This window comes from Hibiscus syriacus, unplaced genomic scaffold, assembly GCF_006381635.1.
Source record: "Hibiscus syriacus cultivar Baekdansim isolate YM2019G1 unplaced genomic scaffold, ASM638163v2 tig00110403_pilon, whole genome shotgun sequence".
Lineage (NCBI taxonomy): Eukaryota > Viridiplantae > Streptophyta > Magnoliopsida > Malvales > Malvaceae > Hibiscus > Hibiscus syriacus.
This window is the reverse complement of record NW_024062723.1, coordinates 1,206,707-1,261,672: the sequence shown is the minus strand read 5'-3', so window position 1 is coordinate 1,261,672 and position 54,966 is coordinate 1,206,707. Positions and strand designations below refer to the sequence as shown.

Below are 54,966 nucleotides of genomic sequence, written 5' to 3'. Positions count from 1 at the left end.
AAGTTATAAAATGATAACCTGATTAGTTATTATAATTCAAACTCACTTTTTTTTTGTTGAAAAATTAAGAGTATTCTAGGGATGTCAACGGGTAGGGTTTTTTATCAATTCGATCCGATCTGAAAATATGCATTTTCAACCCAAACCTGATCCGAATAAAAAACTTTATATCCTATATCCGATTCGACCCGACTCAAAAAATATATATATCCTCTATCTGATTCCTACCCGATCTGATTTTTTAGAGTATAAATCCGACCCGACCCAACTCGAAAAATATATATCCTTCATCCAACCTTATCGATATTTTAGATATAAATCTGACTCGATGCGGTACAAATTAAAGATTTAATTAAAAATAAGAAAATTACACTATTATCTTCCGACCAAGTCAGAGTTATTTCACCTTCCACCAAAATCAGACCCGACACGATTTTACACCTTAAAAAATCCAACCCGACCCGATCAAGTTGGATCGAAACCCATCGATACGAGTGAAATTGTCATTCTAGACTATTCTGAACTGACTTTAACCTACTAACTATGATATAATAAAATATAATTTTAAAATATCAAACAACTACTATATTTCAATCATTATGTTAATATCAACTCAAACGACCATCAAATTTTAATAAAATATGAATAATTTATAATATAATAAATAGTTAAATAATTTTTATAAATTTTAGTAGCTACTCAGTAAAATAATATTTTATAATTAAAATATATTTTATAATTTTTTTAATAATGAGTAAACTTGATAAAACAATATCCAATAATTATAACTAAAAATAAATTATGTTCTTTTCGAATGTTAATTTTATGTTTTAATAATTATAACTAAAAAGTAATTCTGACAATAAAATATTATATGCGATTATATGTAATTCTGACAATAATAATTTTAGGTGTGTATCATTAAAATAAATTATTAAGAATTTCAGGTTTATATTTTTTAATTTTTTAAAATAAATTATAATTTTCGTGTAGGGCACCGAATAGTACAAATATCAAAATGGCAGGCTAAATTTCTGGTTACTTAACAAACAAAACATTTAAAATTGTGAGAAATTCGACATAATAATAATAATAATAATTAAAGAAAACAACAAAACTGAGTTTAACCCTAAACCAAAACATTTCTCCATTTGAAACTCCACGCTTCATCAGTTAATCCCCGTCATTAAAAGTAGTCTTCTTTCCTGCATTTCATTTTAATAAATTGGTTAAATAAATTAGCAATAAATAATGACAGGAGAAAAAAGGGCACCGGAGGGAAAATACCAGTGCCAGCAGCAGCAAGGTTTGGCTTACTAGTTGTTCCACGTCCACCTCTACCGCCACCGAATCGGCCACCACCGTGCCTACCACCTCGGCCACCGTCCCTTCCACCACGACCTCCACGACCACCACCATCCCTTCCTCCGCTCCATCCACCACTCCTTCCACCTCTTCCACTGCCCCGACCACCACTAAAATCACCTTTCGGTTTTGCCTCATCGACGGTCAAGTAATAATTATTGAGTTTCGATCCATTAAGTTCCAGAGCTTTGTTCAAACTATCATCATCCGCGAAATCCATGTATGCAAAACTGCAAATTGATTTCATATGATCAGATATACCACTAAAAATCACAAGAATACATCCAATAATTAAAACTACAGCAACAATAGATACTAACCCTTTCACGGCACCAGTTTCCCGATCTGTCGGTATCGCCACCCTAGAAATCTCACCACAAGAACCAAAGTGCTCTTGCAAGGAATTCTTGATCTGGAAATGTTTCGGACACAACAAATATAAATGCAAATAAATTTCAAAACCCAGGTGGAGGAAAGGAGAGAGCCACAACAAACTGGTACTTAAAAGCAAATCACTAACATCGTCCTGGTCGAGAGATTGATCTAATCCTTTGACAAATATTGTTCGAGATTGACCTCTTCCTCCTTTCTGGAACGAACTGTTCCCATTGCTGCAAAGGTGGAAGAATCAGTTGAAAGCATCAAATAGATTATATTGCTACATCTAGATCAAGGGTCCAATATATACACACACACACAAACCAACTCACGTAGTGAGATAGGGAAATTACCCGCTGTGCAGTGTATATGCACCCCTTTCACGAGCCAAATCAAGTCTAACAGCGCGATTCAGCAAATATTCACCATTCAACTCTAGCGCCTGCACGATATTAGCTAATAACTTCACAACCGTCTCCAAATTCATTATATATACAAAAAAAAGTCAAAATGAAAACATTTAACTGGTCACTTGCAGATTACATAAACAGAACATAGCTTATACACCAGATATCCAGGTACGATCCAAAATTGAAAACCAAGGAAATCTACCTTCTGTGCAGCCTCTGCTGTAGCAAATTCAACATGTCCATAGCCTTTAAAGTTGCCTTCAGGGTCAGAGGAAAAACGGACTTCCACAATTTCACCAGCATCTTTGAAGAAATTCTTTCTACGATATAAAAATAGAAAAGATGAAACATTTCTTTTAAACAATCAATTTAGAGGTATCAGAGAACCTAAACATACACATCGGCTTCTTCAACTTGAAACGATAAGTTCCCAACAAACAGAGTCTTAGATCCTGTAGCTTGAGGAGTTACAGGAGTTTGGGGCTGCAAAAAAAATACAATCAGATTCAGACCAGCTCCAAAAAATTATGAATAACAAGCAATTGAGGTTACACTTGAAGGAAACTCAAAGGGATATTTGTACTTACAGCTTTCTTCTCGGACTTAAAATCCTGCTTGGCAGGCGTTGAAGCATCAACCATCTCCACATCCGTATCCTGTTTCCAAATATAAAAGCACAACACCACATTAGGCAATCATCACATCAACTTTCCAAAAGTAAAAAAAGACCAGTTCCTAAGATACCATACTTTTTTCTTTGGAGCTTCTTCTTCATCACTTTCTTCATCATCTGATGATTCATCAGAATCTTCCTCTTCACTACTGCTTGCTTTTTTAACAGCTTTAGCATTTGAAGCAACCATAGGCTACAAAATAGACATACAACTCATTAAATTGATACGAGAAAAACAAAAGCATCTTAAGAAGCAATAACAAAAAATAGTCATAAGCAACTGAAACTGCCACTTTATCAAATTCAAAAGTTTAATCACACCTTTTCATCCTCGGGCTCACTATCAGAGTCATCACTGCTGGATTCCTCAACCTTCTTGGCAGGAGGAGCAGAAGCTTTCTTCACAGTAGAAGCTTTCTTGGCATCCTAGTGCAGTGCAATAGAATAGTAACAAATATGAACATGGAGAAAATTACAAGCAAGAACCATATGAATGAGATATCATACTTCATCGGAATCATCCTCAGAACTGCTATCACTGGATGCTGCTTTAGTCTTCGCAGCAGCCGCGGGCAAAGCAGCCTTTGGAGGAGGTTTCCATACAAGTACACATTCAGTTAATGGAATAAACAAACATTAATATCAATTTTATACCAATAGAAAAGGCAGGTCTTATTGGGACCCCTAGTCTATTATTAAAACCAAATTTCAGCATGCATATTCACAAGGCATGAATGCTTTGCTACAAAATCAAAAGATCTGTTTATTTTAAACATTGCTGGAATCCCAACACTCACGTCATCTTCATCCGAAGAGCTCTCACTCTCTGAACTATCACTTGATTCCTTCTTAGTGACAGCAGTAGGTCCTTTCTTAGCAGCAGGCTTCGGTTTTTCCTGTATTTGCAAAACATTACATTCATAAATAACTATCACAAAAGCTCCCAACCAAACTGAAAAGAAACAACCTTCAACAATCAAGCACTTACTTCCTCTTCATCTGAGCTGCTATCTTCATCTGAACTGCTGGATTCCTCCTTAACAGGTGCGGCACTATTTTTAGCAGCTACTGCTACATTTTTTTTCGAGGCAGGCACCTAAATCAAAATTCAACAATAAATTCAAGAGATTTATAATAATTCAAGCGTTATATATTTAGTATTTGCCTCAATACTAACATCATCCTCATCAGAAGAAGAATCTGAACTTCCATCAGCTTTCACTTTCTTAGCAGCTGGAACAGATGGTTTGGAAGTAGCAACTGCGGGTTTTTTATTTTGGGCAGGAGCTTCCTGCAAAACCAATACATTGAACATCAAAAATCAAGTGTATATATAAATATCTGCAACCATATAAAAGTTACAAGCATAATCATAATTCTCACTTCATCAGATAATTCTTCCTCGCTGCTAGAGTCTGAAGAATCTGAACTGCTAGTTTGTTTTGCTTTCTTTGCAGGTACAGAACCATTCTTGGCAATAGTCGGCTGTTTCTTCTCAGGGGCAGGTTCCTGAACGAAAAACAAATAAGAATAAATATGACAAAAACAGATACAAACATGCATTCATATGTTTCATTTTACTATCATGTCAATAAATTGCCTACATGCTTAAAGAGAACAAAGAGTTAAATGTTCAAAACTTTACAAGGAGCCCACGGAAAACAGAACATGCAATGAAAAGTGAACTATCAGAGTATATCAACACCAAAGACAACAAATGTAACAGCAGTGGATTTTCGCATACATCTTCGGATTCAGAAGAGTCATCAGACGAGCTACTGGTTTCATCTTTTTCTTCTTCTTCTTCTGATTCTTGGCTTCAACCTTCTTCTGTACAATAGCCTGAGCTACGCCGTCGTTTTTCTTCTGCTTTTTGGAAGTCACTTGTTTCTCAGTAGTCTCTTCAGCTTCTCTCTTACCTATATATATATATATATAATCATTAAAAATGATTAAAAAAACCATAACCTCGTAAACACATAAAACCATAAAAAAACAGCTTTCACACGATGCATATCAACCTGAAAAAATATTGAAGCTTTATGACACATGATTGATGCTACACCATAAAGAAAAAAGATTTCAAATTTAAAAAACCAAAACAAAAAGTGTAAAAATACCTTTCCTTCCCGGCAGAGGAACTGCAACAGGAGCTGCTTCAACCTACATAAAAAACCCAAAATTAAACCAAAACAAAGGGCTTAAAATAAAAAGAAAAACCCATAAAAATAAAATGTTTTGATTTTCTTTTAAAATAATGAAAGGAAAAGGAGTACTTTGGTGGCTGATTTCTTGCTTGATTTCCCCATTGTTAAGAGTGAAGAGATTCGTAAGGGGGTTTGAGAGAGATTAAAAGAAACAACGGCTCGATGAAGAAGAGTCGCAAAACCCTACTTCGAAGATATTTTTTCGAGTGAGGGAGGCAGCCGAGCTAATGAGGAATATATATATCGTTTGATTTTAGTTTGCACGCTGAACGCTTTCAACTATTCGGCAAAAGGGCGCGCGTTAGGGTTTTTGCATGTCCTCTAAACTGTAACGGATGAATTTGCACGTGTGACATCCTCAACCGTCGATTCCATCTTCGAGGGACCCTGATGGTGGATTGGATATTCTGGTATCTTTTAATTTCCGTTTTAGCTTGTCTAAATGTCGAACTATTTACAAGTATAAAATTACTTTTATATTTACGTGGGTTTAAATAAGAATTCAATTTTCATAGTTAAAAGGAATGATATTTTACCTAAAGTATTTGAATTTGACTGATTTGTATTTGTAGTAGGTTATCAATTTATTAAGAATTCAATCGTAACGTTATAATTATTAAAGTTGTATGTGAAACGAGATATATCGAGAGCTATCGAATTCATCTTAGTTAAAGTTCGATCAACACATGAATCAAATATATTCAATTCGAGTTTTTAATGATCCGAAATAAGTTACTTGATAACCGAGATAAAAGTTTCACGAACAACTCGAAAAAATAATATATTAAAATTTTTAACTTTTTAAATTAAATTATTAATAATATTAACATTTATATATATATATATGTGTGTGTGATTGTTTTATATTGCAATATAACATTTTTCATATATTCAACGGTCAGGTTCGAGCTCAAGTTTGAGCTTCGATCGAACTAAGTCTAAGAATATTTTGAGTTCAATATTTTTGAACTTTAGTCGAGATTCGATTTTTAATTTTGAGTTTGAATTGAACTTGACAATTTTAAACGCATAAACTTTCATATCGAATCGAATTCAATTTTTAATTTTGAGTTTGAATCGAACTTGACTTATTTATAACACTAATATACTGTATACCCTATCAGTATAGTATAACTCGGATATCAAGTATTATACTAACCAATTTAATATATATTCACATTTAGAAATTGTTATTGAACATGCTTACAAATTAAAATTCAATCGAATTTTAAATCAGAGTTCAACCACACAAACGATATCTTTTAGGGATTACATTATAATTTAATTTATTTATAGTCACATAATTTCTAAATTTATTGTGTAGACATATAATTAAATTCGTAACTAATATATTATAAAATAATTTGACTTGTTTATCAGAACATTTAAATTATTTTTCGATATTTAATATAAAGCCAAAAAAAACGCTAATTTTAAAAATCGTTTAAAACAAAATAAATTATAGTATGAATGGATATCGATTATCATAATTTAAATTTTAACATTTTCATTTATCAAGATCTAAAAATATCAAAATACGATTATTCATTCCTCATTTCCATTTATCAAATTTTCTTTGATATATAATAAATTTTCAAATCATTTAAAAATAAGATAAAATATATGTTTAATACTTAAACTATCAATTTTAGCACTTACACTTTTAATTTTCTAAAAATCATACCTAAGGTTTAGTTTTCATTTCATTTTAGTATTTGTCGTTAAAAACTTAACGTGTTTAGTATTCAAACTATCATTTTTTTGTCTGTTTTAATACCTAAACTTTTAATTTTTCCAAAATTTAACGTTAAATTTTGAACGGGTACTAAAATGAAACAAAAACTATAGTTTATAACAGTGTGATATTAAAATGAAACAAAAGTTAAACTTTATATATAATTCTGAAAAAATTAAAAGTTTTTAGTATTAAAACTGACCAAAATTAATACTTTAAATACTAAACGCGTAATTTATCCTTTAAAATAATATGGATGGATATCATAATTTCAAATTTTTTAATGATAATATTGAAAATCTCAAAAAAAAAAAATCACTTGTGTTGTACAAATCTCACTATCAGTATCTATTTATATATAACCTTAACCACCCTAAAAGCAATGCATTTCCTTAGTGAAAATCTGTTAAATTTTCCCTTTTAAAACCACCAATCAAAACCCTTTTCTCAATTCTTTTGCCCAAACAACAATGTCTCTCCTCAATGATCTCATCAATCTCAATCTAAGCGAATCCACTGAAAGAATCATCGCTGAATACATATGGTCGATCTCTCTCTCTATCTTTCAATTCCCAAATACACGATTTTAGACTAATTTACTGATTTTTTTGATATTTTTTCCCTCGATTACGATTTCCAGGATCGGTGGATCTGGTATGGACATGAGGAGCAAAGCAAGGGTGTGTGTTTTACTGTTTGGACTTTTTCATTTTGTTATCTGGTGTTTTTTTAATCGAAACGGTGATATATTGGTTTCGATGTAGACTTTGCCGGGACCGGAGCTTGATCCTTCGAAACTCCCGAAGTGGAACTACGATGGTTCCAGCACTGAACAGGCCACCGGAGACAACAGTGAAGTCATTATACAGTATGTGCTGTTCAAACTTTCTATTTTCTTCTAAAATCTATTGATGATCGGTAGCTAAATTGAATTTGATCATCTAGAGTCGATTCAAGTCGAATCCAATCAGAGAAAAAACTATTTAAACAACTATGTGATTTGGTGTTTATTTTATTTAAACATTTAAAGTCGATTCAAATCGGCCTCTCATTTTACGCATCCACGAGAATGAAATTGTCTTCTAGCACATTTGAGTTTTGATTGTTGCATGGGAAAAATTATCTATGTTCGATTAAAAATATTGTATTGTAATCGTTATTTAAACTTATGATTTGATATTTATTTATTTTTCATGTCTTCATTAAGATTATTATATGATGATTGTTATGTATTTTGACTAGATCAGCCCTCAAGCCATATACATGGATCCATTCAGGAGGGGGAAGAACATCTTGGTAATAAAATTCATACACATTTTATACGTTCATTCATATATTTTGAATGCGATTTTAAGGTTTTCTGCAAAGAAAGTATATATACAAAATTGCATAAACAGGTGATGTGTGATACATATATACACCGACCGGCGACCCGATTCCGACCAACAAGAGATTCAATGCCGCCAAGATCTTCAGCAACCCTGAGGTTGTTGCGGAGGAGCCATGGTAATATCATTATTTCAATTAATTGTTGCTTAGTTTTTAAAACATATCATAAGAGCCATTGTTACTCTACTGATTTAGGTTTGGCATTGAGCAAGAGTACACTCTTTTTCAGAAGGATACTAAATGGCCTCTTGGGTGGCCGGTCGGAGGGTATCCCGGGCCACAGGTAAGTACCACATTCTGAAACTCAAGAAATCGATTCAAACTGAATAGTTATCAATCCCATTACTAAATTTTGTTATCCATATGCACGAAGGGCCCGTACTACTGCGGAGTTGGCGCGGACAAAGCATTCGGCCGAGACATTGTGGACGCACATTACAAGGCCTGCCTTTATGCTGGCATTAACATCAGTGGCATCAATGGCGAAGTCATGCCTGGTCAGGTATGTTTTGTTTCTTCTTTCTTATTTAGAAGGCTGTTCTTGTTTGATCCATTTAGTTACCTGGATTCTTCGTTTTCATTAAAAATATATGTGATATCTAATCTCGAATCATCTCAATAATAGAAATATGTCGTTAATTCTTACTCAAATTGAACATTTTCTCTAATATTTACCATGAAATATCTTAGGACTCGTCTCTTGTCATCTTATTGTGTTAAATAGTGGGAATTCCAAGTTGGTCCAGTTTGTGGGATTTCTTCGGGGGATCAAGTATGGATGGCTCGATACATACTCGAGGTATGATCAATGTTTTAAAATTCGACTCGACTCGATCTTTTTATATTTATAACATCTTTAATATTGATTGTCTTCTTAATTTTAAAACAGCGAATCACTGAAATGGCGGGAGCTGTTCTTTCGTTTGATCCGAAACCAATTTCGGTTTGTTTCGATGCCTACATTCTTAATTCATTTCTCCCCTTCGTTTTTGTTTTAATTTGCTTCATATTTCCCTCAACTAGGGTGACTGGAACGGTGCTGGCGCTCATACTAATTACAGGTACGCACCAAATTAATCCAACTCGAACTCAAATTACTTTATTCAAATTTAACGGTAAATTACACGTTAGGTACATAAACTATTAGTTTTAATTCATTTTAATACCTAAACTTTTAATTTTTTCAAAACCATACCTAAAGTTTAGTTTTTATTTCATTTTAGTACCCGTTCAAAATTTAACATTAAGTTTTGAAAAAAATATATGAAAGTTTAGTATGAAAACGGATAAAACTGATAGTTTAAGTACTAAATACGTTAAATTTAGGTATTAAAACATACCAAAACTAATAGTTTAGGTACTAAATATGTAGTTTACCCTAAATTTAAGTATAAACTATTTTTTTGAAGGGATCTTTTTTAATATCTATGCAAAGCAGATAATAACCCGATTTTTCCATGGATAAGTTTACTTCCTAACAGGGAAAAAAGGTGTTCAAAGATCAGATTTTAGTTTGAGAATTTTAGAAATTTTTATTTGAATTTAATTTAAATTTATTTGAATCAAATTGTTTAAGGTTATAATAAATATTTGGTCCGAAAATCAGTCGATTCTGTTTTTCTCAGTACAAAATCAATGAGAAACGATGATGGGATCCAAGTGATAAAAAAGGCGATCGAGAAGTTAAGTAAACGTCACAAAGAGCACATTGCAGCTTATGGTAAGGGCAACGAGAGACGCCTAACGGGTCTCCACGAGACTGCCGATATCAATACTTTCTCTTGGGTAAGGTTATATTATCAAATCCGCACTGTTACTAAATTGTTCGAATAATAGTATGTTTTGGTTAGTTTTCGATTTTAAATAGTATCGAATTCAATTCAATCGCTTATAATATCCACGACATTCGATTCTATTTTGATTTGATTTTGAACCTTTAATCGGATCAGTTCTCTTACAATAACGATGTATGTACTCTATAGGGTGTTGCAAACAGGGGAGCCTCAGTCCGTGTTGGTCGTGACACAGAGAAAGCCGGAAAAGGTAACAATCCTCTTCTTTGTTTATTCTCAATCTTAAAAAAAATGGATAAACTACAAATTTAGTACCTAGACTATCAGTTTTAGTATATAAACTTTTAATTTTTTCAAAATCATATCTAATATTTAGTTTTTATTTTATTTTAGTACTCTGCTATTAAAAACTTTACTTGTTTATCTGTTTTAATCTGTTTTAGTACTTAAAGTTTCAATTTTTTCAGAACTTAACGTTAAATTTTGAACATGTACTAAAATGAAACAAACATTAAAGTTTTTAACGGTGGGATACTGAAATAAAACAAAAATTTAATTTTATATATGATTTTGAAAAAAATCAAAAGTTTAACTATTAAAATTGATAATTCAGGTACTAAATGTGTAATTTACTACAAAAAATAATTTTCTCATTAGTCTTTATGGAATATTTTATTGAAAATGTAATGGATAGGCTACTTCGAAGATCGAAGGCCATCGTCAAACATGGATCCTTACATTGTGACATCAATGATAGCCGAAACCACCATTCTATGGAAGCCTTAAAGTGAGCTTGAAATTGGATGCATTGGATTGATTATACAAATTTGTTTTTTCATTGCATTTAATTACAAAGTTGCGTTTCGATCTGTTTGAATAGTTTTCTTTTTGATGGTTTCTGCCTATTTTGATAGTTCGAACACATGAACTAAATAGTTGATTTTGATGGTTCGAACACATGAACTAAATAGTTTCTTAAATAAAAGGAGTAGTTTATTTATTTTTTATTATAATAATCTCTTTTAATTTTAAATTTTGAAAAATTAAGAGTAAAATACACAAATGGTCTCGATTATAGGGTGTTCTTTTATTAAAATATTAATTATTAAAAATTACAAAATTATTATCCGACTATTCATTATGTTATAAATTTGTCATTTTCTATTAAAAAGATTTCGGTCGTTTCAGCATGATGTTAATATGATTGAGATATGATAGTCGTTTGAGATTCTGATATCATATTTTATCATATCACAATCAATAGATTAATAATAAGCTAAGAATATTGTTACTTTTTTAACGGAAAAATGATGAGTTTGGAATATATGAATAGTCGATGGACCATTTTATAACTTTTAATAGTCGATGGACTCAACAAAATAACACTCTATGTTCAAAAGGCCATTGTGTAACTTTTTTTTGTTTCCCTTCCGGTTCTTAAGGTTTTACCTTGGCTAATCTAGATTGACTTGGGTCGCACAACTGACTTTGGTGGATGAGTCTTATGGCGGAGACTTTCTGCATTCACAAAGGCTCGAACTCGAGATCTACTTAAGAGTAATTAAACTGCTTATCACTTGAACCAATATTTGTTGGTATCATTTTATAATTTTTAATAGTCATGAACTAATAAAATATCTTATAATTAAATGATCATTAATATACTTTACCTAAAAAATTAATTTTTAAGAGGGTTTATTTTGTTTTTTTTATTAATTTTAAAAATAACTAATTAATTACAACTTTGATACTTTTTATTTCATATATTATATTAATCTGGTCACAATCTTACAAAATCCAACACGCGATTCACATATTACATAAATATTTATTAAATCTGATTATCTTTGAAGATAAATGACAACATTTAGACATGTATACGTTAATTACTAGCTTTATTATTATATAAAGGGTAAAGTACACAAATGGTCCCCAACTATAGATACTGCTTTATTAAGTCCCTTAACTAACAAATATTACAAAATAGTCCTCCAACTATATAGTGTTACTTTGTTAAGTTCCTAAACTATTGAAAATTACAGAAAGACCCTAATTATAGAATGTTTGTCACTTGACTATTCATTATATTCCAAACTCATTATTTATTATGTTACGAAATGGTCACTTGATAAAATGGTAACCGTGCACTAATGATAAATTGAATAAATATCATTTTTTTATTGATTCGAACGAGTTTCAATTCCCTTGATTTTAAGTCTCATATCCTTATTTATTCTTAGGTATGACATGAAATGTTGACAATATTTTTTTTAACTTTCCGGTTCCAAAGTTTTGCCTTAATTAGTCTAGACCAATCCGTGTTACACATTTGATTTTGGTAGGTGAGTCTCTCAATATAGATTTTCTACATACACAATGACTCGAGAACCTGAGACCTTGCTTAAACAAAATCAAGCTTATTACTACTTGAACTAATCCCCGATGATGAAATGTTGATAATATTGTTCCATAAAATATCTAATTAATTTTAATATAATATATGATTAATTTTATTAATAGTGAAAATATTAAAATTCAACTGCGAATGATTTTGATTTTATTTAATAAATTAATGCATTTCTTATTCTTGTCTTTGAGACTCTCATAAAATAATTCTCAACTTTTTTCCCTTAAAAGCTAAATTTATCATTAAATTTAATAAATACTTTGAATATATGTGGTCATAATTATAACACAACAATAAGTAGAAAATAGCCTATAATCCTTGTAAAAACAGCTAAAATATAATAGGGTAAAAAACGTAAACGGTGTTCCGATTATAAGGTGCTCCCTTATTAAGTACCTCAACTATAAAACATTATAAAATGATAATTCAACTACATAATGTTGCTATGTTGAGTTTCTGAAATATTAAAAGTTATAAAATGATTATTCAACTATTTATAATGTTTCAAACTTACCATTTTCATTAAAAAATGGATTAACTTATTGACCGTGATATGATAAATTTTGATCTCAAAATCTTAAACGACTATTATATCATAGTCATCACGTTAACATTCAGCTTAAACATCCTCAATTTTTAACAAAAAATGATAAATCTAAAACATAATAAATAATCAAATAATGATTTTATAACTTTTAATAATTTAAAAAATTAATAAAATAATATTTTATAATAAAAAATTATTAGTAGGATCATTATTATCACCTCCAAATTCCAACCAAATACGACATCGCATCATTGATAATAACCGGTCCATTTGGCTCAATTTTCATTCTATCTTCCCTCGTTTTCTTTTCCTTTCGTTTCCTTTTCTGCGTTATGGAGTCTGCCCTCATCGCTGGATTCCTCATTCGATCCTCAACACTGTCGTCTAAACATGGAGCATTTCTTCCAGTCTTCCTTTAAACAGCGAGCGCCCGCTTTTGTTTCTCATTTCTGAAAAAAAAACGAAGAAGAAGAAGGATACGGACGTAGAGCAATGTCTCGCCAACCGGTTATTTCCCCTTTCCCCAAATCCAAAACTTTGGACAACAAATACGTAAGTCAATTTCCATAATTCGATATTTTTTCCTGTTTTTAATCTTCATGTTATTACCTGTTCGTTCGTTTTAGAATCTTTAGAAAACGAACAGAAAATCGGAAATCAGAAAGAGAACTCGAATTTTGAAATATGTGCTCTCAATTTTCTGTTTTCAGGCTATAGTTTTTTTTATTAAACAATATGATTCGGATGCAAATTACTTTTCAATTTGTTGACGGAAGAAAGTTAATTTTGTTTTTTTTAATTCTCGAAAATTGGAAGCTAAGTTTCTTCTCGCGATAATTTTTCTTCCTTATTTTTTTTGTTAATTATTTACTGCAATCTTGATGTTTCTGTGTTGTGTTCTCTTTTTGAATAGATGCTTGGAGATGAAATTGGGAAAGGTGCATATGGACGTGTTTATAAAGGCTTGGATTTGGAGAATGGTGACTTTGTTGCAATTAAACAAGTTTCTTTGGAGAATATTGTTCAGGAGGACCTAAATGTCATAATGGTTTGGTTTTATATTTCTTTTATTTCTGAATTTTAACTGCTTAAATCAATATATGGTTTTGCTAGTGCACTAGTATTGCTTGATAGATAGGATTTAGCCATGTTGGTTTGCATATTAGTAGTTATGTCCATCTGTTAAACTCCAGTCAGGTTTTCTACTGCTTTTTTATTGTTATATAGGTTATACTATGTTTTCAGGCATTATGATGGATGAAAGATTATTTGAACATATATTTTTGGGTTGATCTGGTTCTTAGTTTTTATTATGGTTTCCATTAATTTTTATTTGCCAAAAAGAAGCAATCTAACTTTGTTTTTCATGATAATCTGTAGTCTGTTCTCTGGATATATATAGCTTGATTTATTTTGATAAGCATGTTTGTATCAAAGCTACTTATGACTCGCTACACTTAAAAATGTATTTGTCTTGACCACTTCAAAGACCTGCTCATGTACATCAGTTGCATCTTATTAACAGAAAATCTTAAGTGTAAGCAATTGGGATTCTGGATTTTAGTATTTGAAAATATTCTCAGTACTTATAAATTGGTTTTAATGAATATGTAACTGTTTTCCGGGAGTCAATAAAATTGCCTTGTCCCTATGAAATCTGTTGTTTTTATTCAGAGTGCATTTATCATTCTAGTCCTTGATTACTTAGTATTTAACTTATATGTCAAATATTTTTTAAAGGTTAGGTGATAGGCATGTACAATTGAAACAATTTTTTTATTTATTCTGTATTCATATTTGGTCCATAGGAATGCTACATTTGAAGCATGCATTTACTGTTACTAGTTTCTGTAGCATTAATAAGGCTGACAAGTTGCTATTTCTTTTGAATGCTCTTGGCCGGTGGAATGGCTTAACATTGCAGCAAGAGATCGATTTGTTGAAGGTAACTTTTTTAAGTATTGGTGCTTTATGTACTTTTCTCTTGCTGTATTGCTACCTCAAATTGCTCACATGCAGATCCGGTGGACATCAGTTTTCTGTATGTGCACTAAAGATGTCTCACTGTCTGCTGGCTGTGTTGCAATTGTCTTGCCTAATCCCATATTTGTTGTTTACCGGTCATCTTCCATTCTCCATGGTAGTTGTATGCAGCTGGCTGGATAATGCTAATTAAAACTTGAAACTCTTTGCAGAATTTGAACCATAAGAACATTGTGAAGTATCTTGGGTCATCAAAGACAAAGACTCACCTGCATATAATTCTTGAGTATGCAATCTTACATTGCGATTGGAGTATTCTCTGAGCTGTTAGGAACTTGTAGTTACTGCTTTTACATTTCTATAGGTATGTGGAAAATGGTTCGCTTGCAAACATTATCAAGCCTAATAAATTTGGGCCGTTTCCAGAATCTTTGGTGGCCGTTTATATTGCTCAGGTTTGTTTGTATTTCTGCATTTATTGCTTCATTTTTCTGTAAAGTATCATTGAATATGCTACTTGCTAATCAGGTTTTGGAAGGTTTGGTTTATCTACATGAACAAGGTGTTATTCATCGGGATATTAAAGGTGCTAATATTCTGACGACTAAAGAGGTAACCTAACAACTATTTCTATATCCTTAGTGAGTTTTATTACTATTCCAGTGTCATTTTTTAGTGATTATATTTTGATAAATTTGAACATGGTGACAAAGATACTGTTTGGCTTCCTTAATATTGGGCTATCTAGACAAATTGCATTTGAATTCATATGTTTCTTTTTACTTTGGCTACTTACTTATGTGCTGAAAAATATGCTAAGATAAATGAAATTGAATTGCTCAACTTTCCTTGAGTGAAACACCTGCAGACTGCTGAATTTTGGGCCATATTTTATTGCCTCACCTCAGTGTCCTCGGTTGTGCAGATTCATTATAGTCACCATAATGTTTTATCACAATTTTGTGTTAAGATTGGTTTTGATTGTTTTTTCATTAGGTGTGGAGTGTGGAATCTCTTGGTTCCCCCCCCCCCAACTTACCCTTGACTTGATTTCTCTTTTCAGGGTCTGGTGAAACTTGCAGATTTTGGTGTTGCAACGAAACTAACTGAGGCTGATGTTAACACACACTCAGTTGTTGGAACACCATATTGGATGGCCCCAGAGGTACCGATAATTGGAATGTGGCTATTAATTGTCTATCCTGTTACTTTTCTCCATGTTTTCGTGTTTGTTATTTTAGGTATATATTGGATGCTTTTCTTACAGGTTAAATCATATTTCAGGTGATTGAAATGTCAGGGGTTTGTGCGGCTTCTGACATTTGGAGTGTTGGCTGTACTGTGATTGAACTCCTTACATGCGTACCTCCATACTATGATCTGCAGCCTATGCCAGCTCTCTTTCGGATTGTGCAGGTTTTGTCTATATCTGTGCAGTTTACTTTGGTCAGTTTATAATCATAAGAGTAAATTCTTCCTATCTGAGTTTCTCTGTTTCTTTCTATCCTTTATCTACTCTCCCTATTGTTTCACATTCCATATTTGCATAGTGTTTTCACTTTTCTCTGCCGGAGAAAGCTTTAGCAAGTTCATTTTTTGCCTCGTCTTAAATTGTTCTTTATACATATACATGTGTGTGTTTTCCATGTGTATCTTCCTCTCAGGATGAGCATCCACCAATACCTGATAGCCTATCTCCAGACATTACTGATTTTCTGCGCCAGTGCTTTAAGAAGGTATGGAAGAAATGACCCTCCAATTTTGTATATTATTTTCTGATCTTTCTAAAGTGTGTCATGCATGAGACATGCTTGGTTTTGCAACAGATGGAATACTCTTAGTTATTAGTCAGGAAAAATCTGTTTTGATGGGAATGAGGCTTCTTTTGATCTTATAACTTTGGAGTCCACAAAGACCAAAAGCAATTGGTGACACTCTTGAAGTTATACAATGAGTAGTGAACATTCTTCTAGCCATAAAATCTTGAGGTGGGAGCCACCATCAAAATGAAATGAAATTAACAAAATGGAAGTAAAATATAATATCTTGATAAATTTCATAGACTCATTGAAAGTCATGTGGCTAATAGAATATATGGCCGTCTATCTTTGTGCTTAGCTTATAAGATAACCACTGGAGTTCAGTGGACGTGAACCAATGTGATGATTGTTGCTGATCAAACCATCACAAATCTTCACTTGACCCCATTAAAGTCATTGATAATTTGTTAACTTGTTAAATGAGGCTTCATTGATTTTTCAGGATGCCAGACAGAGGCCTGATGCAAAAAGGCTTCTTTCTCACCCTTGGATACGGAATTGCAGACGTGCTTTGCAGTCTTCTTTGCGTCGTGGAACCATTAGGTATATATGCTACAGTAGGTGTGTGTAATTTATTTTGGGAGTTTCCTTGGGATTTTGTCAGTCTTCTCCATTCATGAATTAATGTGCTATGTGGTCTCCCTTATCACCTAAACACCTACAATCACTGATCTGATCGAATAATCAGTGTTCTGATTGATTTTAATCTAAATTATTTTTCACATCTATTTGTGTGTTTAGGATTTTTTTTTGTTTTACAAGATATCTACAATTTGTTTTTGCTTTTCTATTCTTTATTTTAATCATGCAAATAATATATTGGTTGATGGATCTAATATTTATTGTACATATACATGTGCTTTGTTGTCAGCCTTACATCTTGTTTTACTCTTGCAAGCCTCTCTGAGGTAATTTGTTTATGTTGCCATATTTTGTTCTGAAAGCCAAAATGTAATTCAATTTCCGTACTAAATTATGAGTACACATCTGCTTTTAAATATTTCTACTATAAACTTGCTATGCATGTTACAAGTGGCTTTAGCATTATATTCATTTCTATGATACATTCCTTTGTTCTGACTTGCCATTAATATTGGTCTTTTTCCCTTCATATTTTAAGCAGCTTATAAAAGATATCAAAACCCTACATTTTGCTGATCATTAATTCCCCGGCAGAAACATAATGGAAGAAGTTGCAGCAGATGTAGAAACCTCTAATGCAGATAATAAGAGTGCTGAAGAGAGTCTTCCTGCGGAGAAAGTAGAGGCATCTGAATCAGTGAGGACTTCTTCAACCTTTACCTTTTTTTGGAAGCAAGTCTTAGCTGAAGTTAAAAGCTACAAGAGGAATATCTTATTAAAGAAAATTTGAAATTGATAATGAATTAATTTTTTGATTGTTAGGGCTCTAGGAAAGAGGTATCATTAACGGAGGCCACTGATCGAAGCAAGTATGATCATGATCATTCTGCAGATAATACTCCGATTGAAGAAATGATGAATAATTTAGATGATGATCTACAATCAGATCAGGTTCCAACCTTAGCCATTCATGAGAAACCACCATTACAGAGTAGTCCTGGTGGACTCCCTTTTAAAAATGTAGTGGCTGCCCTCAGTTCTGGTCAGCATAATGAGATATCCCATCGAGATGAAGCGATGATGAATGGTAATGTTGTCTCACCATCAAGAAGGAAATATATGGAAAAAGGACAGGGAGTCAGAGGGGATCAAATTGATAATGCGAATAAGTCATTTGGTTTTGTACCTATAACTCAGAATGCTGGTCTTCAAAAGGTACTGCTTCATGCAATGGTGCTAGTTTCTGAAATAATTAAATTGTTAGATTTATAATTTTTATATTTGTTTACCTTGAAGTTTCTGTCATGCATTGCTCAGAGATTTCTATGCACGTTTTCATGTGAATTCTAAGTTGCATGCTTGTATACTTGTATTGGTTGAATTATCTTGGTTTCTCTTACATCATGAACCATATATCTCTATGAAATATCTTCTCCGCTTCTATGGTTTGGTTAAAGAAAAAAGCTGTTCTTCTAGATTTTAAATATGTACGGGAAACTTACCAACTAATGCACATGTTTTCTTGTTGTTGCTTAGATCATATTTATAGTGATAGCGATAATGGTGAGTTTTCTTTTATCTCCTGGACCTCTTTTTCCTCTGGAGAATGTTTATTAGTGGTCCTTAAGTTTCTGGATTCTTTGAAATATTATCTATGATTCTCTTGTGTAAATTCTCTATCAAATCTATGCACTACTTGTCACATTTTACCATTCACCTTTGTGACCTTTTTTGGTTTCCTTACCCATGTAAAAGTGGAATCTTACAATTTGACTCCAACATTTTAAGGCTACAAAACCTTCCGTGACCTCAACTGGGAATGAGCTAATTAGATTTAGTGATCCTCCTGGAGATGCTTCCTTGGATGACTTATTTCATCCATTGGATAAAAATGTGGAGAGAAGATCAACTGAAGCTTCAACGTCTTCATCTGCATCAAATGTGAACCAAGGTATTGTGCCTGATACTGGAAAAAATGACCTGGCTAAGAAGTTAAGAGATACAATTGCTAAGAAACAAATGGAAGAGGAAATGGGTCAGTCAAATGGTGGTGGTAACCTGCTTCGCTTAATGATGGGTGTTTTGAAGGATGATGTAATTGACATTGATGGTTTGGTATGTTAAAAATAATACTTGCTCTGTATGTTTTGAGTGCAATGTTTATGTGATGCCGTAAGACATTAACCTAATGATGTTTTCTATTGTTTATTGTGTTCTTGTGGCCAGGATTTTGATGATAAATTACCCGCTGAGAACCTATTTCCCTTACAGGTACCTATCATCACTAGTAAATAGTGGACTTAAATTCTTTTATCTGTAATGGAATCCTCTTATATAACCTGTTTTTTCTTCTTCCTGTTGGGCAATACACCTTTTATTTCAAAGTATATTGAGGCTTTCTAATCTATTATTGTTACGATGCTTACTGTAGTTTGGCAACCTGATTCTAATATGTTATTAAAACTTTTATACTGCTCAGCATGTGCAGCATTTTATTAGAGTTTTCCAATTATATCTATATTGATAGTTGAATTTTCAAAGCTTCCGACTACAACAGGATTTCAATTCAACCTTGGTGGTTGCTATCACAATTTTTAATGTATACATGTGTCAAATTTATGTATCTGAATCTATCTTCATATTTCATCTCCAAAACACTACAAATTAAAAATTTTACTTTCTGCTATTCTTAAGTGAAGGTTTAGTTGTTCAAGTTTTAAGTTTCTTTTGCGGTTGCTTTTATTTATCCATTATTAATGGATGTCACCCATGTGTCTTGATGTTAAGTTCAATCTTGTAAATTCAAATTTTAAAAATCTTTGTATTGAAAATTATAATAGACTGTTTACTGCCACCTTTTGCTATGTGTACTGCATTCTTTTCTTTGTCTTCTTTGTCATACAATTTAGTTTAATTGCCTGTCTCATGGCAAGTGGATACTCAAACCTATTATTATTTTTCCATTGCTGATACTCCTAGGCTTTGTGAATACTAAGTAGGTTATTTTAGGAGTTCCCCCCCCCCCCCGAGATTTATGACTGAAGTTATATTTCTGATATCATAAGGGAAAGATATGATTTTGTAACTAAAATAATGAATTTGTCCCAGTACTTATCTGATTCTTGGCATCCTCTCCATCTCTACGTTTTGAATTTCTTTCTATTGAATTGTTTATTTGGAAAATTTCTTTTGTTATTGTTGTTTCTGGTGGAGAGATTTAAAAGCTTATTTTCGTTTTGTGCTATAGGCAGTTGAGTTCAGCAGATTAGTTGGCTCACTAAGAACGGAGGAATCAGAGGATGCAATAGTTACTGCGTGTCAGAAGCTCATAGCGATCTTCCACCAGCGTCCTGAACAAAAAATTGTTTTTGTCCGCCAGCGTGGTTTACTGCCTCTAATGGAATTGCTTGATGTCCCAAAAACTCGTGTATGTCAATAATGAGGCTCTCCTCCTCTCTCCACCTAGGCCCACACCATATTTTTAAAAAATAAATCAAAAAGAAAAAAGAAAAAAGAAAAAGATAACCTCCCTCTTTCAGTCTTCCTAGCTAGAAAAGGGGTAAAAGAGAAAGTTACTAGATTGGTACCAATGCTTATTGGCTTGGCAAGTACCAACTGACAATGTTAATGTTTATTGCAATTGCAGGTTACATGTTTTTGCTCATAGGCTGGGACCTAAAAGAGAGTTCTATTTCATTTTCCTCCCCTCTATGGGTAACAATATCATGGAATTTTCAGGACATGTGCTGTCCTCTTGTTCTGTACTAATGCCTATTAACATTAGAACTCCTCAGGTGTTGGTGGAGAGAGTCAACTGTTAATGAGGCATCTCCATAGTTTTTAGAATCCTTTGGTTGTAATTTATGTGAGTAAAGGTTCTTGTTTGCATATATGTTTCAGTTGTGCTTTTGTCACTTTGGGTTGATCTTTTGAACTGAAATGAGCTAGCGGAGGGAAAGAGTAATTATATTGTAGTATTTATACCGTTTTATTCACTTTCAAGTTACATTATAGATCCCTTTGGTTATGAGTTTTGCGGGGCCTGATCGTCCTCAAGAAATTAGGATGGAGGCAGCTTATTTCTTGCAGGAACTTTGTCAGTCAAGGTGTTGAGTCTTCTCTATTTATTTATGTTGCTTAATATCGCTTTTAATTGACAGAAATGAATTATACTGACCATATTAATTCTTCTCTATAGCTCATTAACTTTGCAGATGTTCGTAGCTTGCCGTGGAATCCCTGTTTTGGTTGGCTTTTTAGAGGCTGATTATGCAAAGTACAGGTTTGTGTGCAAGTTTGTTGGTGTAATCATAGATGATAGGCATTGTAGTGTAAGACGGATGATGACTGTATACTATTTTGGAAGCTCTAAAACCAATTTCTGAAAATTATTATTCTCGACTTTATGATGCACTCTATCCAATTTTTTATTCTTCTACCCCTTCTCCCTTTTGAATTTTTATGTTTTTAAATGCTCCGGTGTGTTTGCTTTCTATACTTGAAAAAAATGCTCATTACGTGCTCCTTACACAGGGAAATGGTTCACCTAGCAATTGATGGCATGTGGCAGGTCTTCAAGCTTCAGCGATCAACCCCGAGGAATGATTTCTGCCGGATAGCTGCTAAGAATGGGATATTATTTAGGCTTATTAATACTCTTTACAGTTTAAATGAGGCAGCTCGACTTGTAGATGGTTCAGTTCAACGACAGCATTCTGGTCGATTAGATTCCGGTTATCCTCTGTTTGCCCAGAATGAGATTTCAGTCTTGGTAACTGATCAATCTGATATCCATAAAGTGAGGCATGGAAAGACTGAGTATTCCTTTCCAGCTGGAGCAATAGAACCTTCACGGGCTTCAACTTCCCATTCTCAGAGGTCAGATACTAATCTGCCAGATTCACGTTATCTTGCTGTTGATGGAGACAGACCTCGATCTAGCAATGGGACATTAGATGTTTCAGTTTCCAGAGAATCTTCAGCTTCCAGAGAGAAAGATAATTTGGATAGATGGAAACTTGATCCTGATAGAGCAGAGGACCTCAGGCGGCAGAAGGTAAGTAACTTTAAGAACAGGACGTCTTTGGACAGACCTTCAAATGGATATCCAACTTCAGTAACTACCTCGGTAGAGCAAGTTCGACCTCTTCTTAGCTTGTTAGACAAGGAGCCTCCTAAACAGCAATTGGAGTATGTGTGCCATCTGCCCGGGTTGGAAAAACACGAAAGCATACTGCCTCTGCTACATGCTAATGACAGAAAAACCAATGGTGAACTGGATTTCTTGATGGCTGAATTTGCAGGTACCCATTCATGCTTGATTTGATCTGCTGCTCAATGCTTTCTCTAGAAGTTAAAAATATGTAAATGGATGACCGTTTGTTTCCATAACCGCATTATCATTGGCACTTGGTGAAATTCTTGAGAGATTACACCAGAAATACTAGCTTAACATGAGACATTTTGATTCATGCTGCCTTTAAATGGGAGTTGTGCAATTCCACCGAGCTTTTTATTTGTTAAGACAATTATTTTACTTATTGAAGCCTGGGAGTTTCTTTATGGTTTCAGAGGTCTCCGGCCGTGGAAAAGAAACTGGAATTGTTGATTCTACACCTAGATTTTCACATAGAACATCGAGTAGGAAATTTGGGCAAGTAGCTGTTAGTGAAGGAACAGTGTCGACATCCGGTATAACTTCTCAGACTGCATCAGGTGTATTATCTGGCTCAGGTGTTTTAAGTGCTAGAGCTGGAAGTGCAACATCATCAGGGTTGCTCTCCAACATGGTATCAACAATGAATGCAGATGTTGCCAAGGAGTACCTTGAAAAGGTGGCAGACCTACTTCTTGAGTTTGCTCAAGCTGATACAACAGTTAAATCCTACATGTGTAGCCAAAGTTTGCTTAACCGTCTTTTCCAGATGTTTAATCGCATAGAACCACCTATTCTTTTAAAGGTACCTAAACTATTTTGGCTTCCCGTTTTATATTTTGGTGTGTTTAATCATCATGCATGCTTTGTACTCACCTCCAATTATCATTTTTCTTAGATGCTGAAGTGTATTAATCATTTGTCCATGGATCCAAACTGCTTGGAGAATCTTCAGCGAGCAGATGCAATTAAGTATTTGATCCCAAATCTAGAACTCGAATGTGGACTACTTGTATCTCAAATGCATCATGAGGTTTTGCCTTATTATCCTTGATCATTATTATGTCTTATGATGCATTTACTAGCAAATCTCGTATATCTGGTGTGCTCAAATTATCAGCTGTGATTATTTGAGACTTTAAAGACCTTGTTCAGTCGTTCTTGTGTCTTATTCTAATTTCATAACTTTGTCTGCATTATTTCCCTCTCTCCGTGTTTGGTAGTTGTGTCATGGATTTAATTCGGAATAATGTTGACCGACTTCATAAAATGATATTCTGTGTTACCTTCCTTAATAGGGAAGGATGTTTCATTATTAGGGAACAACTATTTTAGGAAAAAGAAAATATTATTTAGTTACAAATCAGATTTTATTCAAAGCCCCAAAATGATATTGATCTCTCTTTTAACGAGCCCCAAGTTTTCAGCCTCCCTTGGATGAGCTGAAACATTTCAGTCCCATTTGGATGAGTTGAACTATCATTCCAAAACACAAGATTGTAACATGCTGGCACCCACCAGATGTTTTAGAAAATACTATAAATTAGTATTTGTGCTATTGATCCTATTAATTATATTATTTATTCTCCATTTTCGTACTCTTTTGCTGGGTGATTGGCATACAAATGTGTACACTGCAGCTTTAAATCACGAGACGTCTTTCTGTCTAATGTTCTGTTATCCGATCATTATTACATTAGATTGTGTTGAATTTTCACTCTTTGTGCTGGTGCTAGTGGGCTTTGAAATTATAATGATAATGATAATTTCTTTATCTTCTGAAGGTCCTCAATGCACTGTTCAACTTGTGCAAGATAAATAAGAGGAGACAGGAACAAGCAGCAGAAAACGGAATCATTCCGCATTTGATGAAATTCATAATGTCAGATTCTCCCTTAAAACAACATGCATTGCCGCTACTGTGTGACATGGCTCATGCATCACGTAATTCAAGGGAACAGTTGAGGGCGCATGGTGGATTGGATGTGTACTTGAGCTTGCTTGATGACGAGATTTGGTCTGTGACGGCGCTAGACTCACTTGCTGTTTGCTTGGCTCATGACAATGACAATCGCAAGGTTGAACAAGCCTTACTGAAGAAGGAAGCAATCCAGAAGTTGGTGAAATTTTTCCAGTGTTGTCCGGAGAGACACTTTGTCCACATATTGGACCCGTTCTTGAAAATTATCACGTACGAGATGCTAACCCTTCGGTTATTTTCTTAGTTCTTTTAAGAGCATGCAGTGTATTTATTGATTGGATTATTGATGGTTAAAGACCAATACGAGAACATCCTCAGCCATTTCTCTGGTATATATGGAAAATTGGGTTCTAAGTTGACACTATTTATTTCTGTGAATGCAGGAAATCGTCCCGTATAAACACAACATTAGCTGTAAATGGTTTGACGCCGCTTCTAGTCTCAAGGTTGGATCACCAGGACGCCATTGCTCGCCTTAATCTACTTAAACTAATTAAGGTCAGTACAATCCTTTCCCATGTCAGAATCTGTCCTATCGATTTTGTTTACAGATCACTTGAATCTATTCCAGATCCTTCAATCAAAATTTGTCTCTCGAGGTCCATTAAGGTGGTTCATTTTCTTGTTACATACCATTAGGAAGCTCCTGATTCGAGCTAAACAAACAAACGTGTTTCCCTTTGTTAATCATTTAAGTGGGAGAAACCGTTGGGTGGGAAATGTTCGCCATGATTGTTAGTTCCACCTTTACTATGCTGTTTGACTCGGGAAATATATCAATGGGATTTGGGTTTCAGGTCAGTTTTATTGTTATAGTATTAAGTCGGTTTGGGTCGTTAAAAAAAAACTCGCCCTTTGCCATCCCTATGAAAAAAAGGGGTAGTTTACGAGTAGAGAATATGGTTTTAAGACCTTAATCTCATGCAGTATTGATGCAAGGATATATTATTAACTCGAGCACTTAGAAAGAAACCAGCATCGTTGTGCAGTTGTGGGGTTCATAACTTGTGCCTAGTGATGCATTAAGATGAGGGTTATCTTGAACAATTCGATCTGATTTCTTCTGGTGTTGGCAGTCGGTTTACGAGCACCACCCTCGACCGAAACAGTTGATCGTTGAGAATGATTTACCACAGAAGTTGCAGAATCTAATCGAGGAACGGAGAGACGGGCAGCGTTCCGGAGGCCAAGTGTTGGTGAAACAAATGGCGACTTCATTGCTCAAAGCCCTTCATATTAACACCGTCTTGTAAGAAAAAAACTTAACTGATTCCTCCCTCCTATGTATATGTTTTATTGTTTTTTTTTTAATTTTTATTTTCGACCAATTACTTGGTCACGTCTAGATTGTCAGCAGGGTATAGGAAATGATTTTAAATTGGCTTATTTTAAATGTAAGTATTTAAAGTATATTTTTTGTTGCTACAGTAGATGTATAAGGTTTAGGGTAAATTATGTATTTAGTATCTAAACTATCAATTTTGAATCGTTTTAGTATCTAAATTTTTAATTTCTTTAAAATCATACCTATTAGTTAGTTTTTATTTCATTTTAGTTCCCAACTGTTAAAAACTACTAAACTATCAATTTTGATTCATTTTAGTACCTAAATTATTAGTTTTTTAAAATTTAACTTTGAATTTTGAATAGGGATACTAAAATGAAACAAAAATTAAATTTTAGGTATGATTTTGAAAAAATAAAAAAGTTTAGGTATTAATATAGACTAAAATTGATAGTTTAGGCATTAAACGCATAATTTACCCTAACATGGTATAAATATATCAAATAGGCATACTCGTTGTAGCAAATATTTCCCTTAAATTAATATGAAGGGAACGAAGCGAGACGAGGCAGACCATCCCCAAAATCATTTCATTTCAAAATAGAAACCCATGGTGTTTCTTCTTTGTCACCAAAGACTAGCCTGGCAATTGTGCATTAATCCACCACCTCTCTCACCTCCGACATAGTGTTACACAAATCAACTGTAGCAAATATAATAGCAAAATCACATGTTTAGAGAAGCCAATTACACAAACTGTATGAATTATGCTCTCGACAATAATGTTATCACTCCATTCGATCCAATTGCCGTTTCCTTCATATAAGATCCGCGACGTTCATAGGCATTTCGTCGATATGGGTACTGTAATACTGCTCTATATCCCTGAGAATCTTGATGTCATCACTTTTCACAGAATTGATGGCAACTCCCTGCACCCACAACAGTATGATCAGAGGCGATTGTTCTCGAATGGCCACGATGTGGCCAATGATGCAAATAAAAGAACCCGACAATGATAATCAAGAATATATAATCGATGGAATGAAGACTTGGTTAAAAATAGGTTTCATCACAAGATCAAATCAATTAGTAAAAGAAATACTTTCCGTCCAAAACGACCTGATCGACCAATCCTATGGATGTACAGCTCTCGATTGTTTGGTAGGTCATAATTGATCACCAAGGACACCTGAAGCAACCAAAGTAAATATTAGTAATTCATGTATGGAAACCAAATAGGCTTAAAGCTCTCGAAATGAAAGCATACGACCATAATATGCATTCAGTTCAAACATAATTTGTGCACATGCATCACAGTCTCGAACCATGCCTTGGGGTTCCACTACCACTACCATACACAAGTGGTCTCCGAGATAATGTTATGACTCTATATTTACTGTTATGAAAAAAATTAAAACATCTAGAGTAGTAGGGGGGGGAAATACCAGAAAAGGTGAAACCAATCACCCCCCAAAGACTTGCCTGTTGAACATCAAGCCCCCTGGTCCAAACATCTGATGTGATAAGAACACGGGTTGCCCCATCCCGAAACTCAGCCATAATTGCATCTCTTTCCTTCTGAGGCATATCTCCATGCATTGATGATACCGTAAAATTATTGCTACGCATCATCTCAGTTCGCCAATCAACCTATTTCAAAAGCAGAAATCACGATGATAAGCCACACGATCACACCAGGGAGTCCAAAAGCTTGTATCAAAGAATTCTTAAAACATGGTTAAAGAGGTTTCTGTTCCTTCTTTGAAAAGCATATGCATACATATGAGACTCAAGTAGATACCTTTCGTTTTGTATTGCAGAAAATAACAGCTTGGGTGATTGTCAATGTATCATAAAGATCACATAGTGTATCGAACTTCCACTCCTCTCTTTCAACTGCTACAAAAAACTGCTTAATCCCCTATAACCATGAAAAAGCAGAACAAGAGTTTGCATCAAATGGAAAATTAGAAATTGTGGATATCTTTTAGCATAACTGCATTTACTTATCTCCAGTGTCAACTCATCTCGCTTCACGAGGATCCTTACAGGATCAGTCATAAATTTGCTTGTCATCTCCAAGATTTCATGAGGAAGTGTAGCAGATATCAAACAAACCTACAAAAATTGACTGATTTCAAATCAGTTTCAACAACATAAACAGACTAAGATAATGAAAAAGAGAAAACAAAGTGTTGTAACTATACAAGAGATGCAAGAATGTTGCAAGATAACAGCAACAAGTCGGAACAATAACATCATAACAACTCAGATTCAATTCATGAACAATTAAACCAAGTAAGAAAAACAGTATGCAAAACAAACTTGCAGTGCCTCGGAACTTCACTTACAACTGTTACCGGAGTATCAGACTTACAATGTTTGGGGTTTCTTTTACTTGATAACAAAAATAAGACAGAGTGAGGAAGGTACCTGAAGCTCTGGTGGAAGATGTCTGTAAACATCATAAATTTGATCTTTGAAGCCTCTGCTCAACATCTCATCAGACTCGTCGAGAATCAATAGTTTAATAGCCCTCGTTCGTAAGGTTCTCCTCTTGATCATATCACAGACTCTACCTGGAGTTCCCGACACTACATGAACTCCGTTTTCTAGCTTTCTTATATCTTCACCCACACTTTTGCCTCCAATACACGTGTGTGCTTGTATGTTCATGTAATCGCCAATTGTCCGTATCACTTTCTCCGTTTGAGATGCCAATTCTATTGTAGGTGACAATATCAATGCTTGAATCCTGATATAATACTACTTCGCATCGACAATTCATGCTTCAAACTAGATGGAACAATTTCCAGATTAATCCTAAACAAAATTTACAATATATCAGTATCCATCACGAGATTCGAAGCTTCAATGATAATGCACTTATTTAATAATTCACGAGATGAAATTGACATCCTAGTACATTCAAATCTGTACAAAAAAACAACAACTAATTTAGAGTAAAAACATACTCTCTGCTAGCAGTGTCGACCACTTGGCAAACAGTGAGGGCAATCATTGAAGTTTTACCGGTACCAGACTGGGCTTGAGCAATCACATCGCGACCATTGATTATCGACATGACGGCTCTCTGCTGTATCGCCGACGGCTTTTCGAAGCCGAAATTGTAGATTCCACGGAGGAGGTCGTCTTTTAGCTCCATCTGATCGAAACTCAATATCGGCTCAACTCCTTCCTTCCGTTGTCTCGAACACTAGCTTCTCATCCTCAGCTCCCATCCGCCGAGCCATTCTGTTTGTCGTCGTCGCCGCCGCCATCCCTCGTTCTTCGGGCTAAGCTAAGCTGTGGTTGTCTCGCAGGGAAAATTAACTAACAGGTTTTTTTTTTCAATTAGAAAGCGAGGGAAGACAGGCACCCGTTGTGCGATTGCTAGGATTTTATTTATAGACGTTAACTATTTATTCAATTTATAAATTCCATTCTTATTATTAATAATAAATTTACTTTTTATTCTTTAATTTCAGAAAAAGGTAAACTATATCATATACCACCGAATTTCAGGTATTCTATCGTTTATACCACTTAATTTTCAATTTTACCAATTATAACATTGATCTTTGATTTTTTGTTTTAATTATACTAATGAACTGTTAAATCGTTAATCTAACGATTATGTGGCTGATGGTTGTCGATATAGACATCTCACCAAAATGGCGTCATTTTGATCCATCGGTTAACGATTTAACGACCCAGTAGTATAACTGAAATGAAAATCAAAATTCAATGTTATAATTAATAAAATTGAAAGTTCAGTGATATAGACGATACACTACATAAAGTTCATTGATATTTGATTTAATTTACCCTTTATAGAAGTAGGATGACATTTATGGGATGACGTGTAGTGTAATAGAAGAATACACTATATTAAAATCATTTATAAACAAATATTGATGGGAGTACAAGAGTTTTTTTATTATTAAGTTAAGGTGATTATAAAGTAGTAGTATTTGTTTTAAATATTTTTAACTATTTGACAATGAACATTCAATCATCTTGTTGTGGTCTTTGATGCTCGAACACGTGATCTCTAAAAACAACAATGATTTCTTTAACCACTAAAATAAGTTGATTTGTACAAGAAGTTTTAGATCTGTTGAAACGTAAGTCAATTTTTATTGTGACAAAAAAATAGTGGGATAGTATATTATAGTTTTCATTGGAACGAAATAATATCGTTAATCAATAGGTTAGTTCAAGTGGTAAGTAGTTTGATATCACTTAAACAATGTCTCATGTTTGAGTCTTTATATATGCAGGAAATTTTCGTTGGAAGACTCACCCATCAAAATTAGGTGTGCAATCTAGGTCGATCTAGATTAATTAGAGTGAAACCTTAAAACTTAAGGTCAACTAAAAAATAATGTTACTGTAACACCCTAATCCAGTGCGATCCGAAGATTCATGAATTACGATGCCACACGGAACCATTGAAATGGTCAACCCAAATTTTTCTTTGAAAAAAATTGTTAACATTAGAATAAATCATACTTGCAACGGAAATCAAATCCAATGTTTACAAAATATAGGAGTACTTCAAAATACGTACAACATAACCATAGAGTTTAAAAATCCAAAATAAAGTTATAACGTGATTATACAAGGTCTATATTGAATACATGCCCTCTAAAATAAATTCAAGTCATACTCTGTTAATCTTCTGGTCTAGAATGTAAGAATGTGATACCCTCCTCAACGATCCCCTATACTAGCATGTGCACAGAAACACGTTCCATACGCTGGGCTCACAAGCTCAGTGCCATAAAAAATTAAACGATAACACATGCATTCATTACATGAACATGTTGGTATGCAGAGTCATAAACTTGTATAAGTACATATCAAACATGAGATAGACCAAGTAATATGGTCGGAGGAATTTATGTGCATCTCGGACAACACACAAGCCTATATAGAACGTGATAGCTATGAGGTAAGAACTGAAATTTATGTGCATCGAAACTTAAAGCCCTTAGTCTATATCAGATCCTCGAGAGAGGAGGTCCAAAATTTACATGCATCAAAATCTCATGTCCCGTACTGAATCGAGCATAAGGTACAATTCCAGAATTTATGTGTATTGGAATTCGTACCGGTACGACTCAAAATTTATGTACATCGGATGCATACCCAATCAAAAGATATTCGGATATCAACATAACATAATATAACAGACAAACATCATAATGCTAGAGTAAATCGGGCGTCCTAGTCGTTTCCCAAGTATAAAACAAAAGCTAGTTTTATGTCACTTTATTTCATAATGTTATTAGTCGAGTTGTTCATTATAGATGATATCCAAATTAAGAGTTTAAGTACTAAAATCAATTAATGGACCAAACTGAACTTATTCAAACATGCAGAGGTCAAGACAACATTCCTCAACACTTTAGATCACTAATGAATGCAATTACGCCCTTTTTCATCGAGCAAAACAATGAAGAGATCGGTCATTTTCCCATAGGGATCGATCATTTTGGTAGAGTGATCAATCTTTTTTCTGTGAATAACTTACTTATGCTCGAGAAACACCCAACAATTCCCATAAAACTAACAAACATGTTTAACATCTTATTTACTATCTTAGAGGTCAAAATGTATTAATTTTCATGCTTGCAACACACAAATACGAATCTTACCTTGAAAATTACTCTAGCATGCTTCATGAAATAAACAAACCATAATGCACATAAAATGAACTACATGTAGTATGGACAAGTCAGAATCGTGTTACCTTGTGCTTAGGTGACTGAAAAACGTCCTTAGTTTCACCAAGAATGAGTTTCTCCTAACCATTTGCCTTAGAGCTCTCACCCTTATCTTGTACTAGTTAGATCAAAGAAGATGAGTTATTAACTCATTTTAAAGCTTAGGAAGGTGTTAAAAACAATCCTACAATACATAGCTCTTTCAAAAAGATTAAAAACCCCAAGTTTTCTAAACCCCTATTAAACTCGTCTCTTGTCAACTTTCCTAAACCTTGCAAAAAAAGGGTTTAATTAGAAGCTTGAGGGATGTAGGATGAGGTTTTTAGCTTGAAAAACTTAATGGAGGGCCTGAAATCTTAAATTTCTAACCTTTAGTATATCTTGGGCAAGGAGAGGATGAAGAAGAAGAGATGAATGAGACAAATCTGGTGAAGAAAAAAGGATATGCAAAACAGACGTGGCATCATCTCCAATAAATGAAGATCATCTTTTGTTTGAATAAAAAGGATAATTTTATTCCTAGTCATTCCATAACTTAGCTTAATTAAGGCTTGTTGGACTCACCTAAAGCTCAAATCAAATCAAGTTGGGTCCAAAGCTTTACATACTAAGGGAAATTTATCCAAAAGCCCAAACGAATAACCCAAAACTTCTAACCCATATTTTGGGGCTTTACAACTCTCTCCGTCTAAGAAGAAATTTCATCCTCAAAATTTACTTGAATAGAAGAGGTGCGGATACTGAAGTCACAAATCCTCTTCGGGCTATCAAGTCGCTTCTTCAACGTCATAGTTTCTCCATAAAACCTTTACCAAAGGTATACTCTTGTTTCGAAGTTCCTTGACATCTTTGACAAGGATTCAGATTGGTTCTTCCTCATAAGTAAGATCTTGTCTCACTTTGAATTGTTCAAGGGGAATAACATGGGACAAATCAGACTAGTATCAGCATGGAGACGTGAAACACATTGTGAATGCGTTCTAATTCGAGAGGTAATGCCAAACGATAAGTCACTGGTCCAACTCTCTCTAAAACCTCATATGTCTCGATGAATCATGTCGTCAATTTACGCTTTTGTCCAAACCGGAGTACATTCTTCTATTGGGAGACTTTGAGAAACACTGTGTATCACTCCTTCAATTCAATATCTTTGCGCTTCAAATCGACATACGATCTTTTCTTGTCAAAAGCCTCCTTCAAACGACTCTGGATAACCTAAACTTTTTCTTTGGTTTCTCGAATCAAATCGGGGCATACTAGCTTACCCTCATTGATAACTTGCGCCCATACAAAAGGAGTTCTGCACTTGCGCCCATACAAAACCTCATACGAGGCCATCTGAATACTTGTTTGATAACTTTTGTTGTAGGTGAACTCCACCAAAGGTAAGTGATCCTCCCAACTACCCTCCATATCCAATATGGTGCATTAGAGCATATCTTCCAAAATCTGAATGACGCGTTTGAATTGTCCATCTATCTGAGGATGAAAGACGGTACTATAGTGCAGCTTAATACCCAAAGCCTCATACATGGTCTTCCAAAATCGAGAGGTAAAATGCAGATCACTGTCAGATACGATTGAAATGAGGACTCCATACAATTTCACGATCTTGCGAACATACCACTGTGCTAATCTCTCTAACGTGAAGTCTTTCTGAAGTGGAAGAAAATTAGCAAATTTGGTCAATCGATCTACTATAACCTACATGACATCGTGCCGAAACCTCGTCATTAGTAGGTCGGTTACAAAGTCCATCTTCACTCTCTCACATTTTCACTGCAGAATCTGAATAGGTTGCAGTAATCCAAAGGGAACCTGATGTTCCGTTGTTGGCACACTAGACACTTGACAACAAATTCAAACACTTCTCTTTTCATGCTCGGCCACCAATACCATGGTCGGAGCTCTTGGTACATCTTATTGCTTTCCGGATGAACAGTGAGGGGACTACAATGCACCTCATGAAAGATCTTGTCATAAAGTTGTCTGTCGTACGACACACATAAACGTCCTCAAAAGTACAATACGTGTCCATTGTGGAGCTCAAAACCCGGAGCCTCACCTCGGAGGACTTGCTCTACTTGAATCTTTAATCAGTCGTCTGAACCTTACAACCTCTTAACTTTGCCTACTAGCTCCGGTTCAGCTCTTAACTCAAATAGTAGATAACCCGAATCTGACAAACTTAGACGCACTAATAAAGTTCTCATCTCTACGACAATATTCCTGCTCAAGGCGTCTGCCACAACGTTTGCTTTACCCGGGTGATAATCAATTACACAGTCATAGTCCTTCAAAAGCTCTACCCATCTTCGATGTCTCAAGTTCAACTTTTTCTGAGTGAGCAAATACTTAAGACTTTTGTGATCCGTGAAGATATGACACTTCTCCCTAAATAAGTTGTGTCTCTAAATCTTTAATGCGAAAACCAATGCGACAAGTTTTAAATCGTGCATAGGGTTGTTTCACTCATGTGGATTTAACTGAAGAGATGCATAAGCCATAACTTTTTCTTCTTTCATCAAAACACATCCCAAACCATTTAGTGACACATAACTAAATACGATAAAGTTTTTTCCAGACTTGAATTATGTCAGAACAGGGGCTTGCATGAGGATTTCTTTTAGCCGATCAAAACTCTCTTGATGTTTTTCATTCCATACGAATAAAACCCCTTTCTGAAATAACCTGGTCATCATTACCGCAATCATGAAAATCCCTTGATGAAACGATGATAATATCCTACAAGGACTAAGAAGCTGCGCACATCGGTAACATTCTTAGGCAGTTCCCAGTCTAACACTATCTTAATCTTTTGGGGATCTACCCAGATATCAGCCACTACCTGACCCAAAAATGCCACTTTGGTTAATCAAAATTCACACTTCCCAAACTTCGCATACAACTGATGTTCCCAAAGTGTATATAGAATGACACGGAGATATTGGTCATACTTTTCCTCGAACCGAGAGTACTCAAGGTTGTAACCGATGAAAACCACCATAAATTGATCCAAATAAAGGTGAAAAACCCGATTAATCAAATCCATGAATACCACTGGGGCATTGGTGAGTCTGAATGGCATCTTGAGAAACTTCTAATGGTCATACCTCATTCTGAAAGTGGTATTAGAAATGTCAACATCCTTGACTTTTAACTGATAATATCTAGACCTCAAATAGATCTTGGAGAACACATATGTGTTTTTAAGTTGTTCGAATAGATCATTGATTCGGGGAAATGGGTAACGGTTCTTGATTGTCAACTTATTCAACTACAGGTAATTATTACACAACCTCATCGATTCATTATTCTTATGGACAAATAAGATTGACACTCCCCAAGGTAAAACTCTTGGTTTGATGAAACCCTATCCACTAACTCTTGAAGATGATTCTTTAATTCATTCAACTTCATCGGGGCCATACGATAGGGTGCAATGGACACCAGAGCTATACCTGGCTCAATCTATATGCTGAACTCAATCTATAGAATTCCCGAATGGTGAAGATGTCCTTAATCGTTGGGACAAAAACTCGTGTATCCACTATATGAGCCAATAAGGCTTCACACTACTGATTCAACAATCTTCGAGCCTTGATTGCCAAAACACCTTTGGTAGTGTAACTTGAACTTCCACAGGTCATTCCTAAACTTCATACAATGGTGAACCTCAGTCTGAATAAGCACGGTTACGTACTTGCTCATTCGGAGAAACTCCTTCTTATACTCGAGTATGTTTCTGTCCTTCTGGGTCAGGTGTAAAAATTGGTTGTGCAAATCATCGACATGAGCCTCTCTGATGTATTTCTCACAGAACTCGGACAAGAAATATTTCCAGGTGGGTCTCTTTGGCTCCATCGACAACTTTACAGTATCCCACTAATCAATTACGTTACCCTTCATAAGGGCAGTGACACACTACAAATTACTTTTGGGAGTGAGGTACAACTGATGAAGAGTACGGAACGTCTCTCAAAGCCGTTGATCTACGGATATGGGGTCATCATATCTAAATCCATAAAAATCAATCATCCTATAATGATGAAGTCTCTCGACCGGGGACTCTTAAGGTATCACGGTTGACTGAATTGGGGCTACAGGTAGGGAAGGTGGCATAATGGACAAATTCAGAATAGCTCGAACGATCTGTCTAAGGGTCGAGGTCAGATTGTGAAAAAAGGTCACCTCATTAACTCTCGCGTCCATATGTATTCTCTACTCAAAATCGGGGGTGAACTCGTCACCAAAATCTCTAGCCATAGAGGCGTGACTCTTCTCTTAGCCTATACAACTAGGGACGTTGTCATCAGTCATATCGAATCTCTGAAATTTAAGGGAAAAAAGAGGTCACTATCGTCATTCCAAAATCTTAAGTACCCTTGACACTCTAGGGGCATGTACTCACACAGACACTTACTGAATCTGATCCGCGAGTCCTAGTAACGACTAATCTTGGACACTCTGATACTACTAAATGTAACACCCTAATCCAGTGCGACCCAAAAATCCATGAATTACGATGCCACGCGGAACCATCGAAATGTTCAACCCGAAAATTTCTTTGAAAATAATTGTTAACATCAGAATAAATCATACTTGCAACGGAAATCAAATCCAACGTTTAAAAAATATAATAGTCATCCAAAATACTTACATCATAACCATAGAATTTAAAAATCCAAAATAGAGTTATGACATGATTATACAAGGTCCATACTGAGTATATGCCCTCTAAAATAAATTCAAGTCATATTTTGTTATTCTTCTGATCTGGAATGTAAGAATACGATATCCTCCTCAGCAACCACCTCTACTAACTTACGCACGGAAACACATTCCATACGTTGAGCTCACAAGCTCAGTATCACAAAAATAACTAAACTATACTACATGCATTCATTTCATGAACATGTTGGTATGTAGAGTCATAAACTTGCATAAATACATATCGAACATAAGATAGGTTAAGTAATGTGGTCAGAGGAATTTATGTGTATCTTAGACAACACACTAGCCTATCTAGAACGTGATAGCATAAGGGTAAGAACCGAAATTTACTTGTATTGAAAGTTAAAGCCCTTATTCTACCTCGGATCCTCGAGAGGTCGAGGGAGGTCCGAAATTTACATGCATCAGAAGTTCACATCCCGTACCTAATCGAGCATAATGTTCAATTTCAAAATTTGCATGCATCAAAATTCGTACTAGTACAACCCATAATTTACGTGTATTGGATGTGTACCCAAAAAAAAGATATATGGATATCAACATAACATAATAGACAAACATCATAATGCAAGAGTAACTCAAGTGTCCTAGTAGTTTCCCAATTATCAAACAAATGCTAGTTTTATGTCACTTTATTTTAAAACGTTATTAGTCGAGTTGTTCATTATTGATGATATCGAGATTAATGGTTTAAGTATTTAAGCAAATCAATTAATGAACCAAACTGAACTCATTCAAACATACTGAGGTCAAGAAAACATTCCTCAACACTTTAGACCACTAATGAATGCAACTTCACTCTTTTCCATCGAGCAAAACAATGAAGGTATCGATCTTATTGAAAAGGGAATTATCTTTTGTATAATAGAAAGTTTGGGGTCGATGGTTTTGGTCAAGGGATTGATCCTTTTGGAAAGGGATTGATCTTTTTGATAACAGAAAGTTTGGGATCGATCCTTTTGGTCGAATGATCGATCCTTTTTCTGGGAATGACTTGCTTAAGCTTGAGAAATACCCAAAAACCAACCCAACAATTCCCCTAAGACTATCAAACATCTTTAACATATTATTTAGTGTCTTAAAGGTCAAAAGGCATTAATTTTCATGCTTGCAACACACAAATACGAATATTGTCATGGAAATTACTCTAGCATGCTTCATGAACTAAACAAACCATAATGCACATACAATGAACTACATGTGGTATGAACAAGTCAGAATCGTGTTACCTTGTGCTTAGGTGACTGAAAAACATCCTAAGTTCCACCAAGAATGAGTTTCTCCTTACCCTTTACCTTAGAGCTCTTACCCAACTTCTCCAAACCTTGCAAAAGAGGGCTTAATTAGAAGCTCTTACCCATATTTCGGGGCGTTACAGTTACGTTAGAACATTTAGAATAATTTTAATTTTGACGTAGATTTACGAGAAATAAACACATTATACATAATCACCTAACCTTTCATCCCATTCTAACTTATTTTTATGTCTTCTTCCTCCACTACAAGTTTCCGAACATTATCTTATTTGTAATATCTCCAATGGTTTTATCTTTGTGAAAAATTCTCACTTCCCTACTTTGTAATACTTGATATTGTGGTTTATTTGTGAGATGGATATTTTGGGTAAAGTACATATATGGTCCATTGACTATAAGGTATTATTTTATTAAGTCATCCGACTATTAAAAGTTACAAAATGATTCTCTGACTATAGGTAATTAGTCCCTTGACTATTTAACATTATAAAATGGTCACCTATTCACTATGTTCCAAACTCGTTATTTTTCTTAAAATTGACTGACATATTAAAATATATGTTAACATGCTGATTGAAATATAATAAAATATGATTTCATAATCTCAAACGAGTATCGTATCTCAATCAATATGTTAATGTCCAACTCAAATGGTCGTTAATTTTTTAACGGAAAATGACAACTTTGGAATATAATGAATAGTTGAGTGATCATTTGATATCTTTTAATAGTTGAGGGACTTAATAAGGCAACTTCCTATAGTCGAGTGATCATTTTATAACTTTTAATAGTTAAGGGACTTAGTAAAGCAATAACCTATAGTCAGAGAACAATTTGTGTACTTTACCCTTCCTTTTTTTAACAGAAAAGAAAGGCTTATAGGCATGGTAAAGAATTTACTATATTATATGGGAATGTGCAGGATGAGAATGGCTTCTTACGTACATAAACTGCTTCATGACGAATGTCAATTGAGAGGTCCAACTTATAAGACGAGAAATTCTGATAACTTGGAGGCATTATTACATTAAAAATCCCCCAAAATTTAATTTATTAGTCCAAATTGTTCACATAAGATTATTTCGTGTCTTACAAAACGCGTTTAATGGACTTCACGTTTTATTTGCTGCGAGATCCATCAACTTTTTCAGATAAACTCATTTAATTTTAGATAAAATACAATAATAAATGCATGAAACTTTTTGCAAAATGTAAGGTATGATCTCACTTTTTTTGCACAAGTTGAGGTTATCATATGTGGACAGTTTGAGGCATTTTTCTAACTAATGTTGTTTGGGTTTGGGAGATATTGATCCAATAAATGAATTTTTTTTGGGGTTTTTAAACTAATAATGCCTAATTTGGACTGATATATTATAGGGAAACATTCCAAAGCACGTGAAACGGTAACTCATGGCAAGACAATTTATAAACCACTGTTACAGGTTCATTTGACTTTGTATTTTACATTTTGAGTAGCTTAAACCCATCACTTGTTTATGGTTCGACGATAGATTGTCCAGCTACTCAACAAGCTCACTTTCACACACAACATGATAACAAGAAGACCAAAGCCAACGACAGTAATGAGTAAACAAGCAATCATAAAGAAACAGATCGGTGGTAAGAACCAAGAGGCAAACCATCAACTTCCTTTAAATCATGCGACTGGAGGGCGAAGAACGTGATCCTGTGACGTGTCTACCGCGGCAGGCGGCATTAATTTCCACATTGCGACGCTAGGAAATCCGATGAAAGGCATCAACTTGTTCCCGGCGGCTTGCATTTGAGCAGATATTGTTGCAGGGGGCAAGCCTGGCCCTGCTGCACTCATGGCTATGACTTGCTGCGCTAGCTTCTCCTTGTCTGCCTTCAGCGTCTGCTTCTCCTCACGAAGCTCGTTCTTCTCAACCTGAACGGATTAACGATCCGCTGAGCGTGCACATAACATTCATAACCCGAATCCCACACAACCATGTTAATCATGACTACCATGTTCATAGCATATGAATCAAGAAGATGGATCTGATGAATTACAAGTTAAAAAAATCAACCCAGATTCGATCAGTTTTCCATGAAACAAGTGTTTACCTTCAATTCTCTGATTTTTGCCTGCAACTCCTCATTAGATTGTTTCAACCTCTGAGCTTCACAGCGTAATTGATGCACCATTCTCACAGCATCACTCAGAATAGCAACCTTATCTGATTTGAGCGGCCTTCCTGGCTCCAAAATGGCACCCAGTTCCAAGAACCTAGAAATTTTTTAACAAACTCTAAATTGAGAAACAACAGGCCAATAACATAACAGAATACAAAAGAATGGTCAATTTCATGCCTATCATTCAGCCTATCCCTTCGCAATTTCTCCCGGCAAGCTTTCGATCCGAATCCACCGCATGATTCGGATTTCAACCTGAAGAGAACAATAACTGGCAAAAATTACACAACGGCAATCATCATCACCATCACACAGTTCAAAATCTCCTTGGAAACAAGAATTATAACCTTTTCCTAGATACAACTTCCTTCAAGCTATCTGAATCGGCAAATGAGCAATCAACGGCAGTACTGAACAATCAAAATAGCAGTGGTGTATCAAACGATGTATCAGCATAAAGTGAATTTTATCACTAACTATCCTCAATAGAAAATCTTTACTCTTAAATCTGAATCATCACAAAAAGAGAGAATATCGATCCTGATCGAATGAATCAACAAGGAAAATCGTTTACACCGACACTGAATCTCAAGAAACTCACAAAAACTTACCGCCAAAACTAATCACGTAACGATTTCAGTGTTTTTCTAGTTGTCGTCAACTTTCTCGGGAACCAAACGGAAAAGTACGTACCTGACATTAGAGGGAGCATTGAGAGTGGATTGAGAGTGCCAAGTGAAGGCGGCAGCTGGAGGCGGGAAATCAGTTATGCCATAATCAACGAGCCAATTGGAGTTATCAGAAGAATCCAATTCCATGGGATCTTTTTCCTTGCGAAAAAAGAAAAGTAAATTTGAATGACAAATTTATACATAGGAAATTTTCAAATAAAACAAAGTTGTTCTCTCTTTGATTTTATTTTACATTTCATCCCGTTTCGAAGCTTCGTCCTGACTAAACTGAACTGACTCGGATCGCACACCTAACTTTCGTATATGAGTTTCTCAACGGGGATTTATTATATATTCAAACATGAGATCTTACTTAAGTGATGTCAAACTGCTTACTACTTGAAGTTTGTAAAAAATATTTCAATAAATTAAATATTAAAAAATTGTTTAAATATATTTAAAAATACAATAATTTTGAAAATAATTATTTTTAATATTAAATTGAGTCTAATATCATACAATATCACTTATTTTCAAAAAAAAATGTTTTTAATATGAAAATATAATGACAAATTTAGTTTTCTCTTATCCTTCTATGGTTGAATTTATCCCATCCATGAATTAAAGGGTAAATTATATAAATGATCAGTTAAGTATAAGTAAGTTTTTAATTTCAGCATGAACCTAGTGATTTTGGTGGTAAAAAGATTGTTGTTTTTTGAAGACTCACATTCGAGTACCACGAATGTTAGGGGTATAAGTGTAATATCAAATGGTTGAAAGTTATATTTGAACAAATTTTGCCTTATACTTATACTAAATTAATCAAAAAACAGTTTTTATTTTCAAACATTAACAAATTAATTTTAAAGTAATAATTTGATCATTGTTGTTATTATCTTATAACACATTAATCATTAAACTGTTAATAATCTTTATTAGGGTAACGAAATAATGATGTGACACGTGAATTAATTGATTTGAAATCAATTGTCACCGGTACTATAAACTGAGCGAGATTTCTTTAACCCGTGAAATAATCATTACTAGTGTTCGAATTTATGACCTCTATAAACAACAATAATTTCTTTAAGCACGAAAATAAGTTGGTTCATGCAATAGAGTAGAAAATTTTAAATATAAGATAAGTGGTATGTCTTCGCTAATCAAATAAATAAATAAAGCTAAGCGGTGTGCTTCATGACCAAATTGGCATTCTTCCAAGGGCTTGCCTCCAAACGCACTGTACCGATTAGCTTACGTCAAACAGTGACGCCATGGAAATTAATATTTATAACTTTACTTTTATCATTATGAAACTTAATATTTGTATAAAATATGGGAACAAAATATTATTTAATCCTTGAATCTGATAATTTATTCTAATTTGATCCTTGAATTTTGTTTTGGTCTATATCAGTCTAAATTTTAATATTTTATTATTATTTTTAATCATTTTTAACCAAAATGATTTAGGGGTCAAATTAAGAAAAATGTCAAATTTAGGAACTAATTACTTTAACCTTAAATATTTTAAATGTACAATATTGAGTTTATGTATTATTTTTCTTAATTATCGTTCATTCAATGATTTATGTTTAATTTTATTATTTATTAACCTAGCAACTATAGAAATTGATAGAAATAACTTTTTTGTCCTCTATATTTATAATTTATATCAATTTATTTGTTAAAAATGATTGAAATTTATATTATTTAATTAATGATATTTTTATCTATTTTTAAAATTAAGGGTCAAATTATAAAAATTATAAACGATGATATTAAAATTTTATTATATTTATTTTATAAATTTCAAATCATAAATTAATAATAAAAGTGAACAAAATTAAAAGAAAGAATAAATATTTTAAATAAAAATAATACATAATATCATAAAATTATTATACAAAGACTGAAATTTAAAATAGTATATAAATCTTTATATATTTAAATCTCCTTAAATTAGGGTAAACTATATATTTAGTACCTAAATCATCGATTTTAGTTCGTTTATTACCTAAACTTTTTATTCTTTTTAAAATCATACCTAACATTTAGTTTTTTGTTTTATTTTAGTACCCAACGTTAAAAACTTAACAGACATGCTAAAAGCACATAACTCCCGTGGATGGAAGACCAATCTGAACGGTGGACCACGAGAGAATGACGAGTCGACCATCATCGTCCAGTATCAGGCCCATCGAACGATTGGTAACGAAGATCAGAGGATGAAGAAATCGAAGAGTACATCGTCGATTTATGGAGATTAAAGTGTTTCCTGTGAAACAGAGCATTCAGAGGGATCGAAAAGATGCAGTTGGAAAGTCTGAGCTTCATCGGTTAACGGATGCGACAATCGGTGACTATAGCCGCAACGGTCGATAAGCTCGTCTGTTAAATTTTTAACTGTAGAGTACCAAAATGAAACAAAAACTAAACATTAGGTATGATTTGAAAAAGTAAAAGTTTAAGTTCTAAAACGTATCGAAACTGATAGTTTAGATATTAAATGTGTAATTTACCCTAAATATAAATATTATAACTTGGGTGATTGATGAATGGTGACGAACCGATAGATTCCACTCGTAGCTCAATGTTCACACGCAATTACGCAAGCCGTGATTTAATGCCATTGCCTTTATTATTATAATAATATTGGATAAAATGAACTGGTAAATTAATGCTTAAACTTTATCTGTCTAATGAAATATTATGCAATGAGGAAGTCTTCAAGTTGATGCACTTGCTCAAAATTAAACTAATTGTTTATGTATTATGTTATTTATTTAAATTAAGCTCGTCAACTTACAACATGTAAAATGGAGGGGACATGTGCATATTAAATATGCATAGACCAATGAATGACCAATCCATTTCTGATAACACCCTAGCCCCCAGCCCATTCCATCCCAATTCAAGCAACCCTGCCTGGCAAATGAGCGGGGCGGATGCGGATAGTCGGATACCTTTTCCTTTATTCCCATATTCACCTAATAGTTTCGTACCCATCGGTAAAATTTTTAAATTCATACTCGCCCACGTGAGTACATTCTCAAATCCACCCCACACTTACAATGACACTATCCAACTGGATAATCATCACTCATTTCGTACCCGTTTGTATTTATTCATACCTGCCTAACATCAAGCTCACAGGTAACATAAGCGATGATCTTCAATTCTAAAAATATTTATACTCGAACATTTAGTTAAATTATAAGTCACGTCCTATCAAATCTTAATATTTATACAATAATTTCTGAAATTATACCTAAATTCATAATGCTCTAAATTGTATATGGTGAATAGTTATTGGGCAAGTGGATGCAGGACGGGTAATGTCTTAAACCCATTACCTACTCATTACTCACGACGGGTATGACTTCTTAAATCCATACCCGTCGATTACCCATTAAATTTATACCCATAATTGCCCTAATTGAAGTAGGTACGGTGTGAAATTCACGAAATTGTATCAGTCTACGATTCCTATCTCAAACCTTATAAATCATTACAAGTAAATTAATATAGATTCAAGAAAATAATTTTTTTTATTTTTATTAAAATTAAAGTTTTTTTCCATCTATATACTATAATCGAAAATTCCTTCTTCAACATCTTTTTATCACTATACTAGACATCGATGAATTCATCTCTTTTAATTAATCCATAATTTATTAGTGTGTTATACATTGCTCAAAAATTAAAAAAAAAAGTGTTTTTTACCAACCATATCTTTTTAGAATTGTGTCACATGTATAAAAGTACATTCAATGAGTCGCATTTCTTTTGGATTTGGATGTCACGTACACAAAATCACAAAATAATCAACATCGTTTTAATTTTCGATTTTTTTTGTATTCAAAATCTATAAATTGAAATTTAACTCAAATTTGAAATCCATATAAAAAAATAATAATTCAGATTAAATATTAAAAGGGTAAAGTAAACAAATGGTCTCCTTACTATATGATATTGCTTTATTAAATCTATTGACTATTAAAAGTTACAAAATAATTCTTTAACTATAGAATGTTGCTTTATTAAGTCTCGACTATTAAAAGTTACAAAGTGGTCACCCAACTATTTGTTATGTTCTAAACTCGTCATTTTCAGTTAAAATAATAATGATTGTCTAAGCTAGACGTTAATATGATAAATATGATATGATAGTTGTTTGAGATTCTGATATTAAATTTTATCATAACACAATTAGCATATTAACGTTTGACTCAGAATGTCGTCAATTTTTTAATGAAAAAGAACGAGTTTAGAACATAATGAATAGTCAGGTGACTTGTAGTGATATTTTTTACCAAAATTTAACTGATTTGACAAGTATCATTTTCTATTCTATGTTCCCAAAATTCAATATTTTTTTTGGATAAATCGAAATTTTATTATCCAAGAAAGCTAAGTAGCTACAAAAAATCACCGATCACATAAAACAGAAAGAAAATACAGACCAAATAAAAATCGATCGGTTTTAGTCAATACCCCAAGCAATACAAAGATTTGAGTTTACATCATCAAACCTATTAATATTTTTACCCCTTAGTTTTATACCTACAAAGTCTTTGATTGTGCGGAGTAATTCTTCAATGCTTCGAGAACATCCTTTGAAGATTCTTCGGTTGCGTTCCTCCCAGAAAACATAGATTGTGGCGTTTCACGCTAATTTGAGGATAGTGATTAACAAGGATTTACCTTTCCAATATTTACTTGCCCATGTAATCAAGTCCTCCCAAGATAATACTGTCTTGTAAATTCCATTGAGATGAAAGATCTGGTCTCGTAATTGAGAAGCAGTCTGGCATTCGAAGAACAGATGATTTCTGTTTTCCAATGACTCGTTGCATAAAACACAGCTTTCATTAGAAACAATACCTATGCGGTGAAGTCCATCTCTAGTAGGCAGCCTATCGATCATTGCCATCCAGGCAATGAGGCTGTGTTTAGGAATGTTCTGTGGGAACCAAATAATAGATTGCCAAGGAACTTTATCCCCCTTCGTTCTAATCTCTTGCCAGATTTGTCTTATCGATAGAGCTTCATTTGGAAGGATTACTTGAGCGTCAGCTCGCAGTTTAAGTAATTTATTGAAACTCCAGCTTAATGTTGAACCTGTTTCCATTTGCCAAAATTCAATATTTTGCAGCATTATCTAATAACAAAAAAAAATTAGAATTTTATTACAACACAAATTATGAATTAAAGAGAAATAATTAATAATAATGAAATCAAATTTTATAAACATTAAAGTGAAATAACTTGACATTCTCGAAGACACAACTCAAATATTCTAAATCATACATGAAAATAATGGTTTCATCGAACCCAGCAAAGAATTTTCAAGTTCGTGTATTTAAGGAGCAACAAAAAAATAAAGAAAAAAAAACCCTTGTAATTATTGTAGATTATGAAAGATTTTTTTAAGATAAGGTGATTATAAAGTTGTATTTGTTTTAAATATTGTCATTCATTTGACAGAACGCAAATCATCCTATTACAGTCTATGGTGCTTGAATCCGTGACCTTTAAAAATAAAAATAATTCTTTTAACTACTGAAGTAAGTTGATTCGGGCTAGATTAAGAAAGTTTTACCATATGTATGAGAAGCGTTTGCGTGATTGTTGTATATTATGAGTACCAGTTTAAATATAAAATCAGAAATTATTGTAATTATATAGCAAAAGATGTCTATCTTAAAATTGTCAATATTCAACAATTATATCTTTTAAAAAAAACAATCATAAATTCCACGCTAAAAAGCAATTTAAATAACTAATTTTCCCTAAATTACATTTTTTTTTATAAATAAAACACCCACTCAGCGGCTAAATCTACGAGATAATGTGTTGAAATTATTTATTTCACGAAATAATGTTCTCCCAAGATTAATTCTAACGCATTATCTCGTAGATTTAACCCCCACTCAGCCAACAATTTGGGTGAACAAATTGTAATTTATTTATTTTTATAATTTCATGAAATTATTTTCCAAATCATAAAGCAGTAAAAGCGCACACAGTTGTCCTCAGCAACGCATCAGCTCCTTCTTTGATCAACTTCCACGCGGCAATCACGTGGCGCTCATCTGTCAACGTGGCCCCCACCGCAAACCTCAATACGTATACCCCACCGACTTTCGTATGGGTCATATAAACCCGACCCGTCGAATTGATCCAATCCAACAACTTGCGGTTCAACATCTCGGTGTAATCCGACCCGTAATTTTCATTCGGGTTCATCCGGAAACACACCAGCCCGAACTGCCTCGGCACCACGATTTCGAACCTCGGGTCGGATCTTACGAATCCTTCGAACATCTTGGCCATCCGTACGTCGGACCGGATATGAGCTTGGAGGTTGACGACGCCGTAGGATCGGAAAATGAGCCATAAACGCAGCGATTTGAACCGCCGGCCTGTTCCGAGTTGCCAGTCCTTGAAATCGACGACGGAATCTGCTTCGCTCTGTTTGTTTCTCAAGTATTCCGGGTTGGTGCTCAGAGCTTTGACGATCGCATTCGGGTTTTGGACCCACAAGCAGCAACAATCCAGGAAACTGAGTAGCCACTTGTGGGGACTCAAACTCAGAGAGTCAACTCGCTCTATCCCGTTCAGGTGATGCCGGAACTCCGGGCATATGCATGCACTCCCCGCGTAGGCAGCATCCACGTGTACCCACATTCCGTGCTCTTTCGCCACGCGAGCCAGCGGCTCTATCGGATCAACCGCCGTGGTCGAAGTCGTCCCGAGGTTCAAACAAAGATAAACCGGCACCAAACCGACTGCCAAGTCAGCTTCGACGGCCTTCCGGAGTTCAAAAGGAGATAAAGAGAACCCACCGGTGAGCGTCGTCGGAATCGACCTTATGTTTCTAGCTGAAATGCCAGCGATCTTACAAGCTTTAGTGAACGTCGAATGTGTTTGGTCAGAAGCATAAACGACGAGCTTGTTAACATCGTCGGTTTCGACGACGGTAAGAGCTTTGTCCCTAGCTGCAATGAGTGTCACGAGTATAGCTTCGCTGGTGGTGTTTTGGATAACGCCGCCTCCGCTGCCTTTAAACGTGAACGACTCCGGCAGCTTCAGCATGCCCGCCAACCAGTCTATGACCGTCATTTCGAGCTCCGTCGCCGCCGGAGAAGCTAACCAATTAAACCCGACGGAGTTGAAGCAAGTGCAAAGCATTTCACCGAGGAAACCAGCTGTGCTAACAGTTGAAGGAAAAAATGCAAAGAAATTAGGGCTCAGCCAGTGAGTCATCCCGGGGATTATCTGCTTTTGAACGTCTTTCATGATCGTTTCAAAGGGTTCCGGTAGATCCGGTGGGTTCTCCGGCAATTTAGCCTGGAGATACCCTGGTTGAACTTGGCTTAAAACAGGGTAGGTTTCGATATTTTGAAAGTAATCGGCGATGAAATCTACCATTTCATGGGCTTGTTTTCTGAACTCTTGAGGATTTAAGGGACTGAAATGGGAATTTTGGGATATATTAGATTCGATTCTGCCCATAGTCAACAACTTCAAAAATTCAGGACAGAAATGATGAGTTTAAGAGTGGCTGGGAAGATGCTTGTAAGCTTAATGTTTATACATCCACGGGTTTTCTATCGATCATATATAGAGTTACGTTGGCATTTTTTTTCAACCTTTTTGGCGGTCTTGTTATTTAATACAAAACAAGATTTTAAATATAATATTCAAATAATATTTTTCCCCTCTAGTTCACAAAAACGATTCTTGGTTAATATAGATTGATTCGGGTCGTTCACTTAATTTTGGTGGATAAATCTCTCGACGGGAATTTTCTGTATGTACAATAATCTAAACTCTAAACTCACTCACTTCAATGACATCAAGCTACTTATCACTTGAACCAACCCTGTTAATATTCAAATAATATTCCATACTTAAATATAAACTTCGTTGTGTTTTGATTCACCATCTTATTTCTTTTAAATGAAATATGTAAAAGTAGCATTAAATTCCCAACCAAATATATTATATCAGCTGATTGACAAATAGGTTCAAGATAGAGTTCATCTCTTGACGTGTGCTACAGAAGAATGCTTCCCCTTTGGCAGTCAAAGTTGGTTTTAATTGAAGAGGGTCGTTGACGAGCGGCCAATGGCCTGAAAAGGGAAAAAAATGAAAGAAAAGAAAAACTAGGGTTTGGGGATGCTTTGTTAATAGGGATGACAGATTGTGTTCATGCAGAGGCCGGGGAACTCCATGATGTTTGTGACTATGAAGTTTCATGTCTTTTGTTATTGGATTTGTAAAACCCCCTTTTCAGCCTTTCACACCAATCACGCTGCCTAAATTTTGGTGACCCAACTATTCAAGGGTAAAGAATGTAAATGATCCCCTATATGGTACTGTTTTATTAAGCCTTTCTACTATTAAAAGTTATAAAATGATACTTCAACCATGAAATATTGCTTTATTGAGTCCCTCGACTATTAAAGGTTACTGAACGGTCACCCAACTATTCGTTGTGTTCGAGACTCGTCATTTCTCGTTAAAAGGTTGACGGTTATCTAAGTTGGATGTTAACATGATGAACAGAGATATGATAGTCGTTTAAGATTTTAGGATCAAACTTTATCATATCATAGTCAACAAATTAATGTTTAACTCAGAATATCGTTCATTTTTTAATGAAAAAGGACGAGTTAGAAACATAATGAATAGTCGAGTGGTCATTTTGTAACTTTTAATAGTCGAGTGATTTAACAAAATAACATTTTATAGTCGAAAGACCATGTTGTAACTTTAAATAGTCAGTAGACTTAATAAAACAATATCTATAGTCCGGAGACCATTTACATTCTTTACCCTATATATAACTAGAGATTGATATTCGACATGAATTTGATAGGTTTCCATTTCATTAAGGGAGTACTACCTAGAGGAGATAGGAATGGGTTCTGTAGAAAAAAAGGAAAGGGAGTACTCTTAACGGGTCTAGAATCTATAAATTACGAGAATAAAGATAAACAGTTTGATCAAGTGATCAAATATATTTGAAAGATGATAAATTATTGATTATATTGATTATAAATTAAGAGCATATATAAATACTATGTTGTAAATATTATTTATATATATATATATATTGGTAGACAATATATAAATTTCTATATAAATCTCAATTAAATTTTAGGTATGTCCCGACTCTAAACTGGAAAGTCATCCTAACCTAAACTTTTTTGTATCAATATATATATATATATATATATAAATGATGTAAATTTAAGTTTATTTTATTTTTTATACCGCTTTAATGAAATCATCTTTAGCCAAAGTTTCAACTTTGGAAGTGTATGGTTTGGTAAAAAACGAAGATGAAAAAGAACAAAACGCAATGAAATCAACACCATCGGCTTTGGTAGCTCGTAGTTGCGTAGATCAAATTTAATTATAAGAAAAAAATATTACAAAATGCCAAATTTAATTAAATAAAATAAAATCGAATCTCATATCTTTTTTGAAACGTTCAACGTGAGATGGCTATACTGGATACGACTAGCTTAATCTTTGAAATTTTTCTTATATTCCTTATTCATTTTCGAGTATTTATATATATATATATATATATATGTAGAAAATCATTGTGTGTGCGACTCGGGTCAATCTAAATTAGTCAAAACAAATACTTGAAATTGGAGGACAACTAAAAAGAATTATATTCTCATTTGATTTTTCTTCCATTAGATAATTATTGATGTAATAATAAATGTATGCAGCAGTAGATAAATAATTTTATCTCAAACTATTTACGATTTTATATATCATTTTAAACTATGATCATCATTAATCGAACATACGTCATTTTATTATCTAATGTAATTTAAAAATAAAATTTAAATTAAATTAAATATTTACTAAATTAAATACTTATCTGATTTAAAAATTAAAGCCTAATATATACCATCGGTTCAGCATGTTAAGTTCCTACTTGACATATTATGACACTAACTAATGATCGAGATTCAACCAGAAGAAAAATGTACGATGAAATTAGCATATTCTTTAAAGATCTCGGATGAAATTAGCATATTCTTTAAAGATCTCGACTCTATGTTTTTTTTTTGGGTAAATTATACAGTCCTTAACTGAATTTTATTTTCTTTCATATTTTACTCATTTTACTTTCAATTTATTATTTTGCTTATTGAACTTTACAGATTGAATTATTTTGCTCACTTTGTCGTTACTCTATAACGGTGTGATGACATGTAATTTTTATTATAAAATAAAAAGGGTAAATTGCACCGTTCCTCATTGAACTTTACTCTCACTCCTATTTTCCTCACCCAACTATAAAATAAAAATAGAAGATAGCTGGATGCCACTGTCGACCGCCGTAGACGGAGGTTAATCAGTCTCAAATTTCATGGATCGCTGCACCTCGACACCTTTAGTTTGAATTTGATATCCATTTTGTCGAAACTTGCTCCGATATCCACAAATTGGATATTAAAAGTGAGGAATCCAAAACATTTGAATCGAGTTTAATATATTTTGGGACATTTTCCAGTGAAACAACCACCATATTTTGAGACCGAACAACCACTGTCAACGACGGTAGATGGTAGTCGACGACGGCAGCTGGTCACCTTATTTGCAAAGTAAAGAAAAAATGGACGGGAATAAGAGGATTCAAAACGACATCATTTCGGTATATATTTGAGTTTTTCAAAACGAATTTTATTTTTATGCTTGTGTCATGTAATAACATCGTTAAAAAGTTAACAAAAGAGTGAGCAAAATGATTCAATATGTAAATTCAGTGAGTAAAATATAAAAATTAAAAGTGTGGTGAGTAAAATAGGAGAGATAGTAAAATTAAGTAAAAACAATATAATTTACCCTAATTTTTTTTAAATATAAAATTAAATCCAATAAAATCTATCGATTTCAAATTATTACTTTTCTAATTATGTAATTGAAAACACTGGTTTTTTTTAAATGCTGCGCCGATAATATTAATTTTCATCAATTTCTCCATCAATTTTTCAATTTATATTAAATTTTAAAACTAAAAAAAACTAAGGAAAAAGTTGAAATATGAACATTACATAAAAAAAATAATTTTCTGACAAGTGCGGGCTGGTGTCGGTAAAATAACTAATTAGTACAGAGATCAAATAATCATTTTCAAAAAAAATCTCCAAAAATAACAAAAAAAAATCATTCTCATCCCCAATTTTCATATGCAATTTTCATATGCTTAAAAATAGGGAAGATTCTGACAAGCGTTTCATTACAAGGCCAATAATGTCCTTTTCAAATAATCAAAGCTCCGACAAATGTCAGTTTTGTCACCCTATATTATTTATTTATTTTGTCGGTTATTAATATCGTCCGTAGATTGGCGCATCTTACAAGACCCTACGAAGATACCATAGGAAAAGGACGAGACATTTGAAAAAAAAACCAAACATAAATAGGGATTTTATAAAAAGTAATTATGGCATGCTATTATATATATAATAAATTATATGTTAGTCTAATAAAAGGAAATGTTAAATTATTTTTTAAAAATTAAAATATTTAAACTCTCTGAAGGAAAAATATATTATAAAAATATTATTTTTATTATACATTTATATATATATTCTATCATACATATATTTCGAGAAGCGAATAATTATCATGTGACAAGTGATATTATCCATTGACTGTCATATTTTACGTTGAATGTCTCAATAAATAATGTAAAAAAAAGATAATTGTGATAATAACTGCGTGACATCACGAAATTAAATGAGAAACAATAATTTTACGTTGAAAATAAAAAGTGAAGTCTCGAAATACCATGCTATCAAACATGCCTTATCCAATATAATAGTATCGTGATGCTTAATAACAACATATCAGATTTGAGTTTAAGATATAAAATCTACAACCCGATTATAATATAATTATCACTTATATATTTAAAAATAATTATAATAACATCTTTTTTATATATCTTTTAATTAGGTATATGTTTATCGAATAAAAACAACATATATACGTAAGGTATGGTTAGATTAAGTAGGATGCGAGTTTTAACTTAAAAAATCATGTCGAATTTTAATATGGTAATAAATGAAGGATATAATACTCTATTTATATGGATAAAAAGAATTGATCCAACTCGATCTATGCTCATCCCTATACCCTATCTATTAACAAGTTTACACATTTAAGAGAATTATTTTTTTAATATTTTAAGTTTTCATTTTATTATTGCATTTTTTTATTTATATCTGATATTTTTATTGTAGAGGTTTATACACTCTTATAAATACCAATACAAGTTACATATGGAGACATTTATATCAATTATTTCAATACTAATTTAAATTATTCATCAAGTCCTTGATAAAAGTGCGTTGATGCAATTTAGTAAATAAATGGAGTAGTTGTTTGTTTTAGAAAGAAAAATGAATTAAGTGATTTGATTGAAAATGAGAACCATTTCACATCATCAAGTCTCCCAAAATGAATCATAAAAAAAGTATCGTAAAAATGATTAAATAACATTATCAGAAGTCTCTAGATGGTGATTTTAAGTCACAATTTGTATATTTTTTTATATCATATAGTTTGATTTAATAAAAATAAATAATTTTATTTGAGATTAAACTTGATATCTAACATCAACTACAACTAAAATGGCATCCCTTGTTATTATCTTATAAATTTGGTCAACTATTCATATTATATTATAGGTTTTAAGGGTTACTTTTGTTCATGTAGTAGTCCTAATTTATTATTTTTATACTTATAGTATTTTCGTATCAAATTAATCCTTAAAGTTGTTTAATTGCATCATTTTATATCCTACCCCTAACTTAAAACCGTAAATTATAACCTTATGTTATGGCTCAAGGTTTAGAATTTATGGTTTAGAGGTTACGGGTTTATTGTTTAGGGTTAAGGCTTATAATTTGAAATTTTAAGTTAGAGATAAGATATAGAATGATGCAATTAAGTAACTTCGAAGGTTAAACTAAAACAAAAACACGATAGGTATCAAAGCGATAAATTGAATCTATATAAAAAATAAAAGTTATCCTTTTGACTATCTTCTAATATGTCAGCGGATTCGTGTGTTATCATATTTTAATTATTTTTTGTATTATATTTATTTATATCATATAATGATATCATATTATTTTCATATCATGTATCAAGCTTTTGCTCTGTCAATTTATAAAGAACTCGACGTTGTTTAATAATAATCTCGAATTGAAATTTTCATGAATAAAAGCAACGACAATAAAAAATGTTATATCGTAATAAAATATAGGGTTAATTATGCATTTAATACTTACACTATCAATTTTGATCTGTTTTAGTATTTAAACTTTTAATTTTTTCAAAATCATACTTAATGTTTAGTTTTTATTTCAGTTTTGTATCCATTTGTTAAAAATTTAACTCGTTTAGTACCTAAACTATCAGTTTTGATTCGTTTTAGTACCTAAATTTTCAGTGTTTCTCAAAACTTAATATTAAATTTTGAACATGGGTACTAAAATGAACAAAAATTAAATTTTAGGTATTGTTTTGAAAAATTGAAAGTTTAAATAGTAAAACGAACTAAGGGGTTGTTTGTTTACTTCAGAATGATTAAGCGCTGAATGATTCAAATGCTAAATGATTCAGAGACTCTCTATGAATTAGCTCTGAATGTGACATTCTATTTGATAATGGCTCTGAATCATTCATCACTGAATCATTCGGAGGTGCGAAACAAACGCGCTGAACGGTTCAGCATTCAACGTTGAATGATTCCATTAAGAGACAAACAAACAACCTCTAAAACTGATAAGTTAGATATTAAGCACATAATTTACCCTAAAATTTAATCTAACTCGATTTTAAACTTAATTAAATCATTTTTTTGTTGTTCTCCCGATTCCAAAGCATAGACTTTGATAAGTGAGTCTCCAACAATAATTTTTACATAAACTCGAACTCGAAATCTATTTAAGTTATATTAAACTCCGTCGATCAAACTTAATCAAATCATTATAAGTTTATAACCATCTACCGACTAGATTTAAAAAAAAAAATATTTAAATCATGCAATACAAAGGTATTGGACCTCTAATTAGAGCCAAAAAAAAAAACACAGCTGTAGTAACCATAATGGTGAAAGCAGTAAGAAAGAGACCGCACAAGGGTGTCAGTGCCACCATCACTAACCTCAGCCACTTATCAATGAACCCATCACTTCGTTATATAAATACAAAATCCAATGGGGATTGTCTCCACATATATAATTTATTTTTATTCTATTTAAAATAAATTATTCACACATCAAAATTATTTATTACTATTTTTAACACAATAAAAATACATAAAACACATTATATACGTGTGCACACAAATGTCAACACTAGATTTAGTAATGCTTTAGGGACCATCCATGAAGAGAAGGGTTTGGCTTTGGTGGTAAGACAATGTATACGTATCAGGAGTGTGAATAGAGTTGGTTAGGTAAGAACAGTATTGATTTTAAGGGTAAATTTGCGTTTAGTACATAAATTATTAATATTAATATATTTTAGTACTTAAACTTTTAATCTTTCAAAGCCACACTCAATGTTTAGGCTTTTCTCATTTTTAATACCTCATTAGAAATGTGTGGTCATATTTATACTAAATACTCTTAATCAATTGACA

General features: G+C 33.5%; 3 protein-coding genes and 3 pseudogenes across 3 annotated transcripts; 2 read left to right on the top strand and 4 right to left on the bottom strand.

Annotated features, from left to right (window-relative positions):
• Positions 1 to 1,064: 1,064 nt before the first annotated feature.
• Positions 1,065 to 5,248, bottom strand: LOC120123795 (annotated as a pseudogene).
• A 1,960-nt stretch (positions 5,249 to 7,208) lies between these two features.
• On the top strand, positions 7,209 to 10,763 carry LOC120123797 (annotated as a pseudogene).
• A 2,470-nt stretch (positions 10,764 to 13,233) lies between these two features.
• On the top strand, positions 13,234 to 31,615 carry LOC120123930 (MAP3K epsilon protein kinase 1-like). Its single transcript, XM_039142715.1, has 25 exons — positions 13,234 to 13,456; positions 13,818 to 13,952; positions 14,829 to 14,849; positions 15,100 to 15,173; positions 15,252 to 15,342; positions 15,416 to 15,499; positions 15,951 to 16,052; positions 16,172 to 16,303; positions 16,552 to 16,623; positions 17,150 to 17,250; positions 17,884 to 17,986; positions 18,112 to 18,504; positions 19,078 to 19,404; positions 19,516 to 19,560; positions 20,537 to 20,726; positions 20,936 to 21,003; positions 21,304 to 21,395; positions 21,488 to 21,571; positions 21,823 to 22,592; positions 22,861 to 23,249; positions 23,343 to 23,477; positions 24,229 to 24,635; positions 24,809 to 24,923; positions 25,502 to 25,723; positions 31,606 to 31,615. The coding sequence occupies exons 1-24, from the start codon at positions 13,397 to 13,399 to the stop codon at positions 25,676 to 25,678; spliced, it is 4,167 nt and encodes a 1,388-aa protein (XP_038998646.1). The 5' UTR covers positions 13,234 to 13,396; the 3' UTR covers positions 25,679 to 25,723; positions 31,606 to 31,615.
• LOC120123796 lies at positions 26,458 to 29,073 on the bottom strand (annotated as a pseudogene).
• A 7,322-nt stretch (positions 31,616 to 38,937) lies between the features above and the next one.
• Positions 38,938 to 40,419, bottom strand: LOC120123824 (transcription factor ILR3-like). Its single transcript, XM_039142646.1, has 5 exons — positions 40,289 to 40,419; positions 39,943 to 40,005; positions 39,773 to 39,850; positions 39,527 to 39,689; positions 38,938 to 39,347 (listed from the first exon to the last, which is right to left on the bottom strand). Exons 1-5 carry the CDS (start codon positions 40,411 to 40,413, stop codon positions 39,096 to 39,098), a joined length of 681 nt encoding a protein of 226 aa, XP_038998577.1. The 5' UTR covers positions 40,414 to 40,419; the 3' UTR covers positions 38,938 to 39,095.
• A 5,841-nt stretch (positions 40,420 to 46,260) lies between these two features.
• Positions 46,261 to 47,790, bottom strand: LOC120123808 (tryptophan decarboxylase TDC2-like). Its single transcript, XM_039142632.1, has one exon. The coding sequence runs from the start codon at positions 47,788 to 47,790 to the stop codon at positions 46,276 to 46,278; it is 1,515 nt and encodes a 504-aa protein (XP_038998563.1). The 3' UTR covers positions 46,261 to 46,275.
• Positions 47,791 to 54,966: the final 7,176 nt, after the last annotated feature.

Excerpts from the sequence above, each read along its gene's own strand:
- LOC120123930 (XM_039142715.1), top strand. The coding sequence starts at position 13,397 with ATGTCTCGCCAACCGGTTATTTCCCCTTTCCCCAAATCCAAAACTTTG. Across the intron at positions 13,953-14,828 it reads AGGACCTAAATGTCATAATG|CAAGAGATCGATTTGTTGAA; the intron begins GTTTGGTTTTAT and ends TTAACATTGCAG. Across the intron at positions 17,251-17,883 it reads TTGCGTCGTGGAACCATTAG|AAACATAATGGAAGAAGTTG; the intron begins GTATATATGCTA and ends ATTCCCCGGCAG.
- LOC120123824 (XM_039142646.1), bottom strand. The coding sequence starts at position 40,413 with ATGGAATTGGATTCTTCTGATAACTCCAATTGGCTCGTTGATTATGGC. Across the intron at positions 40,006-40,288 it reads AATGCTCCCTCTAATGTCAG|TACTGCCGTTGATTGCTCAT; the intron begins GTACGTACTTTT and ends TTGATTGTTCAG. Across the intron at positions 39,348-39,526 it reads CAAAAATCAGAGAATTGAAG|GTTGAGAAGAACGAGCTTCG; the intron begins GTAAACACTTGT and ends TAATCCGTTCAG.
- LOC120123808 (XM_039142632.1), bottom strand. The coding sequence starts at position 47,790 with ATGGGCAGAATCGAATCTAATATATCCCAAAATTCCCATTTCAGTCCC.